Raw genomic sequence first — 72,089 nt, 5'->3', positions numbered from 1 at the left:
TTAGCATATGTAGCATGTGATTTCTGTAAATCTGATTATGATTTACTTTCATATAAGATGTAAGCTAACATATGATAAATGAATTGCGTATGCAAGACCCAGAACCCCTTTGGCGAGGATCCTGAACAATCTACATAAAGGCAAGGTGACGATTCTTCTCATGGATCGGCAAGTATAAGTCAATACACCCTATAAAAACCCTTCATTATTTGCTTGCTTTCTCTTTACACCCATCTTGGAGTGGGTTAATAATAAGCTAGGTTTTAGAAACTATATCTTGTCAAACCTTTGATTTTTTTCTCACCTAAACCACCTTGACATCAACATGGTATAGCTCTTTCCACTTTCTCGGCCCTCCTATATGCTTTAAGTGACCAAGAAGACAATTTTTTAGAGTTTTTGAAACTCCAAAATTACCAAGTAAACAAATTTTCTCAGGTTTTGAACCTCCGCATTAGCAACAACTCTATTACAATTATCAACACTTGAGGCCTGAGTTGGGCTTATTCAAATTTCAATCCCAACCTCAACTTTAGGGGTGACTTCTTCATCAACATTACCCTCAATGATGAATTTGGGGAAAAAGCATGAGCCATTCTTATCAATCCATGCAATGGACCTTTGACAACCCAACCTCAAATCTATTTGCACCATTTGCAAAAAATCAACAAGATATGGTGAACCATCTATTACAACTTCTCTACCAACTATCTCTCTCATTTGATGGAGTGCAGGTACCACCAAATAGATATTTGTCATATGTGTCTTCCTCAAGCGAGGGAAATTTAGGAAAAGAAGAGGAAAGTGAGACATGTAGTAGGTCTAAAAGAGGGAGATCAACTAGAGGTCAAAAGATTAGAAGAAATTCCATACACGCATGGAATTTTTTCTTGTTGAAGAGAAGTCATGTTCTTATGATGATAAGAGCATAGGCAACATCGAGGTGCCCTTGAGGTACAAACATCAACAAAAACAATGGGTACCCAAGAAACCTCCTCCAATAAGAAACCTCCTCCAATAAACACTGATTTTTGTGTTAACGAGAGGATATATCACATAGCACCATCGTCATTACATGGTTTGGGCCTATTTTCCATCGACAACATCAAGGTATGTTACAACAAAGTTGTTGAATTGATGGAGTATGTCGAACCCTATTACATTTACAAATATTAGATGCAGCTGGTTTGATATACATGAAGTATGCATAGGTATGCATTGTCAGCAAATTATATACAGCTAAAAGATAATGATAAAATAAAAAGAGTGCCTATGTATGTTGACAGAAGGCCAAAATCGACAGGGAATATTGCAGGGTTTATAAATAGTACACAACCTGGTTCAACTAATAGGCAACCCAATTGCATATTTGAGGCATGCGAGGGAAACCATGTATTCGTATGTGCGATAAAATCAATAAGTGCAGGGGAAGAGCTGCTAATCGATTACAATTTGAATCGCATAGATATAAACAAAGTTACCACCATGGGGGTGGTACATACTATATACCATTTAAACCAACCTCCAATTAATGACTCCAATATACCATTTTATTATTAAGTTTTTTTTGTAAGTCTATTGGTTTCATTTCGCTAATAGATTTTTATATTTAATTTTTGTCACAGCATGCCATTGATCGTAGGGGGGGAGGATCTGACCCATACCATAGATCGAGATGCATCTTTAGGCACTTCTACCCAGGAGGTAAACCTCATTGCAACTGTACCTATTAGATACGAGCAAAATATTATATTATTATGTTTTTTTCTTTATGGTTTTGGATTAATTTTGATAATGTTACTAATATTATTGTACAGTTGGATGTTCGGGGAAAGACACCTGCAGTACCTGACAGCATCGATACAGAGGTAGACTCACTATTATGCGATGATGACATCACATATTCCACAAATCCTGTTGAAATGATAAAAAAGATGCAAAAAAAAATTAATAAAGAAATCCTTAAATTGTTATTCATAGTCCCTCAAACTGATGAGGTAAAAGAAGGTGAAAAAATTAACTGAGAGATTACAAAACTTGCAAGTAAGTTGTCATGAAATATTTAATTATAACATAAGTTCATTCATGGTTTATATTTTATACTCTTTTATGTCATGAACTAAAATATGTACGTGTTCTTTTTATAGGATTTTTTGTGTCCTCATGATGTTGTTTGCCATGATCAGGGTACTTTAGGTAGTTCAGGTGTTGTCCATGTTCCTGTGCATACACCACCTCATATTTTTGCATGTTCATGTCCTTTTGTTAATGTGTTATTACTCATATATTTAATGTATTATATATTTAATTTATTATTTAAGGTACTTCAGGTGTTGTCCATGTTCCTGTGCAAACACCACCTCATCTGATCCCATCATCTGTGCCTATATTACCGGCTGCAATGTCGGCAACATGCAGCATGCAAGCATCGAGTAGTGCATCAGCCTCTAATTGCGCCAAGCACAGGGCAGACGGTGCAATAGAACATTTACCTGGGGATAAAGAGGCCACTAGTGGTGATATTTTAGCACCATTTCCTGGATCTTCCCGTATTACTAGTACGGGAATGTTGTCGGTCACATTTGTGGTGACTGATGATTTCGTTCCCATAAAGATAGAGAAGGTTCCAAGTACTTTAAAACTTATTTTTTATTTTTTTCAATAAAAGTGGACAAGCCACTAAACTTTTTCTTTTATTATTATATATATTAATTTTTACAATGGGATCAAAGGGCATACCGGCAGGAAAGAACCCGCAAGAAAACCTCTGGTTGTCGCCTAAAATAAACCAATCTATTCTACCCTTACAAGATAGCAATTACATAGCCAATTGTTCATATAACCCGCCCAACCCTAATCTTTTGAATATACAATGAGGTCCCATAGGACTTTTTAAGATACAATAGAACATCATGATTATATCCATCATAACATAAGCTCAATTGGTTTACAAAATGAAAAGCAGGATGCCAACAAAAATCTCTTCGTGAAAAACATGCCAAGACACCAAGAAGCCCACATGCTTAAACCAATACTTTGGCCTGGCTTGACAAAAAAGAATGCAGAACCAAAATTGCCCATATCTACAACAAAAACATAGCACAACTCCAAGATAGCAGAGAAAAATGTCAGACGTTTAGAAACCAAGTACTAGTGCCTTCAGGTGGGGGATCATTATTTACATCCGAAGGAGAAACAACCCTTAGAGGGAATTTGAACCGTGTAGGAGCAAAAAATAGAAAGCTCAAAGAAAGTAACAAATGCAAGGCTTCTAAAACAACCAAAGCTTTATCGACAATCTTAGCAGGTACCCAATTCACAAGAAACTCCATGTATGCTTGGGTATCATCCAAAGTGTCACATATCAGTCCCATTCTTAGTTCAAACAATAATTGACCATACCATCCATTGCCCAAAAGCTCATGATGAGGAAGAAAACCACCGTAATGGAAAGACCCCACATCAAACTGATAACTATCCAAAGCAGAAAGAACCAAATCCCCATTACACAATGATGGGAACATGAACGTGGAGACCAGAAGATGAACCAATTTAGCATCAAGTAATATATCATAGAAAATAGTAATAAATCGAGACATAATCTCAGAGTAAGAAATATTAAGACCATTTTCCAACCAGCGATTCCCAAAAGCCTACGGATTCCATTAGCCACCTCAGGAGAAAACAGGTTAAAAAACTTACCAAGCTTTTAAAAAGTATCCTCATTTTCTTCTTCCAGAACCACTGATTCAAGCGCCACTCTATATTTAATAGAAGGTAAGAAAACCGACATTTGCAGAAACAAGCAAACCAAGACAACCCACAGACTATGTGACACAAAATGCAGACTACCAGCAAGTTATCATCATAACGACAGTAAGAAAGATAGAAAGATGCAAAAAACAACGATGTGATATTTCACAATAGATAAGAGCACCTCAAATCTAATAGCCATCGATGATATCTCAAATGGGAGAGGACGCAAATGCCAAAAAAATGATTCCAAACATCATAAAACAATGGCAATCCTGCCATGATCAAACTCACACAAACAATCTTCAAGAGAGTACGGGGACATCATCAAACAATAATAGCCAAAGTACGTTCAACAGATAATCCCACACACATGCCTATATCCATTTTAAGCCAAAAAATAAAAAGCACTTTAAATCACACAAACCGCCACCCTTGAGTGTATTAGGAATATCTACACCCTCACCCTAAGACTAACATCGTATATCACAAATATAGAAAGAAGAAATATCATTTCTACTTCAAATACCCGCCATATAACGCTAATCATCCATATGGTTAACTTGAACACAAACCTGACAATTCAACGAGGGCGGGAAAGGACATGTATTAATCAGAGAGCACTCCATCCCAAACTTTAGATGGAAATTCTTTGGGATCAACTATGTGAAAATGAGCTTTGCTATCAATAGCAAGATTAGCCAAAAAATCCGCCACTGTGTTAACTTCTCTATAACAATGACAAATTAAGAAAAAATCAAAAGAATCTAACTTTTGCAGAATATTATCAAGCAAATATTGCAACTTCCAACAATTCGATTTCCTCTTCATAACACTCTGAATTATTGCCATAGAGTCACCCCCAATCACTATATTTTTAATCTTTAACGAAATTGCCATATCCAAGCCAAAGGATAAAGCTTGATACTCTGCAAAATTATTAGTACTAATACCAATATCATGACATTTCACCAAAATGAGTTGCACATTATGATCAAAAATAGTCATCCCAACCCCTGCCTTCCCAGGATTTCCCTGGGAAGCACCATCAAAGTTGAGTTTGAAGTGTCCCCAAGGAGGAGTTTTCCACTTGGCCAACAACCGCCAATCATAGGACTTGTTACTCTTGGAGACAGATCCATGAGAAGGTAAGATCGAAAGGGATTTCCAAACCCTGGTAACCCTATTATCCCAATGGGAAAAAGATGATTGGTTAGCCAAGTTCTTATAAATGTATGACAAAGCTACCTCTGAAATCGAGGCTTCAATTTTTTCCAAAACATCTAATAAAGAAGAACACACCTTTTTCAAAATCCTATTATTTCATTCAAGCCAAATGTTCCAGAGCACAATAGAGGGAGAAATAACCCAAAGACATGCATAGAAAGATGATGAAAACATGAGAGGCCAAGAACAAAAGTTAGAAACAAGATCCTTACCAATAACAAAAGATAAACCTAACTTTCCCAGTAGCCATTGCCAGTATTCATGAGCAAAATCACAATGAAGAAACAGGTGAGAAGACGACTCAAGATTCTTATTACAGATCACTCTTTTTGGACTAATGATCCCGTCATTGTTTTTACAGACAATGATGTTTTTTACAAAAATCTAAATGAAATTACATTGGAACTCTTCGAGCCCACCATACGTACATGGTGGAATTCCCAAAATCGACAATTAAAAGATGAACTCATAAACCGTTTAGTTGTGTTGTTCGGAAATGACACATTCAACAAAACCAAGGTCCTTCAGAAAGCTAGCACATATCTAAAGTATGTGAGGGACCAATATAGGACACATTTAGATAAGAATAGAAAGTATGAGCGTCCCCCCCATGATTCCAAAGAGGGAGTGGAAGGACCCGATTTCGGATGGAAAGGAGAAAGTTCAAAAGAGAAAAGAACATACACCACCGAGCACGGGAAGGTATGTGATACTATAAACAATGTAGTTATGTACTCATTACTCTTTATTTTTACATAATATAACATATTTCAAACTTTTCATAGGCTGCTCGACACATCGAAGGCAACAAAGGAAAGACAAGAAAAACACGGGCAACACAAACTTGGCTCTGGTGGTTACATGAAATTTTCCGCATGAATTGTAAGTATCAATAAATGAAAAATCGCATCGAAATAATAAATTGCAAATTTTTTTTTTTAATCACGGAATAGCAAAAAAATTCATGATATTATGCAAAAATGTAGGGCTCTGAATTCAATAGAGCGCCCACAGAAGATGACATGAAGATTGTCTTTCAGCAAGGCTATGGAGTCGTGGTTGAACGCTTAAGAGTCTTGAGTGGGAAAACACAATCTTCCATTGCATCTGTCACGTAGGTAAATAACCTAAATGAAGATTATTTAAAATTGAATACTTGAGAAATAATCTATTTGATATTAATTTCCACCTTAAAGTGACTATATTTGATTTAAATAAGCAAGCAATGATAACAATGCACATGACATTGGAATGCATCCTACTCAGGGTGGAGCACAACCTGCACATGGTGAAGGTCATGGTGTGCATCCCAATACTAGAGGTATTCATGTGCTATATAAATTTTGTTATATAATTATTAATACAATTAAACATCTTTAATTGCAATTGGTGTAATAATCAATGTAACCTTTTCTGATTTTACTTTAGAGCATGTAGAGTGTGATGAACAAGTTGAGCATGATAGGGCTAGACAACATCAAGAACGTGATGTGCCCCCATTAGGTAAAGAGAACCATTGTTTTGATTAAGTAAAAACAGGTTTTTGAAAGGAACCTGAACCTTTTACAAATCAGGAGAGCAATAGAACTTTAAAGAACCGTGCCTGATCACTCCAACAACAAAAACTGATCCCACCCGAACAAAAAGAGATCTCAACACACTTAACATAAAGAACCACAACAAGACAGCAAAAGGAAAGCAAAAAGACAACACAAAGAGTAAGACTGAGACTAAGACCGAGACAGCTAGATATTTTTCATGATATCTTCAACATGGACCACCATCTGCTTCATGTTGTTCGCAAAGGTCTTTAACTCATCCAGCTCTCGACCCTTGATGTCACCCTTATTCCTGGTGTTGGCTCTAGTCCTCTTCTCGTGACTTTTTTTATCTAGCTGATCCTTGTCGCCCTCTTTATCTTTGATGTTATCAAATCTATTAATCAAAATGTTCATGTTGTCCACCGAGGCTTTGAGAATCTAGAAGTTTTGTTCAGCTATCTTCTTTATTGTGAGTTCCATCCTGTCAACTCTGCTGCCCAGATTGTTTATAGCAATTTCCATCCCTTTCACCTCTTTATTTCCTTCCTTCTCCTTAACCTTTTTTCAGTTTTAATAATTTTACTCACCATGTTTTCAATGGCTTCAGCATTATTAATTTCCACCACCAATTCTTTGACATTTTCAGACAGGGGTTTGTCACCTATCATGGCTCTTTTGATAACATTCATATCCTTCTTTAGGTTGCCTGTGTCTTTCACCATTATGCTGACAGTATCACAGAAACCCTTGATACTCTCATTTTCTCCAACACAATCACTAGATTTGCCCCTTTTGTCCTCTTGATCCTCTTTCTGCTGACCTTGAGTATTCAAATCCTCATTGCTACCCACAACCGAGATATCATCCCTCTCCTTACCCTGCCCATTATCATTTTTAACCTCCTCTGCCTCCTCATCAGAATCAATCAAAATTTGATTAATATCTTTGTTACCTCTCCTGCTGATGTTCTTCTTCCTCTGGGTTTGGTTTCCAGTGCCTTTACCTTTCTTGCTTTTGATGAATTTACCTTCGAAGGATTCGGCCTCAGACTCCGAAATATTTGAATCCACCACTGTCCTCTTTCTCTTGTTCCTCCCCTTTTTACTTAGCTCCTCTGACTCGCCTTCAGTTTCTGAGTTGAAGTTAAAACCACTAACCTCACTCTTCGTTTCCTCATCCCTTGCATTTTTACCTTTAATAGGTTTTTCAATGCATTTCCCTTTCAGCAATTTATACACAAGAGCCATCAAACCCTAATGAAGAGCATGGTCACCCTTGGGGTCTTTTTGTACCTCTTTGATAGTATGGCAAGCTTACCTTTTCCCCATTGTGCAAATGGTTGAGCAACACAAAATGGTGCCCATAAGCTCTCGTAAATCTGTCATCCAATGTTATATAGGTAATTGTAGCAAACAAAACGAACCTTCATGGCCTGCATATACATTTTGGGGAGTGATAGGAGTTATCGACCTTTGCCATTTTCTTCTTCTCACCTTCCATGATAGGAAATTTGTTTGTTGCCTTATCAGAGATGTTGCGATCTCTATAGAATTTCATGCCCTCTGTCATCATCCTCGTGGCTTCAGCGATAATCTCCTCATCCACAGTCATCATCTGGGTCCCCACCAAAACTTTGTCATTCTTCCAATTCTTGATAGAGTGGTTAGTTACCTTGGATCTTTCCCACTAAGCCTCTCCATAAACACGCCTAAACCCCCTCCTAAAGAATATCCCACACCTCTCTGTTCTTCCTCCATTCCGAACAAGAGGTAGGCTCGAACCTTTTTTTGTTCCCTCCCATTTTTCCTTCGCAATCATTGAATTTCCTACTCTCGTCTCTGGTTCTTTTTCTCTGGTTTCTATTTTTGCCCTAAAAAACAGCCTTGAATATGTGCCAAGCAATTATGAAAAGACACTTAAATAAATGCTCATCACCGTCATTGTAAACCTTCATCGAAATAAGTGGAAGAAGCATTTAGAAATTATGGTTGATGATGCCACGTTGCCTCATCTAGATATGGTCCAGATCGAGCAAGGATTTTGCTTCACATGCAAATTCGCTCTCACCATTAATAGTAATGATTTCCTCAGTTCTGCAGGCCAAGTTGGCGGCCCGGTCAGCACACAAATTAGCTTTCCTGTACACGTGTGTGAAAACACACATTTCAAATGTGTCACTTATTTTCTTTGCTACTTTAATAGCATTGTTTATTGACCAAGATGGCGGGAAATCCTTGTTCAAACATTTTATTATATTCAAAGAGTCTCCTTCGCACCAGACTCTGGTGTAGTTGGCTTCCTTTGCTAGGAAAATCCAATGATAAGCTACCATAGCCTCAGCAACATGATTAGTTTGATTTCCTATAGGTATGAATTTGATGATTTTGCATTTTCCCCATTCATCCTTTAGGATCACACCACATCCCGCATTACCAGGGTTTCCCTTTGAAGCTCCATCAAAGTTGATTTTCATCCAGCCATTGGGATGACATTTCCATTTCACACCCTCTCTATGATTAGTCTAAAAGTAATCTCGTCCTTTTAATCTACACTTCTTGAAGATTATTTGATCATCCTTGTCTTGAGGATTAGCAATACCACCTATGATATTAATATTTTCCAGTATGCTTCTTTTAATTTTCTCAAACACAATTTGAGCCTTAGACACCTTCTCTCTGAACACTCTTTCGTTTCTCTCTTTCCATATACCCCAAGATATATGGGGTAAGGCCAATTTCCATAACAAAATTGTAGACTTATTCCTTGATGGGTGCTGCCAAGAAATAAAAACCTCTTGAACTGATTCCGGGAAACTCCAACTAATATTGAAGTGATCCAAACATCTTCCCCAGATATCAGCAGAGAAGGGACAATGAAAGAGCAAGTGGTTAATGGTCTCCTCATTCTGCATGCAAAGAAAACATACACTAGGCATACAAATACCTCTTTTTCTGAGGCTATCAATAGTTAGAATCTTATCTTGAAGGGTTGTCCAAAAGAAAATATTAATTTTAGGTGTTAGGCCTTTCACCCAAGCCTTATCCCAACAAGGATTATCCATTTTAGAAAACTACTGATAATAAAGAGAGGCCATAGTAAATTTACCATTTGTTGTGAGTTTCCAAATTAATTGATCTTCATCTTCCACCACCACCATGGAGTTCATTATTTTGTTCAGACTTCCCAAGGATGGATCAACCTGGGATAAATCCTTCCACTGTCCATCTTTCCAATAGTCCCCCACCATAGAGCCATATTTTTCCTTGCACAGGTTCTAAAATCTACTCCAATCGAGACTTTCACTCAAAGGGGACTCGAGCAACCAGGAGTCTTCCCAGAATTTGATAAGGTTACCTTTCCCCATCTTCCATTTCACACCTTTGGCAATTAGATCTCCTATTCTTGAAACATTTTTCCAGATATTGGATCCAATTGGGATATCTTCCGCATTGAGGAAACTTAGAAGTGTAGGATATTACCTTTTATACTTGTTGTCCCATATCAGTTTCCATTCTCCCTGGTTATTATACCCTTTCCAAATATGCTTGGCCATAAGAAATTCATTCATTTCTCTTATTCTTCTTAGACCCAGACCTCCCTTTCTTATTGGTTTACAAACCTTATCCCACTCAATCAAATTCATTCTCTTCTTCTCCTCGACCCCTGTCCACAAAAAATTTCTTTGAATTTGTCAATAGCCTCCGCAAACTTGGCAGGAATTCTAAAAAGGTTGATGGCATAAAGAGGAATACTTTGAAGAGTTGATTTCAAAAGTTGAACCTTACCAGCTTGGCTAAGAAGAGAACCTTTCCAACCTGCTAACTTCTTATGGAATTTGTCAACCAAAGCTCCCCAAAAAGTTTCAGGAGGATCTTTGCATAAAGGGAGCCCCAAATAGGAAGTAGGAAGACTCCCCAATTGACACCCTAGAATGTTGCTTATTTTTATCTTTCTTCTTTCTAGAGTATTGATGAAGTAAACAAAACTTTTAGACCAATTAATAAGTTGCCCAGTAGCTGACCCATAAATGTCTAGTGCTTTCTTTAAACTCCTAGAATCCTGCACTGAAGCCTTCCCCATAATTATAGAATCATCCACAAACTGCTGATGGGAGCAAACTTGATCTGCTGAAGATGGTTTCAGTCTACAAAACTCTCCCTTCTCATCCAAATTTCCAATGCATCTCCCCAGACATTCCGCCATGATATTAAAAATAACCGGAGATAGAGGATCTCCATGTTTGAGTCCCCTTGAGGACTTGAAAAGGGGGGAAGGGGACCCATTGATTAAAACAAAAAAAGAAGCAGAAGAGACTAATTGACTGATAATACTAATACTTCTAGAATAAAAACCAAAATCCGAAAGAACTTTCATCATTAAATCTCAGTCCACTCTATCGTAGGCTTTGGATAAATCAAGCTTCAGAAGGAAGCCTTCTTTTTTAGCACTGGACAAAGAATGAATGTTTTCATGGACTCAAATTATCGAATCCAAGATTTGTCTTCCAAGGACAAAACCACTTTGTTGAGAAAAAATGATAGAAGGAAGCAGCTTCAGGAATCTAGAAGTCAAAACCTTAGATGATCTTGTAAATAGAGTTGCAAAGGCTTATAGGTTTGAATAGATCCATGGAATCAGCTCCCATTTTTTTGGGAATAAGAGCAATGAAAATGTCATTTATCTCTTTCCAAATTGTTCTAGCACCAAAAAACTCTTTCATAGCTCTGAAAACATCATCTCCAACAATATGCCAGTACATTTGAAACAAGAACATGGGAAAACCATCCGGGCCCAGAGCCTTGTTACCTTCAAAGGAATTGACATCTTTCAGAATCTCATCGTTGGAAGGGATAGCAGTCAAATAAGAGTTATGCTCTTCCTCCAAGATATATGGGATACAATCCATAAGGTTCTTTTGAGATTGTAGATCCAAATTCTAATCCTTAGCAAGGAGATTAGAGAAAAACTCCATGGCAGCCTCTTTCATAGATTCTTCCTCTTCAACAATTCTACCATTAACTTTAATTTGTGATATCATATTGATGGCCTTATGTTTTAAAGTGGACAAATGAAAATATTTAGTGTTTTTGTCCCCTTCCTTCAACCAAACATTTCTTGACCTTTGTTTCCAGAAAGTTTCTTCTTTTGCTATTATGTCATGATATCTCATAAGAATTTCATCTTCAGCATCTCTTGCGGTATTAGTATATCCATTATTCTGAATCTCATCCTGAATATCTTTTAGATCTAAAAGAATAGTTGATTTTGAAGCAAATATGTTCCCGAAGCATTCCTTATTCCACCTTTTAACATTTTCCTTCACAAACTTCAACTTTTTAACCACTTTATACATAGCATTACCTTCAATTTTGAGCTGCCACCATTCCTTGATTTTGCTTTCCATATCTGGGTGTTTAGTCCACATTCTCTCAAATCTATAAGGGAAGTGTCTTCTTCTATTCTTGGCATCAGCCATGAAGGATATAGGATAGTGATCTGATCTTTCCCTTATGTGAGCAGATAAAGAACAAAAGTAAAAATTAAACCAATCCAGAGAGATAAGAGCTCTATCAAGTCTAACTGAATTAAGTCCTCACCGCTCCTTCTATTGGTCCAGGTGTATTTAACTCCTTGCAAATCCAGGTCATGGAGAGCATTATTATTGATGAAGTCCATTAAATCCAATCTACTGTTTAGATTGGTTTGGCTCCCTCCCTTTTTCTTATTTTCCTTCAAAGGGGTGTTGAAGTCCCCCATAATCATCCACCCATCTTCAACAAACCTACTTCTTAACAAGGTTAATTTTTTCCAAAAATCACTTATGTCAGTCTTAGTGTTAGGAGCATACACATTAGTTAAGACCCATGAGGTGCTCTCTTTCAAATGCTTAAATCTAATACAAGCTAGATTGTTGTCCTGAATCAGAACTTCTCCCTCTACAGTGTTTTTATTCCAGCAAGTAACAATACCTCCTGAGGCTCCTTCTAAACTACCACTGCTAACTCCTCCATTACTAGACATTTTCAATCCTTCAACCTTTTCCTTTGACATTTTGGTTTCTTTTAAAAAAATGTAATTGCAATTGGTGTATTGATTAATGTAACCTTTTGTGTTTCAACTCTAGAGGATTTAGAGGGTGTTCAGCATGTTGAGGATGAGGCTAGATGACATGATCAGGAAGATGATGTGGCCCCATCAGGTAAAGAGAACACCTGTAATGTTCTTTTAATTAATGAAATACTTGTAGCAATAATAAAAAACTTATCAATTCAACCCATTTATTTGTTATTGCAACGGACCCCCCCCCCCCCCCTACATAGGTGTCCACGCCATGAGTACAAGACTAGGCATACATTAAGATCACGAGCAGAGGGCACAACAACTGAAGAGGGAAAAAATTATGAAGAAAACGATACTCCACTTAGTCTTTACTTAGCTTCAAAAAAAAAATGATTGTAATCATATTATGTGTTAATAAATAAATTTTATGTGTTAGTGAATGTCAATGAATGTTGTGTGTTAATGAATGTTACGTATTAATGAATGTTATGGGATGATGAATGAATGTTATATTTTATTAATGGATGAAAGAATGAATGAATTTTATATGTTAACGGGGAATTTAGAGTGATGTTAGGGGGGAGGGGCCGAATGAGCTTCCACCTTCACGTGGTTGGCCATGTTAAGTAGAGAATATTAAACTACTCTTTAAACAAAGAGAAGCTCAATAAGGTAACACACTTTTTAATATTTCATTATGCTCCACTGTTAATCTTATTGAATAATATGTATTAAATCTTAATTGCAGGTTCCAACAGAGCCAACACGAACAACAACACCACAACTTGCTTGGATTGGCTTCTTAAACGTAGAGTTACACATTCTCGTGAACATCAAACCTTAAAGGAAAAGATGAGTACACTAACGAGTCTATACTATGAAGCATTGGATGTGTTCGTGTCTTGGGGCATCCAATGCTTCATAGTATAGAATTGTTAGTCTATTCATCTTTTCTTTTAAGGTTTGTCATTCATGGGAATCAACGTCTCTCTCTCTTCCTGTCTTTGGGGCATCTGATGCTTCAAGTCTTGATCTTACATACTAAGAGAAATACTTGACATCATCAGATCAATTGAGAACTTCAGTATTTTGTCTTCAACATAATTGCGAGAACAAAGTATCTGTGAGCGATGTGGTATATTTCAAACCACGTAATTTGACTAAATTACCTAAATTATTGACTAAATTAAGTTTATATTCTTGTAATTTGTTTGGTTGAATTTTTCACTTTCTACCACATAAGCTAATGTGTAATTGTTGACAAATGTTGGTTGCAGATTAGGTGAGGAACAGTTCAGGTATGCTTACCCTTCAAAGACTCATTGATGGCTAACTTTGAGTATGGTTTACATGGAAATAACTCACCATTGCTATTTCATTTTGTTACCAGGGGCTAAATCCATTAATGTTCATATTTTTTTTAAGATGGATCAGTACAACCTATGTAGGAAGGTATAAATCTATTATAACCTCTTGATGTTATAATAGTTTTCTTTCCTCTTTTTAATTTTCAAGAGCTATTATAACCTCTTGATGTTATATTGTTGGATACTTTTCCATGGGTAGGATAACATGATTGTTTTGAGATAGGTTTAGATATACTAACTCTATATATTGATGTAATTTCATTTTATAATCATGATCCATAATTATAGATCGGCTTCTTACACGTAGATTTATAGATTCTCGTGAACATAAAACCTTAAAAGAAAAGATGAGTAGACTAAAGAGTCTATACTATGAAGCATTGGATATGTTCATGTCTTTGATGCAGCCATAACCGATAAAAACCCTCAATAAAGTCAATCGGCTTATGTAGCAAGAGAGACATAACGAAAGCAGCAAGAGAACGTAACAAGTTTACAGAAACTGGTCATATTAAAGCCTTAGAACTTCCGGAAATCATCATATTATCATCAAATAACATCTGGTAATTAACCGGTTACATGCAGGCTTCAAGTCAGATACAATCCAACCAGGACTCTAAGAATCAACCGAATCACAACATGTGAATCTCAATCCCTATTCTTAGTTCCACTTTCTCTGCCCCTACAAATGAATACATAATTTCATATTTATATCCAGCAGAACACACCCGGGTCAACCTCATAAGATTACATTCACCAATGTTGAAAAAAGAAACGTGTAATTAGGTCGATCGTAAGAATTAAATAAATCTTTCCGAAAAATAACAACCAAGTGGTGTGGTTCAGTAGGAAGGTCGGCCACACACCAGAGAACATCGGACAACACCCAAGATAGATCCACATGCCAAGAATCACATCGGTAATGAAGGAAAACCAACCGGTAAGGACAAGAACTATCCCAGAACCCAGAAACAGTCAACCGGAAGCGATAACTAACCGGAAAAGAACCCAAATGAACTTAAAAATATCAAATCAAGCACATGAAACCTTCTGGGAACCAAATATAAGATCTTTTACAAAAAACAAGCAACTACCAGTACCAACCGGTAAGAACATAAAAAACTGCACAAAGAATTAAACAAGAACAAAATTGAAAGGAATTTTTTTTGGTTGATGCAAGATTGCTCATCAACCAAGGATGCTCTTGCATCATTCTTTGGGGCATCCACTACTTCATAGTATAGACTTGTTAAGAGTATTCATATTTTCTTTCTTCCTGTCTTTAGGGCATTTGATGCTTCAAGTCCCGATCTTTCAAACTAAGAACAATACTTGACATCATCAGATCGGTTGAGAACTTCAGTATTTTGTCTTCAACATAATTGCGAGAACAAGGTATCTGTGAGCGGTGTGGCTATATTTCAAGCCAGATAATTTGACTACATTAACTAAATTATTGACTAAATTAAATTTATATTCTTGTAATTTGTTTGGTTAAAATTTTCACTTTCTACCACATAAGCTAACACGTATGTAATTGTTGATTAATGTTGGTTACAAATTAGGTGAGGAACAGTTCAAGTATGCTTACCCTTTAAAGACTCATTGATAGCTGACTTTGAGTATGGTTTACATGGAAATAACTCACCATTGCTATTTCATTTTGTTACCAAGGGCTAAATCCATTGATGTTCATATTGCTTTAAGACGGATCAATACAACCTATGTGGGAAAGTATAAATCTATATATTTTTCAAGTTTTCTTTCCTCTCTTTAATTTTCAAGAGCTATTATAACCTCTTGATGTCATATTGTTGGATAATTTTCCATGGGTAAGATAACATGATTGTTTTGAGATAGGGTTAGATATACTAACTCAATATACCGACATAATTTCATTTTATAATCATGATCCAAAAATATAATCGGCTTCTTACATGTAGAGTTATAAATTCCCATGAACATCAAACCTTAAAAGAAAAGATGAGTAGACTAACGAGTCTATACTATGAAGCATTGGATATGTTCGTGTCTTTGAGGCATCCAATGCCTCATAGTATAGACTTGTTAGTCTATTCATATTTTCATCCTTCATGTCTTTGGGGCATATGATGCTTGAAGTCTCGATCTTTCAAACTAAGAGAGATACTTGACATCATCAGATCGGTTGAAAACTTCAGTATTTTGTCTCCAACATAATTGCGAGAACAAGGTATCTGTGAGCGGTGTGGCTATATTTCAAGCCAGGTAATTTGACTAAATTACCTAAATTATTGACTAGATTAAGTTTATATTCTTGTAATTTGTTTGGTTAATTTTTTCACTTTCTACCACATAAGATAACACGTACGTAATTGTTGATAAATGTTGGTTACAAATTAGGCAAGGAACAGTTCAGGTATGCTTGCCCTTCAAAGACCCATTGATGGCTGACTTTGACTATGGTTTACATGAAAATAACTCACCATTGCTATTTCATTTTGTTACCAAGGGTTGAATCCAATGATGTTCATATTTGCTTTAAGACGGATCAATACAACCTATGTGGGAAGGTATAAATCTATATATTTTTCAAGTTTTCTTTCCTCTCTTTAATTTTCTTGAAGCTTTGCAAATGGATTGTTTTTTTCTTTAGAAGAGTAGCATCTTGTCAATGCAATCATTAGCATTTGTCACTATCAAATACATATGGATATTTTGAGCTCAATCAAGCTAAGGACTTAAATAAGACAAAAACATATCCCCTCGTATCTAAGGCTTCCCATAAACAGTCAAAAATTTTACATTCCAACATTTTAGAGCATCTTCTACACAAAACTTGCAATCATTGAACTAATAATTTTGCAATTAAAACATTACCCAAAATTACATAACAGTAACTCGGTTGCTCTGACTCTTCCTTTGACAGTGTCTCTCTAATCTAAAACCTCTCATTACTATCACTTATTGGTGAGTGATTGAACTCAAGGGTTTTTTGACTGTATTCTTGGAATTTCTTTCACCCTATCTTCTATCACATCTTAATACTCAAAAACCCTTATCTCTATTTGAAAATAAAAACCTCATAGCACTGACGTTTTCCAAAGTTAAGTTTAAGTTTCAACAACCTTCTATAACCCTTAACCAAATTAGAGTAACTTAACCATCTATTAGCCAAGTAAAATTTTCCGAAGTTAAGTTTAAGTTTGTACGAATATGTAATGCAAATAATATGGATATAGAGAATTTGTAGTGAACCATCAAACCCCAAACCTAACTCTAAACCTTGTAAAAGAAAGGGGGAGATAGAGATAGAGGCCGACAGGGAGAAGGGGACAGAGAGATAGAGAGTGGGAGGGAGAGAATGGAAAGAATGGGATAGAGACACTTGAGAGAAAGAAAGAGGCAAAGAGAGGGAGAGATAGAGATAGAGGGCGACAGAGAAAGAGAGAGTGGGAGGGATAGAATGGATAGAATGGGATAGAGACACCTGAGAGAACGAGCCAAGGAAAGGGAGAGATAAAGATAGAGGGCGAGAGAGAGAGAGAGAGATTGAATGACATTTTTTTTTTAAATATTAACTTTTCGACGAATGCCCCCAAAATGCCCCAACGAGATTGTTGAACTTCCGACAAAAAATGCACAGCATTCTCGTCGGAGCATAGTGGCAATCCGTCAAAATTTTGACACTCGATGTCATCAAAATTCATTGCACGTACAGCACGGTTTTAATGGGAATGTTGTACATGCAACGGAAAACTACTATGGTTTCCGTCGGAGTTCCGATAAAAATTGTTGCATGGTTCTATGCGAGGTGAAATTGGTTTCCGACAGAATGTTCGTTGGTTGATCGACGAAATATCCTACGTAGAACGCTTCGATGAAATTTCAACAACAAAAAACTTGCTGCCATTTCGTCGAATCTACAACACAAAACCGTCGGAATTCCAACGATATTTCGTCAAAAAAATTGTCCAAATGTGTTAGTGGTCATTAAAATCCTTAACTAGGTCAGCCATCCAAAACTAAAATATTTAATCTACTCCACTCCAAAAGACAGAAAGGATCCAAATACATCACAACACATGCTCTTCAAATGATTCCAATGAACTGCACACACTAACACATTCTCCAAGGTCGATATCAAATGAAACATGTAGATAAACATTAAAGCACATTAACTAGTCAGTCCAAACCTAACCTCCAATGCAAAAGACACAGTGTGGTGTTGGATATGGTTGTTCATTGTTGTTTCTAGGATATGTTGTTGTCATTGATGTCAACATATTCATATGATTTATTCCGGTGAGTTTGGGAAGATTTCTTGATCCGGTTTTATAGTTTGGTTTTGTTCATCACTATTTTGCAAAATCCGGTATTTCCTCTGATATATCCGGTGTGATCAGATCTTGTGTTGTGACTTTGGGTTATTGTTTGGGATGATCTTGTGTATCTTCATTTTAGATGGTTCGTGATTTGGTGTCCTGCAAGTTATCTTTCTTCGTGGCAGTTGTTGATTGGTTGTGTTCTTAAGCTTTCTGACGTTGACAGATGAAAATTTGAAAAGTGGCATTGGTACAACTGTTCCGGATGATTCTAAAGTGCTTCCTGGTGTTTCCCAGTCATGTCCTATTTGTTTTGGCGATCTGCATTGATCATTGTGCAATTTTTTTGTGGTTTTCATCAACCAGTGATGATTTTCGTGTTATGTGGTATTTATGGTGGTGTAGCGTGTTGCGGTTGATCTTGGTGTGATTTCTGGTGAATGTGATCATTTGGGAATTTGAATTAGATCTATGTTGTGTAATGTAAATCATTATATTGGTCTGATTATTGATCTTTATATCATGTAATGTAAGTTATGTAATTGTGAGTTGAGGGTAGAGGGTTTAGCCGACCTTGTTATCAAGGTTGATGACTTGTATATATAGGTGAGATATTCATGTCATTTGAGTTTTAGTATTGTGTTTACATTATCAAAGAAAGTTGAATATGTGAACAAGATATTTATCATTCAGTGAAGTGTTGAAGTGAGATTGATGTTGCAGAGCAGACAATTGTGCTTAACTGGAACTGTGATCAGGCATTTGTAGATGTTATCATTGCAGTTCATTTCTCGTCGATTGTAGTTCAAATCATATTGTAAGTCAATGAAACTTCCCTGAGGGTTGTAGCCTTCCGAGTAAATATCTTTTGAGCAGTGATCTCTAGGCAGTGTTCCTAAATGCATGTGCATTTCCCATTGTAATATTCTCACATACTACTGCAAAGTATCATCTTACTCTAGGTAGGTTCCCACTGTGGTTTTTCCTTTAACCAGGTTTTCCACGTCAAAAATCTTGGTGTTGTGTGTTGTGTTGTTAATTTGCTTATTTGTTTATTGCTACAGTTTATAAATTTTTGTTTTGGAGTTTAATTTGATATATCTGATGAAGACTGATTCACCCCCCCCCCCCACTCTCAGTCTTCCTTCTTTATTGTTGCTAACAATTGGTATTAGAGCTAGATCCTCCTGTAGAATCTTAATCGCTTGAGGAGATCCAAGATGGCAGCTCAAGCTATTCTTTTCAAGAAGGACAATTTGAGGTTTGATGGAAGTAATTATACTGTATGGAAGAGCCGGATGGAGGTGTACTTGAAATGTCTTGGAGAGGATTACTAAAAGATTACTAAGAATGTCTATGTTGTTCCTCATAATGGACCATCTACTCCTGATGAGGTTAAGGAAGATGAATATAAAATTAGAGAAAAGGAAGCATTTCTTAATGCCCTAACTGATTCTGAGATGAAAAATGTAATGGGACTTCAGACCGCACATGAGATCTGGGAGAAACTTGAGATTCTGTATGAAGGTGATTGTCAAGTGAAAGTTTCTAAGTTGCATAGTTTGAAAGGAAAGTATGAGACATTGAAGATGGGAGATGATGAGAACATAAAATCATACATGGCTAAGGCAAATGAACTTGTCCTTGGTATCAGATGTGTCAGTGGAAAGATTGAGGAAGATAAGATTGTTGCTAAGGTGTTGAGATATTTGCCTCCTGCTTATAAACATAAGGTTGTCGCTATTGATGAGATCCCGAGTGTGACTACAGTGACAAGGGATGTGTTGGTTGGAAAACTTGATGCATTTGAACTAAACGAATTTGGAGAATCACATGAAAAGTTTGAGACAACATTTAGAGCATCTGCATCTGTATTCGATAAGTAGAAGTATGATCTTGACGAGTGCAGGATATCCAGCTATGAAAGAGAAAGAAGAGAAATACTATAACAAAAAAGAGAGCTTGATGAGCTTGAAGCATTGATCGCCAGGAGATTGCCTAAAGGTGCCGGTAAATATGATGGAAAGTTGCCTTTGAAATGTTTTTCTTGTAATAAGATAGGACATTTTGCTTCTAGATGTCCGGAGAGAATGGCTAAGTATGACAAATATGATAAATTTGATAAGCATGATAGAAATGATAGATATGAGAAGCGTGAAAATTATGATAAGCCTTATAAGTCTAACTGGAAGTTTAGGAACCAAAAGAACTGTTATTATGATGCACATGAAGGTGTTACGGATGATGAATCAGAAGGAGATGAAGTTGTGTTTATTGCCATTAAAAAAAATAGACCTATGCTTATTGATTCCACTAGCTGCTTCATTGAGGAGAAAGCTTTGGCTGCTAAGGTAGAGGAGAAGGATGAATGGGTGATTGACAGTGGTTGTTCACATCATATGACTAGTGATAAAAACAAATTTGTAAGCATGGAAAAGTATGATGGTGGTATAGTTAGATTTGGAGATGACAGAGCCTATGTAACTTGTGGGAGAGGTTATATTTCTTTTGATGGTAAGCATAGCATTGATGATGCCTTGTATGTTTAAGGTTTGAAGCATAATATTTTGAGTGTTGGACAGATGGTTGATAAGAGTTATGATCTACAATTCAAGGGTGGTAAATGCAAGATCTTAAATGCCTCTTGTATAGAGATTGCGTCTGGGACTAAGATTGAAGGTAACATTTTTTATTTGAATGTTGATGAGAAAAGTTGCTTGATTGCTAAGATAGATGAGAGTTGGTTGTGGCATAGAAGAATGTGTCATGTAAACTTTGATTCATTGATTAAGATCAGTTATGCACAAGTTGTTAGAGATCTGCCTAAGATTGTTAAACCTGTTAATCTGATATGTAAGGAATGTCAGTTGGGTAAGCAAACAAGGATTTCTTTCAAGAATAAATAGCATACATCTGATAGACTGCTAGATCTTGTGCATACTGACCTGTGTGGACCTAATAATGTTATAAGTGTGAAGGGTGATAGATACTTTATGCTGCTAATTGATGATTATTCCAAAATGACGTGGGTTGTCTTTTTGAAGGAAAAATCAGAAGCATTTCACAAATTTAAGATATTCAAAGCTAAAGTTGAAACTGAGTCTGGATTGAAACTGAGTCTGGATTGAAACTGAAGTGTCTAAGATCTAATAGAGGTGGAGAATTATGTTTTGGTGAGTTCAATTAATTCTGCGAGATGCACGGAATCAGAAGACAGCTATCTGCTCCTAGAACCCCACAGCAGAATGGAATTGTTTAGAGAAAGAACCATACTATTTTGGATGTTGCAAGAACCATGTTAATTGAAGGAAATGTTTCGAAGGTCTACTGAAGAGAAGCTATTAGCATTGTTGTTTACACATTTAACAAAGTTATATCAAAGGTGATACCGGTAAGACCCCTTATGAGATTTGGTTTGATCATGTTCCTACTGTGAAATATTTCAATTTTTTTGGTAGCAAATGTTATATCAAGAGAGAAAAGCCTATCGGTGCTATAACAAGAGACTGCGAAAGATAGTTGAGAGTGAAATTGTGAAGGTGGATGAGAATATTGGGAAGGAAATCAGAGCTTATGATGATGGCCAACACGTTGTTTTACCTCATATTCATCCTAAACAGCCTAACTAGAATGATCTGGTAGAGACTGTTAATCCAGATGTTGTTGCTGTTGATGATGATGTACAAGAACCTGAAGATCAAAACAAATAAAAGACTCTGAGGTATGTAAGATTGAATCATTCTAAGAATCAAAACATTGGGAAGGAGATCAGAGCTTATGATGATAGTCAACATGTTGGTTTAGCTCCTATTTAGCCTAAAAGCCTAAGCAAAATGATCTGGTAGAGACTGTTAATCTGGATGTTGCTGCTGGTGGTAATGATGTGCAGGAACCTGAGGATCAGAACTATCAGAAGACTCTAAGGTATGGAAGACTAAATCATTCTAAGAATCAGATTATTGGTGATAAGAATAAAGGTGTTATGACTAGAAAAAGGTTAGTTGTAGAAGAAGTATGTTTGATTTCTAAAGTTGAACCTAAAGATGTTGTTAAAGCCCATAAAGTTGATAACTAGATAAGAGCCACAGAAGAAGATTTAGATCATATTGAAAAGAATAAATCATATTGAAAAGAATAACACTTGGGAACTTGTGCCTAGACCTAAGGACAAAAATATTATTGCTACTAAGTGGGGTTTTAAGAATAAATTGAATGAAGTCGGTGAAGTAGTCATAAATAAAGCTAGAGTAGTTTGCAAAAGATATTCACGGCAAGAAGGAATTGATTATGAAGAAACTTTCGCTCTGATTACCAAAATTGAAGTTATTAAACTGTTACTTGCTTATGTTGCTTATAAAGATTTCAAGGTATATCATATGGATGTCAAATATACATTTTTGAATGATGATCTAGAGGAAGAAGTTTACATTGAGCAACCTGATGGATTTTCACTATCGGATGATGGAGACGTTGTATGTAAGTTGAAGAAAACACTTTATGGATTGAAATAAGCTCCTAGACCTTGGTATGCTAGATTAGACAAATACTTGTTGAAATTGGGATTTACTAAAGGTGTTGTTAACAGTAATCTGTACTTTAAAATTGAAAATGATAACATTCTGATTGTTGAAGTATTTGTTGATGACATTATTTTTGGTGGTGATGATGATATGAGTATGAAGTTTTCCCGTGACATGTAGAAAGAATTTGAGATGTCTATGAATGGTGAGATAAAGTTTTTCTTAGGTTTGCAGATTGCAAATATAGGAAAAGGCATCTTTATATCTCAAACTAAGTATATGAAGGAACTGTTGAAGAAGTTTGGACTAGATGATTTCAAACCAATTGGAACTCCTATGGTGACTGGTTGTAAATTGTCCAAAAATGATGAATCTCTGAAAGCTAATCAGAGTTTGTACAGATCTATGGTTGGTGGACTGCTATATCTTACTAAAACTAGGCCTAACATTATGCATGTTATGTGTATGGCTGCTAGATATCAAGTTGATCCGAAAGAGATTCGTGTCACTATTGTTAAAGGATATCCAGATATCTAAAGGGAACTGTGGATTATGGTTTATGGTATCTGAAGAATGATGATTTCATGTTGTGTGCCTACACTAATGCAGATTGGGTTGGTGATGTAGATGAACAGAAGAGTACTACCGATAGAGCATTCTTTTTAGGTAAGAATTTTTTTTCATAAACAAGATTCAGTATCTTTATCTACTGTTGAAGTTCAATACGTTGTTGCTGCTAGTAATTGCACTCAAATAGTTTGGATGAAGAAAATGTTGAAAGATATCAGAATCATTCATGATGAGCCTACTATCATTTATTGTGATAATTCTGGTACTATAAACATGTCAAAGAATTCAATGCAACATTCAAAGACTAAGCATATATCAATCAAATATAATTACTTAAGAGAGCAAGTCGGTGAAGAAAAGGTGAAGCTAGAATATGTATCTACAAAGGAACAAATTGTTGATATTTTCACTAAACCTTGGACTGAAGATACATTTATTTACTTGCGAGACAAGTTAGAGGTATCCACCCCTCCTGATGAGAACTAAATGCATTGAGTTGCATCGATCTGGTGGATTTTAGAGCCTTATTCTTTTATTTGGATTGATGAATTGGTGTTGCTTCTCTATTGGAGTAGTCTGTTGATTTAGTTGTGTGTTCCAAGGGGAGAGAGATTCATTTTTTTATGTTTTTGGGAGAGAGTTTGATTTTCTATTTTGGAGATATTTGGCATTGTTGTCAAAGGGGGAGAGACATCATGTGAAAAATTGCATTATCTATCTTGATCTTAGGGGGAGTTTGTTGGTGATATCTTCTTTCATTGCATTGACTATTTTTCACATTCATATGTTGCAATCAATGCCAAAGGGGGAGATTGTTGGATATGGTTGTTCATTGTTGCTGCTAGGATATGTTATTGTCATTGATATCAACATATTCCTGTGATTTATTCTGGTGAGTTTGGTAAGATTTTTTTATCCGGTTTTATAGTTTGGTTTTATTGATCACTATTTTGCAGAATTTGGTATTTCCGGTGTGATCAGACCTTGTGTTGTCACTTTGGGTTATTGTTTGGGATGATCTTATGTATCTTCATTTTAGATGGTTTGTGATTTGGTGTCCCACAAGTTATCTTTCTTCGTGGCAGTTGTTGATTGGTTGTGTTCTTGAGCTTTCTGACGTTGACATATGACGATTTGAAAAGTGGTGTTGGTGCAATTGTTCTGGATGATTCTAACATGTTTGTTGGTGTTTCCTAGTCGTGTCCTATTTGTTTTGGTGATCTGCATTGATCTTTGTGCGAGTTTTTTGTGGTTTTCATCAATCGGTGATGATTTTCATGTTATGTGGTATTTCTGGTGGTGTAGCATGTTGCGGTTGATCTTGGCGTGATTTTCGGTGGATGTGATCATTTGGAAATTTGAATTAGGTCCATGCTATGTAATTTAAATCATTATATTAGTCCGGTGATTGATCTTTGTATCGTGTAATGTATTTTTTGTAATTGTGAGTTGAGGGTTTAGGGTTTAGCCGACCTTGTTATCAAGGTTGATGACTTGTATATATAGGTGAGATATTCATGTAATTTGAGTGTCGATATTGTGTTTGCATTATCAGAGAAAGGTGAATGTGTGAACAAGAGATTTATCATTCAGTGAAATGTTGAAGTGAGATTGGTGTTGTAGAGCAGACAATTGTGCTTAACCGGAACCGTCATCAGGCATTTGTAGATGTTATCATTGCAGTTCATTTCTTCCAGATTGTAGTCTGAATCATATTGTAAGTCAATGAGACTTCCCTTAGGGTTGTAGCCTTCCAGTTAAATATTTTTTGAGCAATGAGCTCTAGGTAGTGTGCCTGAATACATGTACATTTCCCATTGTAATATTTTCACATGCTATTGTAGAGTATCATCTTACTGTGGGTAGGTTCCCATCGTGGTTTTTCTCTTAATCGAGTTTTCCAAGTCAAAAACCTTGGTATTGTGTGTTGTGATGTTAATTTGCTTATCTGTTTATTGCTACAGTTTATCAATTTTTGTTTTGGAGTTTAATTTGTTGTATCCGGTGAAGACTGATTCACCCCCTCTTCTCAGTCTTCCTTCTTGATTGTTGCTAACATGTGGATCTCCACGTGCCATGATGAGACCCAAAACACAAACCAAACACATTCTTCAAAGCAAACCCAAACCAAAGGAATATGATCCAAGTAGAATACATCACCATAGTCAGTCGATAACACTGAACTCTGAACATCATAAGTCCACTTTCCAATCAAATCGTTGCTTAAAAATTGAATTGGAACACTGCACAAGCCACATAAACATATCCTCCAGACTACAACACTTAAGTTCACATATCTAGAATCCATCAAGCATTCTCTAAACTAGTTCTAATAGACAACCTTACTATCAAAAACAATAACCAACTCTATCATCTGAGCAATAGAGGACCTAAAAATTTGATAATGCAATATACACGAAACATATGCATTATATCCAAAGCCACAACACATAATCTTCACATTCTGGAGGGAAGAAATACACTTCCATTAGGACACTAAATACTCTTTCTTGCATATTGAAACTTCCTTTACACCAATCTTCCAAAAACACCTCAACATCTTCACCAAGCCACTCAATAATACCAAGACATGCACTTCTTGCCCATCTACAATACGAGATAAGTTGACATCAATGACAACACAATAACTCAAGTTTCCAACATTCTCCCCCTTTGTTCTTACTAACAACACTTGTGTACCATCAATAGCAAAGACAACTAAACTCAAACTGTATATCTCTCCCCATTTGGCATCAAGGTCAAAGGGAACTATGTTGAACTCTCTACCCCTTTGACATCAAGGACAATAAACACAGATTTGAATAGCTCTTCCTTCTATTAAAACTCTTTCTCCTAACGAGGACACCACATCAGATCGTAGCCTTACTTTGATTCTCACTTGACCTTCTAGAAATATCAAAAATGATTACAATAATCCTCCTGAGACGGATATCATTCTTCTGTAACTATTTTCCTGCAAACAAAAAACCGCATCCTTATATGCTCCCTTGAGAGCAACAACTACATCAATCTAAAAAGCACAAGCAGAGCCCTAAAAGCTCCCCCTGGATAGATGCACCACTACTAATACCCTTTTTGTCATTTGCATTTTTGTCATCTCATATTTCTCGTTTCTTCTTGAATCTTATAGAGTCATTCCTGCAACTTTATATTTAGTAACTTCTTCCTTTGACATCTACATTTCTCTTCTAGACCTGCTCCAGCACAGCGGCTTCCAAGAACCCCAATATCCAAACCATTTCTTTTGTAGTTTCAACTACTTCTCCATCTATTTGGTTGATCTATCCTCTACAATCTTCCAATTCCTCAACTATGATGAGGTAGACTTTGGAATCGACATTGAAAGCACAAACAATGTCTATTTTTTTAGCAATATACATCTTTTACCAAGAGTTCAAACTTTAAGCCAAAATTGCTACACTACTCCATCAGACTAACCAACAATGCTCATAAATAAAACCATTTGAAAACACTTTGAAAAACCTCTACCATGTTGAAAACAACTCAACATCCAAAGCACCAGGAATTATCCTAAGATCTTCATTTCACTCTCCCCCTCGGATGGTGCATATTGTCTAGTTATTGGAAGAAGAATCAACACCACTAGAGGATGTGAACCCATCCTCTCACATTTCTTCCATATTTTCTTATGATTTCTTCACATATATCAAATTCATCTTCTCATTTCCTTTGTTAGCATCAATCTTATTTTTGGGACCAACAAACATCTCATTCCTTCTACAAACTCTAGCAATGTGTCCAATTTTACTGCAATTGTAAGAAGTCGGACTTCGTTTTGTACCATTTACATTCCTTTTAATATTTCTATATTTTCTTATACTTTCACTCCTTTTGATAACACTTCTGCACTCAACAACCTTATGACCAAATTTATTGTAAGCATAACAATAATCATTGAAAGACTAAACATTCTTCTCATTCAAATTCCACACTCTTTTGCACTCAACAACCTTACGACCAAATTTATTGTAAGCATAACAATAATCATTGAAAGACTAAACATTCTTCTCATTCAAATTCCACATCATCCTACTTCTGCACTCACTACCCTTATAACCAATCTTGTTGCAAGCATAACATTGTCCATGAAATGAGTGAAATTTCATCTGACTTCTACATTCACTTTCCCTATGTCCAACCTTGTTGCATGAAAAGTAATCACCATTAAAAAACAGAATATACCTAATTTGAGCAAGTTTAGGAGACCTGAAAACCTTGTTGTTTTAGACCTGAGGGAACCATTTTTATTAGAGTTCAATACTTCATCCTTGACTTTTTCTCTACCATCTTTATTCAACTTGTTCATGAGTGCCCATTTGTCTTTTGCCACATTTTTCTCTACTGAGGTAGGTCAAGTTCTAATTGTTGACTTTCCTTTGTCAACTTCGCCTCTTCTTCTACCATTTTTACCCAACTTTCATCTTCTGAAGCATCCTTCTCTTCTACAAAAGCAAGAATAGTCTCAATCATAGGTACAACCTCAGTCCAATTACAAACTTGTGCCAATAAACAATTGCCTTCACATAGTAAGAATTGCCATTAGTACTAGTACCTTTTGCAACTAATCTTCAAGAACTTCCTTTTTTATTTCGCATCCACACCCATAAAATACGACCTTGTAATCCTTTCGACACATTTAACTCACATTCAAAAGATTATGTTTCAAACCTTTAACACAATAAACATCATCAATTTTATTCTTACCATCAATAGAGATACTTCTTTTTCCACAAATAGGTAGAGTTTCCTCTCTTGCAAACTTAACTAATCCACCATCATATTTGTTGCTTTGATTTCCCCAAGATGTCATCCACTAATCTTCTACAATATAAGATTTGACAAGAGCACAAAAATCCATCCAATAAAGGACAACATTTTCTATACAATGGTTGAATATACAATCACATCAATGTTATGTAGAGGGAAATTATCTTTACATTATATTTTGTCACTATATCTAAAATTAGTACAAATTCAAACACAATCATCAAATTTAACAAGAAGAAACATATTAAAAATCCAAAGTAAATAGGTAATTGGTCTTATGAATCCAACCTTTAGTATCTTTTCTAATTCATTGGCCATTAAAATCATCTTGCTGAAAGTTTAAAATCAAGTTCAAAGATATTATGTCCATTACAATATCACTATTAACACAAGCATTCGCTAATATATTGTGCAAAGATATCTCCAAATTTTTCTAGTAGTATTAACATATTACATTGTTTGTATATGTTCCAGCAATTCCTCATTTTTAAGAGCTTTTCTTTGTAATTTTGGTCCATCTAAATATCAAATAAACTATGCATTGTCCTCAAGAGCAAGAATTAAGTTCAAGCACAAGGGAGAAGCCTCTACAATTATGTGTTGTGGACAAATCATTATAACTACAAGATGTTCATTCAATTAATACTTCATCATTTGCAAAAACATTAAAGGGATGGAATGTGTCCACACAATCATTGTAAACAAAGTCCAAATAAACCAAAGGCAAGTTGTGGTCGTTAAGGTTGCTATTAATAGAAAATGAACTACTTGTTCCCTCCGTGTTATTGAATTCAAGAATTTTGATAAGCTTCTTGATACCTTGTTAGTTTAAACCTATTTGTTTCCCATTGTGACCAAGTTTTTGTGAGATGACATGTTATAGTAGCTAGCCAACTTAGAAGAAAATAAATGATGTTAACAAAAGCTAGTTTAAAATACATGAGAAGTGGCATTGATCTAGGAGCATTTCCAAAGCACTTGGGTGGTGTTTGCAACAACTAACGATGGAATAGTAAAAAACTATTTTTTCAATATTTTATGTTACAATAATTTGCATTTTCAAAGTCAACTTGGTAGAATCATAACTTCTAGTCCATTGGATGAAATCTAACGTCTTTACACCATTGGAAAGATCTCCAAGAGCTCTAGTTTCAATCCCTTGAAAAGTATGCCTATATTATTAACCATTTCAAGGGACCAACAACAATTTTGATGCCAAATTTCACTCCAAAAGCCTCTAAAAATGTGATTTACTAACATGTAGAAAATATCGAAAAAAGAAATAGATTTTTTATATTTCCATAACCAATTGTGGAAATGACACCCAAGTTCTCTAGAATAGCTATTAGATCAATCATCTTCACTAGGATGAGGATATTTGTGTGATAACTTGAAGGTGAATTATCATCTATGTCAAGATATATAAACAATAATGAAGAAGCTTGGTTATCATGAAATGATGACTCAAAATTAGGGAGCCCAATCATCTTTTAGATCAAAATGATCTACAAGTGAGGCGATGGATCCAAATGCATTGGTCATAATTAATTGTGTTGGAGATACCACTATTTTATATTTTTTCAATTATGACAGATAATCTTGAGCTTATGATGATGTATATAAGGGCTAACACCCACAACCCCAAAAGGGTGTTATATAGTAGGATTTAATGCATCGTGTTGCGAGCAGTATTAAGAGTAACAACACCTAAAAAGATAGGCAAAGTATTGAAAGTAAGTGTCTCATCTGTATAATTATCAAACATTTCCATTGTTACATCAAGTTTTAGGAGACTAGATTAGCTGACTTGGGTCATTTCTCAAACATGCTTGCTAAAAATATCAAATTTAGATCTACCATACACTAGCACTCTGAATATCTCCATAATTACCATCAATAAATGTTGTTTATATTATTTGATCACATATGAAGGCAACAACTCATGAAACGCAAAGGACATTTGCATTTTATTATTTTTAAGATTGGTTGTAACATTCAAGCTAAAACTCTCCAGAATAAATTGTAAATGAAATCATTACATGCAATAGTGCATCCTTTAAGATGTTTATGTATTTCCTAGGGATGTACCAAACCCCAAAAAGATATTTTGATGGAGATTATTAAATTCAACAAGGGTATTTTGCAACTTTGTATGCCTTGCTAGAAGATGATTTAATGATATAATGTATGAATGAAAAATAGGAATATAATTAGGCCTAGTAAGAGTAAAACATGAAAAAGTAGAAGCAAATTATTATGTATGATTTGACGATACCATGAGATATACCTTCATCACATGATGTGTCATCCATAACAATATAAGGTTCAAGTCAACACTAGCATCCTCCACAATAGATTTATCATGAAGTAATCGTTTGAAGTAAACATGCTCAACACATACAATAAGAATAAAGTGTATGATTGTCATTCTCAATAGAGTATATAACACATGTTTATAATCAAGGAATGATGTTAAATAATAAAGGATATGCAATAACCAAATATCCCAAAATAAAGAAATGGGTGTATAGATTATAGCCCCTTCAAGGGCAAGGTGATCTCCTTTTTGTTTTTAATAAGTGTAAAATAGTATCATAATCAACAATGGAAGAACGAACAAATGTGATGAATAATCGAACATTTCAATATCATGAAAATAAGAATCCATCGATGGATGAGTTGTGTAGGATTTATTAAACTCACAAAAGTTCAACACCCTAATAGATGTAAGCAAAATTTGAAAATAAGGTGCAATTTGTTATAAATCTAAATCATATCTACAAGTGCAAAATGTAAACCCTAGATGCCAAAGCAAATAAGAATAAGAAGCCTCAAAATAAGCAAGTACAAATGAGATGCAAACTAAAGAGTATCAAATGTAAAAATAAGAAAAAAAAACATAAAACAAAACCCCAATATATATGACACCTTAGGATTACAACTAGGTCATGTAAGATTGTACAATTCAACAAAAACAATTAGAGAAAATAAAAAATTCCCTAAACTAAATGTGATATATAAACTAATTAAGTAATATAAGCAATACGTGGAATGGTCTAGCTAACTAAGCTACATGCATAAATACCAAGATGTTTGAACATTAAATGCTAATTATAGATATTAAAAACAAATAAGATTAATGGTACTTAGCTTTAAATATGATGATGACACAATAATCTATCACAGATGTTGAAATCGAGATGTCTCAAGCCCAATATTCTACCTTGGATTTAAAACAAAGTATGTTTTTGACCATCTATTAAACTTTCCCTACAACAACCTTGCCTCAGTAGTTGTTATGGACCGATTTTAAAATCAAGGGTCAAATCCCACAAGAGAGATCAATCCCATTGGTGTGGCATAACCCAAGGCAAAAAGACAATAGAATCAAGGTCGAAACTAGGATTTCGTGCTTGGATGAATGGAAAATCAAGTGAATGTGTCAAAAGAGGTGTCATTTATGATTTGTGAATGCAAATGAGTAATCCCACAAGGGAATGAACCCAACTTCAAACAAAATAACTCAATTTGTTATCTACATTTAGTCCTCTCACAATGGGGCATCAAACTAATTGGAGTGGATATGTAAATTTCACCATAACAATTGGAAAGCCATCAATTATCATTCACAAAATAATTACATTAAATCAAAATATTTATGGAAGACATTGACACGTGATATTTTTATCCCACTGATCATGTTTTATTCTTCGATTTCTTTGCTTTTTTTATAACAAATTTATTGTGTTACCTTGGCAACCAATGAAATCATTCGAATTAAGGGTATGGCATAACCATTCCTTCACACATAATTCCGCATGACAAATTTCGAGCAAGAAAAGATTTGTGTAGAAGAGTAAAATAAATGAGAATAAAGGTCAGTTGTACTTGAGACCAGTCAATTTTGAAATTTGAACAAGTAGATAAAGAAACAAACTCATATTACATAGATCTGCCTAAGAGTTTTTTACGAGGAATATAGTTGTCTAGTCAAGGAATCTCTTATGAAGACAAATGATTGGAGCCAACAAAGACCTTGAAATGTTAATTTCAAGGGTCTTGGAGGCTCCAACTCCTATTGAGCAAATTGTCACAGAACATACAAAAGATGATTTATTTGGCCCAAATCTATTGTTACCTCCAAATATATGGAAGGCACCTTTAGACAAGTTATTGTGGTGTATAATAATGTTCCTCTTTCTTAAAAGAGCTATTAATAAATATCATTCTATTGAGACATGTCTAGTAGAAGGTACATTTAATTTCAACCAAGACAGACAATTGTCACCCATGGAGTATACTAAAGTCTTAGCACACCCTCATCAAGGTTTTTGTTTTAACCGTCTTAAAAATGTTACCCTATGTGATTTGACACCTGTCCAAAAGCTCTAATCAAACACATCATGGAAGTTGATTTGCAATTACTTTTCATTGTTGATTTATCTTCAGAATTGTCGTCAATAATTCAGAAAAGGTAACTTACAATTATTTGACAATCTATTGCTTCACAAATAGAATAATGGATGAGATTAGATTGAGGATTAGAGCTGATAGCTGACAAAAAGGGCAAATATAATGCAAGAATACAAAACAAAACAGAGAATATGCTAAGTTGTGACAGAGGCACAAATAAGCAAATAGAATACTATCAAAATAACAGCGCTTCTGGGATAAAAGCCACATCTCACAATGAGACTTGTTGGTGTAGGAGCACCTAAAGACACAAATGGAGACACCAATGAAGCCTAAAAGAGCCTAATATCACCCATGAGGTGAAAATGATCATATGTCATAGGTTCAAAGGTTTCTGAGTCAATAAGACCCAATTGATGTAAGGTATTGTCATGGTTGCATTTTATAAACCACCATGCACAAATGACCATGTGCGTCAGTAGGAGTCTATGCATGAATTAGGCAAATAAATATTGGTCTTAGAAACATCATACCAATCCTTGGAATAGGTCGATTACACCTTGAAGTCACCAAATTTGAAAAGTGCAAGTTGACAACTTTTGTTGTCATTGCAAAATGTTGTAGAAAGGGATAAGTAATCCTCCAACCATTCCAAAGTTTGAGAAGTGGTTGAAAACCATTAGGGATGCTATATTATGCCCACTTAGATCAATTATAGGGTTGTTGTTGGCGTTGTTGTTTAAGTTGTTGAAATTGATGATGTTTTGGAGTTTGGAGCAACATTATATGTTTGGAGTTTTTTGAAATTCTGTGTTTTTGTTGTTCATTTCAGACTAGTACGGATTGGTGGATGCCTGAAACCAATTAGATGAGTTAGGGAAGTCTCTTACCTTTCATCTGAATCAAGTTTGAGGTCTTGTAACAATCGGGTTGTAGAGATCCATCAAAAACTAACCAGACTGGTCAGAAACCTTGTCGACACCTAGGGTTTCACCGTAAAGATGCCCTTAATCTGACATTTTCACCACAGGACCAAACACCCTGTGAGAAAATGTTAGAGGGGCCATTGTACCATAAGATTTTGGTGTTTGTTTGCAACGAGACTCCAAGCCCAAAGAGATTGAATTGACCCTAGGCGGGCATCTCTTTGTAACCGCCTAAACTAAAGAAGTGGAAATCACTTGCAGAAGACAAAGAAGATGGGATCAAGTCCCGAAACCTTGGATTTGGTGGTTTGACACCTTACCCCACCTCGCAGAAGTGTTGGTTTAGTCGAGGGACTAAAACAAGGGGTGCTTGCTTTGTAAATTAGGCCTAATTGGCTTAATTAGATCTAGGACGGTAAGGGTATAGACCTTTCAACTTGTGGTTAGAGTCTAAGCCTTTGGGGAATTGTGTTCCCCTAACACATTTGATAGTCAGATCTTATGGGTGTTTTGTGTTGGTTGGACCACCAATAGACAAGATCCAATAGGTTTTCATCCCACCATTACTGGTGGGATTGTCTGTCATTCACACAAGGGTAAAGTGTTTTCATCCTACCGATACCGAAAAGATACTAAACCAGTATGGATCCGGTCACACAAATTGTTGTGTGAGTTGAGTATTTGGTAGGTATTGTTTACACCTTGAACAAACAAAAGAACTTGTTTTGGACATAGTTGTTGTGGGTGAAAGAAGGTTTTCACCAAGTTTGTTGCCTAACTCTGCATCACTTGTGTTCAAGAGAATAAGAAACTCAAACCCAGTGGATAATTTGTGAAAGATGGCAAAGAGAGTCATCTTCCAAACAAGTAAGAATGCAACAAGGTGGTCTTTTCAGTAGTCCTTTGTGCGAGATTGGAAAAAGAAACGCATTGTCAACAAGTTCAAATGCAACAGGTGACTTCTCCAACTGGAGAACAACCACCTAATCCTCAACTAGTGCGCATCCACGAAGAGGTACATGTTAAAAACTATGCTACCAATTTGGCAGAAAAATCTGCATGCCCGACTTAGATTTGATTCAGAATCAGATTCGGGTGCAAAACGCTTGTGGATTGGCCAAGGTACATTATTGACTGGTTGGAATCATTTAGAATCATTGACCCGTGTACCCGTTCCAGGTTAAAAGAGGTATTTCCATGGCATTTCCACACCAATTCCAATGGCAGGCAAAAATTTCAAAGCATTTTGTTTTGACTTTTTGACTAGAAAATATGTTGTTTAGAAACATTAAACAACAGTCGTTTAACATTTTCAACATATTTCATTTGATTCACAGCAAAAAAGTAAGAGTTGCAGCAAACAGCAACTAGGAAAGGAGTTAAAGCAAACTGAGAACATTTTCTGCATCCAATCTATCTGCTGCTCAAACTAGCCTTACCAATAACATCCCCCATATCTCCATCTGCTGCTTGAATCCCCCGCCACTGGAATTCCAATAATTTAGCAATAGCCTTTAGGTTTGAATTATATGAAGCTCAAACCAGACACAGCCTCGTGCTTCCTTATTAATTGTTTGTTTTAGGGTTTCTATGTATGATGCAACTTTTTATATTTTTACAGCTATTACTTTTTGTCTACATATTGCAATGCCCTTTATAACATTTTAGGGCTACATATATATTAATCGTAGATGCTCTACTTTCACTTCATGTATAGATAAATATAATTTATATATATTATTGTATTATAATAGTTTAGCTCTATATATTATATCATATGTTACCCCAAGTTTCCAGGACAAGACCGTGGGATGGGGGGACAGAGAGACGGGACGGATATTTTTGGCCATTTATGGGGATGACAGGGGATGGCTATATAAAAAGTAGGGAAACATTAAAATATGAAGGAAATTTTCAACTATTCATATGATAACAGTGATAAATCATTCCTCGTATAAATTACACATAGCTGTTGAATTGAGTTGAGAGTTCAAATGAAGATTGAAATTCTTATGCATGATGTAACTTAATAGTTAATACATGAGGGGACGTCCCTACCATCCCCCATCACCAAGACGTTTCCATTTCTGTGACGCCTGATTTGTACCCAGGGAACGCATCGCCGGGTACCACTACTATAATCATATATATTCTACTTTAGCTTTATGAATAGATACTTATGATCTATATATATTATAACATTCTAGTTTTATTTTTATATTATCTATATATTATAACATTTTTGTTTTATTTTTATATTATCTATATATTATACTGCATTTCATAATTGTAATATGCATGATAGTTTGATTTTAGCATGTATGCATGATATGGTATTCTGTACTTAATCCTGATTATAGCTATATAAAAAGTAGGGAAACATTAAAATATGAAGGAAATTTTCAACTATTCATATGATAACAGTGATAAATCATTCCTCGTATAAATTACACATAGCTGTTGAATTGAGTTGAGAGTTCAAATGAAGATTGAAATTCTTATGCATGATGTAACTTAATAGTTAATACATGAGGGGACGTCCCTACCATCCCCCATCACCAAGACGTTTCCATTTCTGTGACGCCTGATTTGTACCCAGGGAACGCATCGCCGGGTACCACTACTATAATCATATATATTCTACTTTAGCTTTATGAATAGATACTTATGATCTATATATATTATAACATTCTAGTTTTATTTTTATATTATCTATATATTATAACATTTTTGTTTTATTTTTATATTATCTATATATTATACTGCATTTCATAATTGTAATATGCATGATAGTTTGATTTTAGCATATATGCATGATATGGTATTCTGTACTTAATCCTGATTATAGGCTGCAAATATGTACCTACTTATCATTTTTATATGCTTTTTGTAACGACATAGCCAGCTCCACAAAAAAAATCGCTGTACCCACATACCTGTAGCCATACTCAGTTCCAATTTGGTAAGTTTGATTGAAGGTATGGTGATATTCATTTAACCAGTGCTTTTGTAGCATCTGGGAATTCTGAATCCCTTTATAGCATTAAAACTAAGATGTCATCTTCGAATGTGAAATGTGCATCTTACTCACAAATCAGCAGACACCTGATGTCTTGGGGCAAAAAGAGTGTCCTAAGGAACAGCTCCTGAATCAACTCCAACATTCATTAAGGGTCATAATTGAGATGAATGGTGCATAAATTGTTGTTTGCCAGATGCCAGAGAATTTAGAATAGAATACTATTGTGGGAATAGATACTTCATTAGAAGTGAAGGTCTGCAGGAAACTTCAACATTATGGAATAGAGCCAGAAAGTTGAGAAGAGCAAACATCGCCCCACCAGTTCAACATGGAATACAAGGATGAGATTGGTATAAACTATACATTGTAAACCATGGTGCCTAGTACCTTCTGTCTCAAAAACATATCAGTCTTGGGAATATCAAAATGTCTCCAGGTAATTACAGACTTGCGTTTAAGTATCTATACAGTGTAAACCATGATGCCTGGTATCTTCTGTAACAAAAACACATCAGGGACTTGGACATATTAGAATGTCTCCAGACAATTGTGGACATAAGTTTAAGTACCAAAACATCACTTCAAAATAAGGAAATCCCCTCTAGAAGATTCTTTAACATCATTAAATATTATGTTTTCTTCTAAGTTGCTGAATCATGATTTTTTGGGTTCCAGGCAAGAAACGTATTGGAACTGGATTCTGAAACGAATCTCCTGTGGGTGCATGTGGGGTTTATGTTTTTAAATAGCCGTATCCGTATCCGATACTGATCTGTGTCCATGCAACTTTGATATATATATAATGTTTGTATGAACATATCGAAAATGTATCCAACACCCAGAAAAATTTCTGCCATTCCTGTACCCGATTTGGCAACTTGGGTTTTCTTTAATCATTTCTTTATTTCTGTGGATCTATTGTATTTCTTGAGGTAGTATCCTAAACATAATGTTCCAAAGAGACCCATTTTACTTAAAGCATTCTAACTATAATAGCTAGCAAGGCCCATTCTTTCTAATACTGTAAATTCAGTGCTGTAGACAACAGAACATCACAAATATCACATTAGATTATAAGTTGTAAAATATTAGGCAACAGTAAGTAGGACTGTTTAATTTGTAACATATATTTCAAATGTTGCGTGACCTAGATGCTTCCGTTTGAGATCAAAATCTTATAGAACTGATTTAAGGCACAATCAGATATGTTATTTCGGCAGTAAGTCTTAATTTTTGTACAAGATTAAAAAGAATTGTAATCAGCCAAAGAAATAAACTAATAATGTACAAAAATACATGAGAGCCACTTGATGGGTTGCAACAAGCCTAATAGCTTTCACTAGAACAACTCTTTAGCCTACAAAGACTTAGCTTATTCTAGAAGGATATGATAAGACCAAAAGATTACTTCAAATTTTACAGGGTTAAAGCGAAAAAAAATTAAAAATATAGAAATGCTAAATAATAATTTAGAGGAATATTCAAAATAGATAGTATAGGCTTTCCTTGACTACAAAACAGTGTGAGAAAGCTACACCAGCAATTGACTTATCTTCACATTCGGAAGTAGCTGGCCAATAACAATCTTGTGTTGTTCTGCATACCTTGTGATACAATAACAGCTTTTAGGATTGTACTCTGTTTTAATCCAGAATTTCTGATTGATGATTTTCTTTGTACAAAACATGTTCCGTGGTTACTAGATTTTAGTGGTATCGAAGTTCCTGATTTCAAAATGTTAGGCTTTATTTTGAATTTGCAATGACAATTATCCCCCTTTTATAGCTTTTTCGGTGGTTTTAGCATTCTTTTTTTTGACATGTTATCTATTGTTTTTCTTCAAAAGTTCTACGGTATCAGATATGAATACAGTGGATTCACCATATTCATGTCCAATCCTGTCTCTGTATCCACTACCATATACGATTCCATGCAACTCTACTTAAATTTTATTGTCATCCTGTTGATTGATTGGTAAGTATTTAAACCTCTATTTATCAATCCTTTAAAAAAAATATATTATAGTAGGTTAAAAGCTAACCAATATGAGAAAAAAGTTTATATGCAGCAGAGTCAAGAAACCTCTACCAGACTATTTGCAAATTACTATTGGTCACATGTTGGTTATCCCATAAATGCTTCCCCAAGCAGAACAAGCAAAGCAAAACCTACAAAAGGCAATTTCCAGGATGGAGTTAATACTAAGAATTATAACACCAAGAATATAAGCTCTATGCATATCCAGAGAAAGATTAAAAAAGATGCATTTCAATTGTTTAAATGCCAAAATCTCCAGATAGGAAGCAGGAGCAGAAAAGATTTCATGATGCACCCCTATTAATTGGGCATGCACCTTTTCTATCCAGAGTTGTATTTTTTATTTTGAATTAATAAATATTTAGAAGCCTTGTTCTGCAGCTTGCTGATCAAAAAAAATTATTTAAATGCAAAGAAAGATTCTGAAACTAATAAATTAATGGAGAGCATTTTCTCCTCTTGTTCTCACATCCTTATTTTATTCCAAGCTCCAGGTCACATTCTATTCAACAAACTCCAATTCATTAAAAGACTTCCTCTTCCAATGTATTCAATTCATGATGGGATCAATAATATTATTCAGGAAAAGGAACAAAATTGCAGCTAATATGAGATTCGTATGTGGCTAAAAATTCTGAGACTGATGAATTAATGGAAAGCATTTTCTCCTCTTGTTCTCATGTCCTTGTTTATTCCAAGCTCCAGGTTACATTCTATTCAACAAACTCCAATTCATTAAAAGACTTCCTCTTCCAATGTATTCAATTCATAATGGGATCAATAATATTATTCAGGAAAAGGAACAAAATTGCAGCTAATAAGAGATTCATATGTGGCTAAAAATTCTGAGACTGATGAATTAATGGAAAGCATTTTCTGCTCTTGTTCTCATGTCCTTGTTTATGTTTATTCCAAGCTATAGGTTACATTCTATTCAACAAACTCCAATTCATTAAAAGACTTCCTCTTCCAATGTATTCGATTCATAATGGGATCAATAATACTATTCAGAAAAAGGAACAAAAATGCAGCTAAAAAGAGGTTCATATATGGCTTGTCTTGTCAGATGAACAAATTGTTGGGTAGGTTGGACAACCAATCCATACTGTATTGGCTTATCATGCCCTACGTCTTCAGTAATACTATTATTCTATGCAAAGTATATGCCATCTAGGTCAACCTAGTTACCTCTTGTTTACGCTTGACATTAATACTATTCTATGAAAACAGTACTGCAATTCCAATGCCTCGTCAACCTAGTTAAATCTTGTTTAAGCTTTACCTTTTATAATAGTGCCCCTACAGCCATACGGGCTAAGAAAGGAAAAAAATGCATTTCATTGGCACCTTGCACCTGATCCGTGCCAGGTCAAACCAGCACCAGTCCAACCAGAATTTTTTTGACATTTTTTCCCCATTTTTTTCATTTTCGAAACAAGAATCTGATTTATAGGGTTTAAGGTAAAATTTGTTATTTAAACATTTAAAATCTGTGTAAACGTATTCATTTACACTTTCAGTTTGCACTGTAAAAGATGCCTGTAATTTCTGTAAAGTTACTAAAAACGACCCAATAACTAATGTATGCCCCTTCTGTCTGTACATTTACAGAACCTCAAAAACTTTCTTGGATTTTGGTGATAATATTGGAAAAGTAACACATATATTAAATATATACAAAAACTTGTGACCTCCAGTATAGACTGCATGCATTCACAATCAGGCCAACTCAGGACACACATGAAATATTAAAAAATCATGTTTTAGAGCGCTATTATGTAGTATAATTAAATTGTTAAACTTAAAACGTCACTAAAAATTTAAACATTCTAAAGAACTGAACTTCAAATACCAGTTACATACATATTATATACCAGTGAACATTCAACATTGATTATTAAAAACTGAAACCAAGAACTGAGAGCTACACATTATATCTGAAAAAGGAAAATCAATCATGAAGGTCTCATTGTTATTATTATTTTCTACAATCATGAATCTGTTTGAAAACACCCCCCTATTTAATTTTACAAATATGAGGTTTTCCTTTTTCTGAAAACTATTGACAGGGGGCACATTGAGAAGTCTACAGAAGATTGACATATGGATGCCAATAAAATTCCAAATTGACTGAGACAGAAAAATGCTGAAAAGAGGACACATGGATATGTCCCATTCATATTACCACTCCCAGAAACATCTGGGACAGCTCCAAAGGGCAGGGGAGAATACAAACCCATGTGGCACTCATTATTTCCCTCTTTCATGATCTGCCACATTCTTCTATTCTCATTTTTACAATATAAAGCACTAGTGCGCATTCAAAAGAAAAAAAAAATGGCACAAAATTAAGAATTGCATCCATTTACTTTATACTACAAGGAGACACACAATATAGCTAAATAGAGTCAATATGGCAAACCATTGTTCAAGGCCAAAAAGAATTCTTAAATTGACTATATAATGCATGCCCCAATCCTCTTGTAAAAGTTTCAAGACCTTTGAGAAGCATCTACCCTAACAGGATGAGATCAAAAGAATATCCTTCAAAAAAATGGTAGCAAAGAGAATCATACCTGATATTCTCTGATGCTGGACATACAATGAACTGGTCAACAAAATGGTAAATATATCAAGAAACATCCTAACGTAAACAAATTATTACTTTAGTATCAATCACACTGTTATTTACAGCAGAGCTTAAAAGAAAAAAACTTATATGATCTACACCACAAGAAAAGCATAAAGAGAAAACTAGTGAAGCTTTGGATGATTGATAGCATGCTTTGTTGTCATAGATTGTGACGCACAAATAGAAAACTTACCCGTCATATCAAGGGCATTGGTACTCCCGCTCCATCCTGCTCCAGCGCAACATCCTAGAGAAAAGCCCCCAAGTTCCCCCACCCATAATCCCCAGCAGCCCAAACCCCAAGAAACATGATTCCTGTTAACCATATACCCATTTTGACCATTCCAACAAATGACAGACTCGAGAAAATTTCACAACACACTAGACTATAATTTAAAACTCTGAACAAAACAAATATGAAAAATGACAGTTTGATGTTTAATTAACTCAACAACCAATCAGTGACAGGAAAAAAGATGGAAGTAATTGTTCAACACAACAAATGATGTATGTGATGCATATTCATAATTAACTAAACACAATAATTATTAATATTTTAAACTGGAAGCTTAGTAACAACAGTCGGAAAGTCCAAAACTGGCAAGAGGGACCAGAAGTTCAGAAAACAGAGATGTACACAAAGAAATAAAATTTATAAGGAAACATATATGTTTAGATAACATCATGAACTAAAACACTCAATACGACACATTTCTCATTAGCATTTACCAGGAAATCATCTCATATCTTTCATAGTTTTTAAATGCTCACATTAAAATTGAGAACAGACTTTCAAGAACTAGCTTTGATCATTTTGCTTCCTTTTCAACTCTGGTCCAAGGCATGGTAGCCAGACAACAAAAAGAGAAAACAGCTAAAGGAGTTGTCTAGTTATTTAGTGAACAGCTAATGAACAGGTAAAGGAGTTGTCTAGTTATTTAGAGGGCATGAATCTGCTTCTACAATGGATGGCATAAGGAATGCAAGTTCGACAAGAACCACAGGAACCTAAGCTAGAATCTGACAGGGCGCATATGTGTAGGTGCTCATTTTTACGAACTGTCCATTGAAATCAGCATGCACTTTCACACCTTGTGTGTGTACTGACCCAAGCATCCCAAATATCCATTTTTGGGGTGCAATGCATGCTCCAACCCAAGAATATAGCACCCACCCTTTGGGAAAAGTCAGAAATCAGACAGCCTTCCACGCCATAGGACTCCATCAATATAGAGAACAGCAGTGTTAGCAGCAATTTAGCAGAAGTTTATACCATTTCAGACAAATACAGCAGATTTAAATTAGAAAGCAAACATTCGAAGAAAAACACTCTGGTATTGGCCTGTAAAAATACTGAATACATGCTATAGAAGTTGTACTTTTAACTCTTTCTTAAATAGATGAAACAAAACAACAAGAAATCCTTTCTAATAAAATTATAAAAACAATCTGTCATAAATGATCTGAACTTTAATGCACGATATCTGCATCTCCTTTACACAAAATAAACTTTTCTACCACACCACCTATTCCCTAGTTAAAAAGCAACGGCACATACATGCATATAAAGATGTTGATAATGTCAGAAATACATAACCAATTCATCAACTAGTAAGCATAAATTGACATAGGCAATTAATGGCATCAACGTTTGAATATATAGTTTATTCGCCAAGATGTTATACAAAATTATAGCACATCCAAAATGCAGGGAATTGGCCAGTATGGCTACCTATATATGATATACGAGAGAATCAGTTGCAAGTTGGTCGTCAGCCGTCCCCCACAATCCAAATTCCAACCTGCAAGGAAATTGTATGCTTGTTTTGCATACTCGGCCACAAGCCAAAACAATGTCATATAAAGGTCCTTCACACATCAATACTTGGAGAACGAACCTCCTAGATCCTTGTTCCTCACCCACATCAGAAGAACACCTGCATAGGAGCAGTCCAGACAAAAGTTGTCCAGATGATTGGTTAGGCTATAGCACCAATTGTTGATGCATAAGAAATATTAGCAAGGGGTTAATCTGTACATAACAATCATTCCTGGCTCAAATAGCTTTCAGTCCTGTAAATCTTGACTGCAGGACACAGAATTAGAACCACCTTTGTGTTTCTGCTCACGCTGACCCAAGCCCTTATAATTGTCATAATTGTCAATATCAACCAAAGGCGAACTTTGTGGTGAATAAGATATAGGTCTTCGCCGTTTGTGTTTTTTCTTCTTTTTATCACTGCTCTCACTATCATCTAAAAATGAACTTCCTGATGAATAAGAAGCAGACCGCTGACGCCTGTGTTTTTTCCTCCTATAGTCATTTTTGTCACTGTCATCCTCTTTGCTGTGTCTATTTTTATGCCTTCTCCTTTTCTTCTTATCACTGACATCCTTCTCCCTTTTATGACGCTTCCTTTGTTTCAAGTCCTCTTCATTATCATCTAACTTCTTTTGCTTTTTGTGCAGCATAATTGCTTCTAGTTCATCTACATCATCATCTTGCCATGTTTCTCTTATTTTCACTTCAGAACTGGCATTATTTTCATTTCTTCGGTGCCTCTTTTCTTTATGTCTCCCTCTGCCATCATTAGCCTCCTTGCATTCTTCCTTCAAATCACTCGTCTGTTCAGGTCTTTCCCTATCCTCAGTTTTCCAACTTCTCTCTGAGTGCTTACTCACATATTTGTCCTCCTGAATACTATCATCATTCATCACATCCTCTGTTATTCTCTTGGCTCCTGTGAGACTTTCCATCTTCATGACAACATCATGGCACTTATCTTCGAAGATTTGCCCTACAATAATCCCATGAGCGCTGTATTTGTTCATTACCTCTTCAGGCTTTGACTGTTCAGATAAAGCCACACCTCCTCTATCCTCATATTCCTTAACATCTCTTGCATCTAATCTGATTGCACCCCTTTTGTCTACTTTCTTACTCCTCTCCACTATCCCCTTCAATGGTGATAGACTCAAACCATCATCAAGACTCCTTTCTATATAATCTTTTGATTGGGATTCTGGGCTCATGGAATTAGAGAAAGATTTATGGTTTTCTCGTTTCACTTCTGGCAGCATGTCTCTCAGCCCTGTAGGAGATATGTTGAAATCCTTCTCAAAGCTGTCTTCCCTTGGTTCCTTTAATTTGGATCCTGAATAACCAGAATGACTAGCAGATTTGTGGTCTCCACCTTCCAGTCCTTGCAAAGTTTCTCTCCAACCTGCTGGAGACGTGCTCAAATCCTTTTCCAAGCTGTCTTCCTTTGAATCTTTTGATTTTCTCTCTGAATGCATGGAATGGTGAGCAGATTTATATTCTTTCCCTTTCGGTCCAAGCAATGTGTCTCTTGACAATGCAGGAGATACAGTCAGATCCTTCTCCCAACTGTCTTCCCTTGAATCATTTGCTTTGAATTCTGAATGCATAGAATAGTAAGCAGATTTATGGTCTTCACCTTTCACTTCTGATAATGTGTCCCTCTGCTCTGCAGGAGATATGCTCAAATCCTTCTCCAAGCTGTCTTTCATTAAATCGTTTAATTTGGATTCTAAAAGGCTGGAATGATGTGAAGATTTGTAGTCTTTCCCTTTCACTTCTGGCATTTTTACTCTCAAAGCTGAAGGAAATATGCATAAGTCCCTTGAATCCTTTGATTCAGGTTCTGAATGTCTCGAATAATGGGCAGATTTGTGGTTTTCCTTTTTCACTTCTGGAGTTATATCTCTCCTCTCACGTTTAGAATCCTTTGATGTGGATTTAGAATGCCAAGTATAGGAAGTTTCAATGTCTTCTTCTTTACTTTCTTGATATCTCTCTCTTTTCTTAGCTGGAGAGATGCTTAAACCCTTCTCTAAACTGCCCTCTCTTGAATCCTTTGATATCATTTTCTCTCTGGGAGAAATGCTTGCATCATTCTCCAATTTGTCCTCTTTGGAATCCTTTAATACAGACTTTGAATGCTTATAAAGGTCTGCAGATTTCTGGTCTTCCCTTTTTACTTCTTCAAACATATCACTTTCCTTTTCCAAACTGCCTTCTCTTGAATCCTTTGATGGAGACTTTGAATGCCTAGGATGGCGCATAGATTTGTGGTCTTCTCTTTTAACTCCATGTGAGGTTTTCCTTTTATCCTTTTCTTCCTTGACATCACATGCATCTTTTTTGACAGACTCATGTCCCTTTACTTTCTGTCTCCTCTCTCCTTGAGATATCTGCAAATCATTCTCAAAACTGCCTTCTCTTGAGCCCCTTCGATGACGACCATGTCTTTGATCTTCCCTCTTCACCTCTCGTGAAGTATGCCCTTCCTTTCGATGTTTGGGTGATCTAGAGTGAGCTCGAGAGGGAATTCTTGGCCTGCTTCGACTCCTGCTCCTGCTTCTGCCCTTCCTCAAACTTCGAGAAAAACGATCTCTCTCTCTTTCCCGTTCCCAAATAGCATGATATGCACGGTATCCGTCTCGGTTATCTTTATGATAATTGGTTCGATCTCTACTAGGGCTTCTGTGATGATGATGATCTCTTGATCTTGACCTCTGTCGGCGGTCTCGACGATATCGAATAGGAGATAAGGAGCGTGACCGTCCACGACGCTTGCGGTGAGATCTAACTGGTGACCTTGATCTAGATCTTGACCTGAGAAGCATCATTTTATAGTCAGTTATGGATTGCTTAAGAAGACTGTGAGAATCACTGCAAAAGAATACAAAGCAATACAAAAACCTACCGTCTTGTTTCATTCGGTTCTTTTTCCTCCTTGCCATCACCATCTCCTTTGAGTGTTTTACTAATTTCTGCAGCCCGCACAGCAGCAGCCTCAGCAGCAGACTTTAATGTTGCTGCTCTGCTAGCAGCCTGCTGAGAGGCCATTGCCTGTTGCATCATCAGTGCTTGCTGAAACTGTAATTGTTGCATTGCCACTGCTTGTTGCATCATCATTGGTAAAGCAGTTGATTGACTAGAGCTTGAACTTGCATTGTTTTTTGCAGGCACTGACTTTGCCATCTCAACATTCAAAGGCCGCCCACCAACCTCCATATTGTTTAATGACAATGCAGCTTTGGCTTCTTCCGGCTTTGGATATTCCACGTATAGCAATTGCTTCGAATCAACCATCCTGAAGTCAATAACAGTTCCACAATAACTAAAAAGCTGACGCAATTGCTCTGATGTAAGCAAGGGACTGAAGTTGCTAACTTGAACTGTTCTTGATAAGACATCATGGTTATCTGTTTCCTTTGATGAGGCACTACTGTCACCATGACTCTTTAAACCTGATAATGAAACAATACCACCACATCACTATAGCTAGTATCCAGAAAAGTTTTCCAAATAGTCAAACCTGCATTGCGAGGGCCTGCATAGAGCTTGTAAAAGTTGAACTTTATTGAACCACTTTGCTTAGGCTGATAAAGTGTAAGTTGGAGAAAAAAAAGAGTTTATTTAAATTGATGTTGGACTAACAAAATTGTAAGTAGATCACACTTGCAGCTAACTAGGATCATCTGTAGGTAAATTATTGAGGTAACCTGGAGAGTTTTGGCTTATTACACCTTTTTTATATCTAGAGAAAATCGTCCTTTGAGGCAATTGTTTCCTTTCAAATTACTTCAGCAGAGGCAAGGAGCTTTCTTTTGTTCCATTATCAACTTGCATCATTTTATTTACAAAACAGGTATCACTGGAGTCGATTATCATCTAACAGAAGAATTTAATGAAACAAGCAATCCCAAGGCTCATCTAACAAATCATTGAATCTACCCCCTGGAAGGCTCATAAAATTAAGAATTAAATCTCCTAAACAAGTAGGAGAAAATAATGGGAACATTCATATGCAATCAAATTCAGCCAGTGTACGAATAACCTACGACAAGGGGTGTGAGATAACCTTTAACTTTGGCATTAGGAATCTAATTGTAAAGATCAATATTCTAAAAATTGTTAGTTCAAGCATTTTGAATCATAATAATGGAAACATTCATATGAAATCAAAATGAGCCCGTGTACGAATAGCCTAAGCATTAAGGGGTGTGAGATAACCTTTCACTTTGGCATTCAGAATCCAATTGTAGAGATCAATATTCTATACATTGTAATTATAAGCATCTTGAATCATAATTATGGGAACATTCATATGCAATCAAATTGAGCCAGTGTACGAATAACCCTCAGGATCAAGGGGTGTGAGATAACCTTCCACTTTGGCATTAAGAATCTAATTGTAGAGATCCATATTCTATAAATTGTAATTTCAAGCATCTTGAATCATAAATATAAATTGTACAATGTTAACAACAATTTCAAATAAGAATAAGAGCTGCTCTAAAGTGGTCACATGGGAAGAACTCCAGTCATATGAGGATCAACAAGCCTTTCGCAATGGATCACAGGATATAACTTAAAATTGGGCAATATCCAGTATCCAACTTGCTGGATGTGGTGGTACACCCCCATAAGGTTCAATTCAACGTAGTCAAACGCTAACGTCTTGGCATCAGATGCATATCCATTGTGAAATCTAATCCTATAATCCTAAGGTTAGACCTAGGTTGTGGTATCTTATCCTAAGGTTACTCACATAAAAGAAAAACTTATCAGATCAAGCAAAAATCTTGACGAACTGTTTGTTACCGAAATTTTTTGCAGGAAAACATATCTACGAAGCTTTTATCAAAGAAAGGCAAAAACTTGACCGCTCAGACGACTAGAAAGGTTTGAAATACAAAAGAAAAAATATATACCTGCAGATTCAACATGAGCTTGAAGCGCTTGAGCAGCTACAATAGTCTGGGCCGCTGCCATTGCGGCAGCCGAAGGTCCCATGGGCATCTGACTGAGGGCCCCCATGGCACCCCCTGCAGACAGAGCAGCCATCAACTGATGATGCTGTGGATGAGTCAGCTTACAATCACTCTTGGCACAACGTCCACCGAGATACTCCCTGCAAACCTCCCCAAGCCCAGGCAAAACCAGCCCACCATTGGCACCAGTAATAATCCCCGGCATCATCCCGGATACCATGTTAGGGAACGTCTGCATCTGACCAGAAACCCCGTTGACAAACCCTGGGGTACTCACCGGAATACTGCCGCCGCCGCTAAAGAAAACAGGAAAGGGACTGCCGGCGATCGGGCGACCGTTGCACTCGACGGTGACGGAATAGTCGCCACGCTTGGCGACGGCGTACGTGGCGGTATAGGAGCCATCGGCATGGTCCTTCACCATGGCTTCCTGCTCGGCTCCCCCTGCCGCCGCACGGATTCGAACCCTGATCGACTGTCCACCGTGCGGAGTCCTCCGGCCGTCGGAATCCCTCGTCATAACGACAAACGATGCAACAGTGCCAGCGGCTCCGCCTCCGACGCCCGTACCCGCAGCTGTGCATTTTCCTGGGTCGACAGGTCCGATTGGCTTGAAGGCCGCTACCTCTTCTTCTTCATCCTCCTCCTCTTTCCCATTGCTGGTGTTTTTGGTGTTTTGCGATTGGAATGTGGCTTCGAAGGCGGCTTTGGCTGCAGCGGCCTTCTGCTCCTCCTCTTTCAGCCTCGCTTCCTCCGCATGTTTCAGCCACACGGGCCGCACCACGCCTCGCCCCGCCATGCCCTTCTTTGCCCTCTGTAAACCCAATCTTGTGCCCTGATCTTTTAATGAATCGGTGAGGAAAAAAAAACCTTAACCCATCTTACTCTTCATTGCCAGATTGCTTTGCCACAGCGCTACGATCGACCGATTTCCACCGTCGATTGTTGCTTCGGGAGTAATATACAAAAGGAGAAAAATAATGTATGATGTTGGCAATTCGTAATATATCCTTTACAAACTATTCATGTGATCGATATTTTCCGACCTTGCCTTGTAATAGGCAGCATATAACAAGGCGGAGAGATTTTGAGAATTTGAGGCGGCGTTTCTTTTCTAACTAATTTAGTTTTTATTATTATTTATAATGTGAGCGGAATGTATTTGAAGAATAGGTAAACCCTCATAAAAACTCTTTTAAACTATACTTATTATTATAGATTGGTCTAGTCTATATGGATTTTTTTGGAAAGTTTTTCTTAGAAGTATGAATTCTATTTTGACATTAATGGTAAACTAGTTATTGTACTTTGGTGTACAATGGGTATGTCGAATAAAAGAAGATTAGGAAAGACAATAATTAGGAGAAATAGGAGAAGATTGGCATAATTTAAATGGTAAAATGCCATAGTGTGAGTAGTTATGATAATTCATGTCCCAGTCTAATGGGGTTATTGGAAAGGAGGATAGGGAGATTAAAATGTTAGAATTTGTAGTGTATATAAAGATTAAAAAAAGGTAAATGGGTAATAGTAAAAAATGCATAATTTAAATTAAATATGTAGAGAATGCATAATCTAATTACAAAGATTGTGAAATTGAAGAGATTGCTCACATTATTGTTTCATGAACGTGAGCATTTGGAATATCATTGGAACCTTTGAAGAAAATGCACATTCAAGTAAGTTCCTATTGAGCATAGTTGATTTGAAACTATAAAGAACAACAATGGCCAATATTTGACAAAGTGACATAGTGCGAAATAAATTTGTACTATATTTTGAACAAGTTTAATATTTTAGCATATAGATATCATTCATTGATCACCAACATCAATTATTTAGAGTGAAGTATTGTCTAATTTTCAATAATACATGCTTGGTAAGATATAGATAAGTTTGAATACATGTGGTATAGATTGAATATTAGGCATGGTATAAGTAATGAAGAAACGGAGGATGGAACAAACTTGGAGCTTTTTGTAGTTATGGATGACAGCTTCAAGAGTTTGTATTTGATAATGATGTCGAGCATGCCTCTTCTTCCTTTCAGCGAGCAACATATGGGCTTTGTTGCATTCGTGAATATCTTTGGAATGTGAAGCTATGATCTATATGAAGATTTGCAAGTTATCAAACCCTTGAAATAGTTGTGAATGTCAATCCTTGTCGATCGATGTTGCTGATGTCGATTGTCGCTCTTTCAAGTGTAACCCCTTATGATTTGTGTATTATTAAGCCCCATGCCATTTTTAGTGGTATTTGACGTCGGAGACCACGACTTATTGGAGTTACAAGGATATTATTTGGGTTGGCTTGATCCCAAGTCGAACCTATATAATATTTGAATTGCACAACAACAAATAAGAGAAGTTGAGGTGGTCTTCCACCATCATTGTATACAATTGCTTTGACTTGTCCAAGTGCACCATTCACGAGACCCATTTCCACCCACAGATTTGTACATAACATAAATTGTTGGCCAATACATAAGAAGATCTTAGATTGGATTTATTCTTCATCTGGATTGGAGGATGTGAATCCCCTGAGTTTTTCAACAGTAGAAAGGGCAATAGGCTTTGCTAAAGACAATACATGTATTTATTATGAAATGACACCATTTCATTTGTTGCAAATAAATGTGTGGATGATAAGAAATTAGACTACTTTGTTGTGGTGAGTGAGGAACTTGAGTGAGACATTAAAATTTGTCAATCTGTAGTTGTAAGTTCACCATTTCGTAAATTTGAGAGAAGTGCATGAAAAGCAATTTGGGCAGGTTGCTCTCCAATTTGATGAAATATTTTATCCAATGTTACAATTATTGTGATGCCCCTCCATAGGAAGTTGAAGCATATATCGAAATGTCCTTAACAGGTGGAAGTTGGCCCAAGTCTCCAAACAGCATGATTGAGCGTCCTCCAAACGGAATTTGGTTATGTGTAGGGAATGCCTCACATAACCTAATATTGACGCATTCTATCAGCTTTGGACCAATGAAGCTCATTTCATCAATTAGAATGTAAAGAATGAAGTACATGCTTGCTTGGAAGGTTGCAAGTGTTTGTCCTTGTAGAGGGACCATTTCTTCGAATGGTATTTGGAGGGCAGAATGAATTGTTGATGCTTGTATGTTGAATGTTGCAACACTTATTGGTGCAAGGAATAGTAATGGAGATTGTCCATTTGGTGTTGATCTCATGAGTGCAGACTTTATGTTTGTTATTAGGTGTAACTTTCTTGTGCCTGTAGTTCCTTGAATAATAATTTTCAATGGTGGTTGTAAAGTATTGGCGTGTAGATGTGAAATAATTATATCGTATGCCTTTTGTTGTTGTATAGATAAGTTATATTGGGCCTCCTGATCAAGAAAATGTTGGACTTGAAATCCTGGCCGATGGGAGTGTATGAAAGTAGTAGCTATCACTTGTTGTTGTCGACTAAATTGATGTTCTGCCCAATTGTGGTTTAGGTCAATGTCACGTTGGTCAAGCATCTCAAGTTCATCTAGGTGAATAGGAAGGCCAGGGTATAAAGCTGATAGGGATTGCCATTCATTCAGGAAGTTTTCTTGTATTTCTCCTAGCTCACTTAAAGGAGTGTTGCCATTAGTTTCCTCGACTTCTTTTGAAGGTGCTCATCATACATGTCATGGATTGTAGTTATGTGAGAAGCTCTCTCCCATTGTGCTTTTATTTCATCATCTAATGAACGAAAATCCATTTCAATGTTGCAAAATAGGTGGTACAACATTAGTTTCTGTCCAACAAAATACTTGGAAAGACTTGTCCTCCTTTGTAGGGATGGATGTGAATCGAGGGGACACTTAAACAATGGTTCCTTGGGGTAACTCTTTTCATTGAGCATGTTTTTGAGATGCATTGAAGGACCATTTTTTAGTTACTTCAATAAGAGACATTGTCTCTAGATGTATAGGTCATGCCATGTAAGATGCAATATAGTTTGGGTAAGTGGTTCCATTTGTGGGTGAGATTGATACACGTTGGAAGTTTTTATGGTTCGCATTTAAACAAACAAATGTTCTATTGGAGAGGGATAGTGGTAGTTGTAGTAAAAGGTGGGAGGTCTCTTAAGCACCTATATCACGGTCCACGAGGCTATCAAGAAGCATTTTTTAAAAAGTATTAGGAGATGGCTTATTAGAGTCAAAGTTGGTTGAAATGTGAGACAACATTGCATGGTATGTTTCAGATTTATTTTCAGCTTTAGCAATATATTTGATCACAACATCAATTGAGAGAATGGGCTAACAATCTACATTGGCCCTCCATATAGAGAGTATGAATGGGTTGTGAAGACTTAGTCGATCATCATTGTGAGCAAGGGTGTGCTTAGGTTGGCCATTTTCAATATTAGAAAGGCTTGAGTTTCTTGAATGGTCCAAGGGGCTCATACAAGAGTATCTCCCTTCCTCCTAAGACATGTTTGGGTAGTACACTTTGTATTGCATTGAACATGATTGACCAATTCACAACAGTCGATGGAAGGATCAGTTGGCACAATCATTCTTGTGTCCATTAAGCAAGGGTCATCAACAATAGATCGATGGAATATTTGGTTTCTCAATTCAAGAGTTTATGGGTTTCGTGCAGAGACATATGCATCAATGTAATCAAGTGCACTTTGTACTGATTGATTGTTATTCCATAGCAATTTGGCAATATCAAGTGCTCCTTCTAGCCAAACAAAACCATGGATATGTGCAGAGCCTTTGTGTTGCCACTCATTCCCAGTAAAGGATATTTTTTAGAGAAAATTAAAGTAAGATTAAGATTTAAATGTTAAATCAAATGGTTGCAAGATTTATACCTATACCAGTAGTCATTTGCACCAAGGAGTTTTTCCAAGACCTCTTCACGAAATGCTAAAAATCTGTGATGTGTGTACAGTGCAATGAGGTGGATTTTGAACAATATTTTGTAACCTCCACTTTGAAGCTACATGTGGATTTGTAGGTGTGGTGGATGGCATGATGTTATGCAAGTATGGCCATTTTGTATATGTTGCACCGAGTGTGAAAAATAGAGTTAGGAAACCAACTTAATGACCATGTCAAAAAGTTCCCTTCTTCATTAGTTCTAGAATGGTTTTGTACCACAAATTGATGAGCCAAACCATATAAGTTGATCAACAAGCTTGTCATCTGGCAAGTCTTTTAATCTCTGACAAAGGTCACATATTTGTGTAGGTAGGGAATCATCTAGTTGCTTGTGAACAAAAACAAATGTTGTGGCTTGACTTTGATGATGCATAAGTATATTTAGTATGAAGTACCTAAACCTTGGGTGTTGACCAAACCTATTGTCATGGTATCATAGAAGATGGAGACCATACTTATGTAACTTAACTTCCTTGAGACATGGTTGCTTGAATGCAGTCATTCCCTTTGGGAACAAAGTGAGAAATGACATTACAAATAATCCTTCAGTGGTGTATTCATTTATGGGAGATGGGGAAATGGGTGATCACTGTACTATAGGAGTTGGACATCCTTTCCCTAGTTGTAGTAAAGAGCCCACTTCTTCAACTTCCCTATGTGCAGGTGGAAGGTTTGGCACCAATTAATTACTCGTTTCCAAGTTCTTTAGTTATGGATCATCCTTTGTAACATCTTGCATTAAGTTCACATCATTGGGATCCAGATTTGAAATTGTTGCATATAGGAGGTTTGATATGTCAGTGGGGATAAGGGGCAAAGATGATAGTGCAGAGCTATCTAATTGTACATCTTTGTAGTACGGGTCATAACGGATCTTATATTGCAATGCCTCATGCACATGTACTCTACTAACATAGAAGTTGTATTATTGTTTGTCAATGCTTACCTTGTTTACTATTATCATGTCCATTGCATCTATATGCCTTGGCAAATGGGATGCAATTGAAAAAATACCCCAAAGAAAACAAATAGTGTGGCCACTATATTTGAGTTGCCCCCCCTCTTGCATAAGTAACTTGAAGGACAAGACTGACCCTTGCTATCAACATCTCTTCAACTCGAGTTAGTATTTGCAAACATCAAGGTTGCTCATCAGGATCCATTTTGTTCCATTTTGAGAAGAAATGCTCCTTTTTTTTGTTGTGCATCTGTAACAAGTATTTTTTTCCATTTGATTGTCTAGTTTTAATACTTGGATATTTTCCATGCAGACTAGACATGTTGAAATCTTTGAAAGGTTGTCCAACTTTGAACGAAAGTTTTTTCTAGTGGTACAATATTCTTGACATAAAAGTGGAGGAATATGGATTTGGCCAATTGGGATAGGTTGATTTGTGTGTTCAATTTGCAGTATATGTGTTTCTAGATGGGTTGGATTTAGAGAAGAAGAGATTGTCGATGTAGAGGCTTGGGCAACAAGGATGTGTTGGGCTTGTCTTCTTTTGTTAATAATATTTTCCTTGCATGGTACCTTGCATGTTGCATTTGATTTCAATGAGAACGGTTTTCTTGCATTATATCATTTTTTATTTCCATGGCACAGTGTATTGAGGATCAAAGGAACGTAATCTATTTGTGAATGAAGATGATGCAAATATAAATAGATAACAAATAAAAAAATACAAATTGAAGACATGCTACTATTTTAAGGAGTGGTCAAATAATCTCAACATACAATACAAAGTGCAAAGATAATTTGAAATAACACGTGAAACCATTTAGAAAGAAGCCTATGAGATAAATTGTCATGGCGAAAAAAATCTGACATATATCAAATTAACACAACATATGTTGATATATATGTTTATTGTAGGCTAAATAACTTCAAACACGGGGAGTTCATTTCAAATAATTGTTTTGTAGTGTCAATTTAAATAAATGTACACACATAATTTGACATAACATGAGTAAGTACTATACATAATGAGGACATAAAAAGTAGTATAATTACATCTGTAAACTTAGCAAAACAATACAAGATGTCTTCTTATATATGTTTGAGGAAATTTATCTTTACATATATGGGCAAGTGCAATACATAATATTAAAAAAGATATACAAAATGGATATAAGTCCATTGACAAGAAGTGTTAAGTGTAACTTTTAAGTAGGATTAATGGTCATGATAACAATGCTTTGTGTTTCTTGGTCGACAAATGGAACCATCTTGATGTTTAGTTCAAAGAGAAATTGGCAATCAATACGATTGTTCAAAATGGGTTTTGCAGCATTACTTTTTGCTAGGAGAAGTTGAAAATCTTTTGTACCAACTCCTAACAAGGTATTTGATGGTCCTCGAATGCGGTAATTTTAAGGAGTTCACTTGTTTCATCTTGCAAGACAATTTTAAGCATGTAGTTGAAATCACATTCTAAGAGATCAATAGAACACTTTGGGCATTGAAATGTGTTGGGTGATGTTTGAACAACTTTTTTCTTGCACTTTTTTTTGTCCACTACTTGTGGGCAAGAAAGGTAGTAAAAGTTGTCCAAGTGGAGTTTCGTGATAATGACCTTTTCACATACATTGTTTTTGTTTGTAAATCTATTATCGATAATAGATTAAATGTCTATTGGATTTTAAAATTTGTGGGGGGGGGAGTTGGCTTTGTGACAAGGAAATGTAAGGTTGGTCAATCCCTCTAGAGCCATACCATGTTTGCAATGTTGAGGTTTCCAACAAAGTTGGATTAATTAAAATTGTAGTCGAAAAGATAGTATCAAGTGATTTTCCATTCCAATGGATTATACATGCAGACTTGAACAAAAAATGAGAGGATTTGGCTCTAAGGCCATATCAAAGATTTGTTTTCCTTCAATTTCATAATGGAGACCCCAAAGTGTCACATCTATTGTACAACTTGACATGTCTATGATTGTAGCAGTACACTTTATTATCTCAGTGCCATCTCTTTTGCAAATGGTTGATGTAGGGGAGATGGATAAAACTATTCCAATGACATCTACAAGGAAATGATTGTAGCAAATCTATGCTCTTAATGTGGAAGTTATGCTTGGATATGGCAGAGTCTATGCATGTGGAAGGAGTTACTGTTGATGAGGTGTGGAGGATTATTTCAAAAGGGTTTGTGGAGCTATTATATTTTATGTTGGCCACTTTAATTTGCCCATTGGAGATCACATATAGACTATCAGACTCAACAACATGGTAGAAACTATCAACAAGTTCATTTAAAATAAGTTACATGTATTTCAGATACTAACTTGTCTACAATATCAAAGCCAAAAACTTTCCTGTCACGTTCAACATTTTTAAATTCATGAATTGGGGTTTTTGCCAATGCTAGACCCTCAATGGACCATTGTTTATGGTATGGGGTCAATGTTTTAATGGAAAGTGTTTGGAAACGGGCCACATTTGGTATGAAATTTTATGTAGATGTAGAAGATTCCAATGGGTCTTCAGAGCTACTTGATGGAACGTAGGGCGAAACTTGGAGGAGAGGAGTTGGAGTTCCAATGATTGTTGCTTTGTTTGAATGTATATCCAAGTCATCAGTTAGGATAGCCCTGCAATAAAAGGAGATGTACATGAACAAAAAATAATGTAGCAAAAATATTGGGGAAATATGGACATACGTGAATTTGTTGAACATTTTGCAAGAATATTCTCTTAGACAGAGAATAGAACCTTCAAGTAAAGCTTCTTCCAAAACAAGGTTGTTGAATTTGTCAAGAGGCAATGTAGGATGTGTGTGCATACCATCTAAGAGTTGTAGTCATCACTTGACATTTGTAGAATAAGGTTGTTGAATGGAGTGTATAGATGTAACTTGCAAAGAAGGGTTAATAAGAGAAATTCCTGCAAGAAATTTTGCAATGGCATTTGTAGTTAACATTTCCATCATGCAAGTGAAGCTTAGTGGAGGATATTGGCCTACGAATAAGTTGAAATATGACCATTAGATAGTTATAAAACAAATGTGTTTTCCATGAAGTTCAAATTGTCTGGGAACAATATTTTTATAAGTAAATTGAAATTCGATAAAAGTTTTTTTATCTTTCCTAAACATATAGTTTTTTTTTTAAAGTTTTGGAACAATCATTGAGGTCAACATCAATTTGTTTGGAAAGACTAAGCGTTGGAATAATTGTCATATGTTTATATGGTTTTTTTTTGTTTAACAATTTAATTTAATAGTTTCAAAATTTTCTTGTTGTGAAATAGAAAACAAGACTTAATTTAAAATACAATTAGATGTTGAATTGGGATTGTTTACAACTATAGCATGGGTGAGTTGTATAAATAAAAGCATAAAATTGATAGTCACATGAATTATTTTCAAACTAAAATACACCAATATGAAACAATACATGAAGCAATTTTTTAAAACATGACATTTACAAAATTTATAATTTGTGAGATTTTAGAGTACTTGAAATAACATGTTCTAAAATACACCAATGTGAATGACTAAATGAAAAAAAAAGCTAAAAGCGACAGTTGTAAAATATATTTTTTATAAAATTTGAGAGAGGTTAAAGTTCTAATAATCACATTATATCTATTTTGTATAAGGGAATTAATAACCTAAAAGTTTAGAATACATAGTACTCAAATAAATGTAGAATCTTGAATGTGGACTACTTTTATAAGCATAGCAAACCATTGTCTATAGGAAGAAATTCATTAAATTAACAAGTATTCCCAAAAGATGAGTCATTATATATTGTGTCAAGAATTTACATGGATAGATATTGGTAGGTTCTATAGTAGAAAAATAGAACTTTGCCTATTTACTTTTGAGTATCTATGTACACATAGGTGTAACTCAATTACATATTTTGATTATCTGTATAGATAAGCATATGCTATTTACATTGAAAGTAGTAAAATAACTAATCACTTTTTTTCAAATACATCTTATATGCATGGATGATTTTAGGGGCGACTTTTGTTGAGTAGAGTTGGTCACGATTCAACTCTTTAAGGAAATCACATAGCCCCTCTAATTCAATGCAAGTGGCTTGCAATGTTGACATTGTCTCTTGAAGTTGTTTGATATCCATTTCTTCACGAGAGGTGTTGTTTCACTTGCAATTTTGAATTTTTGTACAATATCATTACAACTATTGGACACGGTCGAAGCAAGATGTTGGACATCAATTAAAAAATGTTATGGTTGGTTCACAAAAAAACATGATTTTGCTTCCGCAATTATATCTCCGCTAGATAGTTGAATGATTTCATGATTATTTGTATGCTTAGCCATTCCTGAGAGGAATGAATTAGAAGGAAGTATAAGTACTAATTCAAGGAGAAAAAAGGAAAAATCAAGTTGAAAATTGCTCCTTTAAAAAAAAATCAAATATAAGAAAAAAACATGTAAAAATCACATCTAAACACAAAAAATATTAAATTTTACCGATTAAACTAATATAAAATTAAGCTATGCAACAAACATGGTAAACAAGTTAATTGATAAATCATAAAAAAATATCAAAAATCAAATTGACAATTAGTTTTTTAAATTCTAAAAATTAAAATATAAGAAAAAATAATCTAAAAACCACATCAAAACACAAAATATAAATTCTATATATAAAAAATAATTTCTAATCAAAATATAATGAAAAATAAAAAGTAAAATAGGAAACTTTATAATCATAAAAAAATAAAAAAGTAAACGTGCAAGAGTGGACTATAAGAAAATGTGTTATTAATAAAAATCTAAACACCTAAGAATGACTGTAATAGTGGATTGATAAACAACAGAGGTTTTTTAACATCTTAAATAAAATGTCGAGAGAACCTACAATATGTTACAGTACCGAACCTTTTAGAGATGAACTTAACAAGAAATCCCCCTAAAAATCAAGGAAGTTGAATAATGGGCATCCCAGAACTTGTAAAAGATAAAACGCTGTCACTTCTCTAGAAAAAAAAATTGAGTATCATTAAGCAAAAAGCCTATTTTTCTAGTATTCTTAATCAATACAAGACAAATACGAAAATCCCAGCTAATTACCAACTTTGACACCTTTTCATGGAAAATCCCAGCAATCTATAAACCCAACATGACACGTTTCATCTGGAAAAATTTAAAAATGCTAAGTTTTTAAATTAATATTTCTATATTCCAATCAAGGGAGCGTAGTTAAAATCTTGCAAACCTACCATGAAAATAATTTAGCATGGTTGGAAAACAATAGAGTAAAACATACCTATATTGAAAAAAGAAAGAAAGAAATGAGAGGCAGGGACAGCCGTTGAATTTCCCCACCCTACAAACAATTCTATTATTTTTTTATCAGGAGGACATTTTTCAAGATCCACATTTACACATGCCCAAGCATAATTGAACACCCCTCGTTATCAGGTAAATTCAGAAACTGTGATGTATTGACTTTCTACCTAGAAAACTTGTGATAAAGACGAACAACTAATTTGTGCAGAATTAGAGACGTTGAGTAATCTTCTTTCTACTTCCTTAACTAATTTAACCCCAAAAACGTTCTCTTCTCTCATTAACCCCTTTCTTAACATGGTGCAGGAGCAGGTCGAAGGGAAACTTAATAAGTCAGAGAACACCCTAAATTTGCTAGAGAAGGTGGGGCCTTATCTGGGGTGGGAACTTGTTAAGGGAAGGTGGTCCAACGGAGAAGTCGACTCTCACTTCACTCATGTACATGAGTTAACACTTAACAATTCCAACGGCCTCTCAAGTGGAGACTTCCAACTTTAAATCAACAACAAAATGATTAACTTCTCTCACATGCAAGGCTGCAAGATTATCCACATTTTTCGACAGAAGGCAAGACTGTCCTTTCTTCGCTGGAAAACTGTCCACATTCTGTGACCAAAAGCAAGGAATAGAGAGGGAAAAAAAAATCTTACCTTAAATAAGCCCGTCAAATTGCCACTTCTTCCATTACATCCAATAAATATGGTAAGTTCTGATTTGACCATTCATCTTCATTAATCAAGTTGATCCTGGTTAAATTGGAAGCGCAGTTGTATGAAACTTCTTATTTCTTGAAACTCCATCTCTTTTTACTCATATCGCAACCTCTATATTGAAGTTATTCCCTGTTTCTCAAACATGTCAAATTGGGTTTTTGTGATGCTACGCTTCACTATTGGTTGGGCAATTAGGCTATAAATAGATCGATGAGTAAGGACTGCTAATTTGTGATGAGGGATGCGCGTAGACGTCATAATCAGTAATGTGAAAGGCATGTACGTGACACACAACTCCTGTTAATTAATATTTTTGTCAAGTTGTGCATAAATGATAGTGACGTTTTATGGACTATCAGAGTTTTACCAAGTTGTTTCATTCATTCTTCATTCATTCTTATTCTTCCAAAGACAATGTAGGGCTCAGATTACTGCAATCATCTTGAATTGCATAAGATATGATCTAAACCGTAGATGGAAAAGTTGAGGTTATCTATCTCAAATAAGAGATGCGGTCAGCGTAAAAATATATTGTAAGTCTTTTTAATTTAGAATTATATAAAACATAAAGATTGTTCTATTGATGTTTTTTATATTATTGCTCTATTGATGTTAATTGACAATCAATATGACTCATCGTTAAAACACAATTTCTCATCTTGATTCTAATAATGGATTGTGAAATATGATCTAAAAAATTGATGTTAAAAATTTACACAATTATATAAAAAAACACTCCCAACTTGTCCAATTTCTCCTAAAAAAATTAAGATTGAACTTGTCAATAATCTTCTTATATAACCATACACTATAAGATAGTTCAAGTTAGATTTAGATGAATATATTTAATGCTTCATTGTCGCATAGTATACATGTAGACACCTAAAAATTGCACCATGCTTGCACACACTAACTTACTAACATTTTTGCCCTAATCGATTAATTTATCAAGTGTCATTCTTCTAATTCAAATTTTCTATTTTCCTAATCATTTCATCATTAATCATTCATTTCCTAACATTAATTGAATAATCTATATTATTTGATTAGTTCAATCCTACTTTAATTAAATAATCTTTATTATTTAATTAAATTCAATTTTATTTTTCTCATAATTGAATAATTTAAATAAATTATTTAATTAGCTAATTATTTAATCATAATTAAATAATTTTTTATTTATTTAATAAAATCTTAATTATCTTCTTCCAAAAATCAAGAATGGAAACAAATCTTTATTTGTTTTTAATTTAATTTCTAATTATCCTCATCCAAATTAAAAAATGGCAATAAATCGAGAAAATAATTTTAAAATTAAAATAAATCATTATCCAATTTAAATAAATTATTTTCTCATATTCTCCCAATTTTTGGAAATGGAAAGTATGTCGTCATTTGATTTATATGATTTTCAAAAATCATTATCATATCTTCCTAAAAATTGAAAATGGAAGTAACCAGTCAACTTTTGATTTTCTTGATTTATCTTCTTGGAAAATATAGATCTTTAATCTCAATTTAAAATTTGAAAAAGGAGATATGCCCAGTCCAAAGCTTCTTTATGCCATCTTTTTGAATCCATCTTCATTCTCCAATCTTGTCTTCAATCTTCTATAAATTTATCTATCTTTTCCATAATCACATCCACATTTTGAATAATTATATGTTGTCAAATTAACTTCAAATCTTCGAATCTTCTCGCCCTTGCTTTCATCACATTTGCAATTTGGAGTTTGAGAGCCACATACCATTTGATTAGAGAAAAAAGAAGGAGCAACGAGGCCTTCATCGAATGAAATAAAATTGGTTTGATTTTCTCTAATTTATTTAATTTCATTTGATGACCTTTTTGTGAATGTGTTTGACTTTACATGGTTTTGTGTATTTTCTTGCTATAATATAAAAACAAGTATTTGTTAGATCTTGTCCTTTATAATGTAGTTTTTCATAGATATATGGTTTTTTTACTAAAGCAACTATATATATTTTCATAGCATTTTATAAAAGAACAAAACTAAAGAATGTTGCTAGATAGAATGAATAGTACATGTCAAGAGGAGTCTCAAAGATTTCATGCATAATCATCAAGTAATGAAAAATTTAATAAATGTTTAAAGGAAATTTATGTGCTCGATGATGGGACTTCAACATAAGGAATACATCCTTATAATACAAGTTAATATTTTACCCCTTCGATGAAAAAATAACACTTGAATTGAGTCTTGGAGAAATATTGAGATCTTTCAACGTGCTTAAGTAGTGTGTAGTTGAGTATAATATTGGTTGGAATCTAAGACTACCTTTTTCTATTGCCTCACCATATTGATGTGCATTCTATAAGATAAAGAGATAAAATGATGTAGTTACAAACTACTAGAAAATAACATATTAGAACTAGTTTTTTATTAAGCAAAAATAGGTTTTGAGGGGACCTGAAACCCCGTACATCATTTCCAAAGATAGAACAATAGAGCATCTAGACCTAGTTATTTACCTTGTCATAACCTATTTATGTAGACCCCAAAGAAGAATTGTGCATGGATGTTGTGCAACCTCTTTTCAAAGATTAAAGACATACTAAAACAATTTTATAGTGCCAAACTCTTTATTAAAATATATCTCCAATTAAAGTAATATGGGATTCATTGGAAGAATAAAAATATCACAACACTTGCAATCTATTGGCCATTATCTAGTGGCACAATAGGTTTCAATGCTTTTATTCATGTAAAAGAGGCTTTTTCAGGCTAATATTTTTTATTAGACTTATGTGCAGACTTCCTATAGAATTTAATAATAACGAGTTAGATTTGTGTTCTTGGAAGCTAGACCAATCAATTATGATGGGAACATCGATGAGTTTCCTTTGGAAAATGGTCTCTTGACATAAATGTGGATAATGTTACATATTCATACGTTTATTATTCTATATCTTGACAATGTGGTCATCTTCAACAAAACATAAACATAATATCTACATCATAATCAACAACTCCTCAACACTTTGAGCAATACAAGTTTATATAAATTTGTAGTGTGTGCTAGAAATGTGGCATCATCCTGCAAATGGAAGAAAACACCTCAAACACACACATGAAACATTGCAATAGAGTTAGTAATCACAAAAACATGTTAGTGAACCAAAAACTCTCAAAATCATTTCATGCTCCTCTATCCCTAAAGATCCTTAAGATTCAAGGTGGCCCTCGCTTGGAAGAGCACTTGATCTCTTGGATGTCAACCTAGAGAGCAAGATTTAAATGATGATTCTAGGATCAAAATGAATGCAACTAAGATCAGAGTGAATGTTAAGATGATGATATTAATGAAAGCTAAGTATGAAAGATGAAAAGATAGTTATGATCAAGATGGTGGAGATGATATGAGGCTAAGTTAATTCCAAATTGAAGATTATGATGAGCTAATTAAGCTAGATGAAGATGAAAAAGTTTGTAATTGATATGCAATTTAGGCTAAATGATCTAAAACATAATGCAATTAAGCTAAATACTATGATGCTAATGCTAGAAGACTTAGATGCTTGAAGATGACAAATGAGCTCCTTGATAACCTGCAAAATGACTATAATTTGGATGCACAAGATTGGGATCCTTGAATTGAAGAAATGAGCTCCCATTTATAGGCAAAATAGAGAAACGGATGACTGAGATTGAGTAATCTCAACAAGGGCTAGGATTGAAAGTTATCAATCCACGAGAGAGATTCAATCCAATACCAAGTTGACAAATGTCACCTTGAGAGGGCTTGCAAGGATGCTAAACAAGCATTAGATTCTAAGCAAGCAATTAGGGATAACCTTAAGAAGTGACATCATTGGATAATGTCATTAAACAAGGAGGCATGCTATTAACCAAGAGGTAAACTCTTGTGCAACATGGAAAAATGGTTAAAGGGACAACCATCATGGCTAAGGGGTGTGGGCTTGTAAGAGGCATTAAATGCCTTTTGAAGACTTTGGAGGCTAACTTGCCCAAAGAGGAAAACCACTAGTGGTTTATGTAAGAGCCTTACATGTTTAGAAGACTCAATAAGTTAACTTGTTGAAATAGATAAAGTCTTAAATGCATTTGAAGACTTTCTTCCAAATTTGGAGAAGTGACTCCCCAAAATTTAGGGAAAGGACATGATTAGGAGATTAAACATGATTAGGATGGGATTAGGAGGTTTCTAGAAGGATGATTATGGGAATAATGAAAAATGTAGGATTTTGCAAGTAGGGGAACTATTCACAAATAAATAATGATTTATTTATTTGCAAAGGGGATTTTCAATAAAATGTGAATTTAATCAAAAGGGGAAAAGGGGATTTTAATCAAATAAATAAGATTTATTCAATCAAATGGCTAAGGGTACTTAATCAAACCTTAGTTTAATTAATAGGTTAGGTTAGAAGAAGGAGATTTAATCGAATCTTTAATTTGATCAAAAGGTCAGTTAGAAGAATATGAATATTAAATTAAATCTTAATTTAATTAATTGGAAGAATTAGGGATAATTAAATGAATAAAATTCACTTAATTCATTGTGCAACTTTTAGGTGTCTACATTTTGCCCCTCATTGAGTCAACGTGTGACCATATGTTGATTCAAAGAAAAATGCTCAATTTGTCGTCAAATTTTTTTGATATGATGGTGTCGCCAAAATTGTCTATATGATTCCTTGGATATGGAAAAATGATTTTGATATGATACACTGATATGGAATTGATTGGTTCATATGGAGCTGATATGAGACTGATATGGAGATTTGATATGCTAATGATGATATGCACCCTCAGGCGATAAATTTTTAAAAATTGCGGTTTTCGAGAGAGCAACACTAAGCACGACGATTTTTTTTGAATTTTTAGCGATATTTAAAATTTTTATTTTTTTTATTTTTGGATATTTTAATTTTTTTGGAATTTTTTGGATTTAATATATATATATATATATATTATTTTAATTCTTTTTTTTAATTATTATTATTATTTTTTTAAATTTATCACTCGATATATTGTATTAAGAAGTATATTTGAAAAATGGGGTTAGGACTATGTGGGGATAGCGCGTACATGCCCCACACGTCCACCGAGGCATCATAACCGCTTGCATCAACATGAGCTATATAAGCCTCCAAGGGCCCATTTCCACCTCATTTTTGCACTTGGCTTTTAAAGATTGGAGCTCTGGAGTGGAGAGGAAAAATGGCACCCCTACCATCTTCATTGATTCGAGCGAGTTTGACCATATCAACGGCCTCCAGAATATGGTCCACCGGTGAGTTTGATTTTCTAATCCTTCTCATGAATTTTTAGCTGATTTCGCTAGATTTTGGTGGATTTTCGCTAGGGTTTGTTTTTCTGCCTTTTTTATTTTTGAATTTTTTTAGTGCAAACGATTTATTTTTTAGCGCATCCGATTTTTATTTTCTCACATTTGATTATTTATGTTGTGCATACAATTAATTTTTTAGCGCATATCATTAGGATTGCCACGCATATGAATTTTAGGTTCACGCATATGATAAACATTTTAGCGGATATGATTGAAAAAATAGTGCATATGATTGATAAAATAGCGCATTCGAAACAACGCATATGATTTCTATTTTAGTGCATATGAAACAACACACATTTTTTTTTATTTTTGAGAATTTTTTGACATGTTCAATTTTGATTTTTAGGTTTAGTATGAAATTTTACACCCTATTGATGTGTCGGTTTATGTCGTTTGTATCGATGTGATGTTGATTTTTTGATTTCGGGTCCGTATGAGTCGATCGTCGATTTGAGTCAGTTCGTTATGGTTCAAATTTTGGTATGGGTTGAGTCGATCAAAGTCGATATGTTTCAAGGTCGATATGGGTCACTTGTCGATATGGGTCAATTTTTTATGTGTTTCGATATGGGTCAAAGTCGATATGGTTCTTGCTCGGTATGAGTCAAATTTTGATATGGGTCTCTTGTCGATATGGGCCCCATTTCGATATGAGTTAATGTCGATATGGGTCAATGTCATTATGGTTTTGAATTCAATATGAATCTTGGTCTTCAGTATAGATCTTGTTGTCGATATGGAACTTGGTTTTTCGATATAGGTCTTTATTTGGTTTTCGATATGGGAGTTGATTTAGTTTTCAATATGGGACTTTTGCTTGATGTTTAATATGGGACTGATAGATTAATTCTTGATATGATGCTTGATTTCGATATGGTTTTTGTTTGATTGATAAGATAGCCCTTGTGTGATGTTGTGACTGTAGTCACTTGATAGATGCCCCTATTGTTTGATTGTTGATCGCTTGATTTCTTAGGATAGATAAAACTGATATAATTCGCCTTTGTTGATATAGGTCCATCGAGGTGTTCTTCAGCTTCGAGAGAAATACCTGAAGACCTTGTCTATGAGAGATCATTTGACTGCTGATGATTTAGCAGTTATAGAGGCCTATGGTTTGATACACTTGCTAGAGATGCCTTCCTACCAGAAGAATAGGGCTCTACTCACCGTGTTGGTCAAGAGCTGGCACAATGAACACAACACCTTTCATTTATCGATGGGTGAGATTACAGTGACACCCGAGGACATCTATTAGATTATTCAGATTCCAATTACAAGAGAGTTGGTCGTGTATGATGTGGAGGAGGCCAGTGGGACATATGCTCTGAGGGAGGGGTTCGATGATCCACATATTGCAGGTTACTCAGTGGCAGGACAGGACATGGTAGATAGCTATGCCCCACTCCCTTCGGTATTGGTAGGCTTGATTGGTGGTTTCTTGATTCTTGATAGGAGGTCTCATGGGTTGTTGGTTGGATGGGGTTGGGTTCTACGATAAATGGTGCAACTATGCACACGATATGCTTGGGATATATGTCTGCTCGCTCACTTATAACATGAGCTCCACCATGTTGTCTATGATGAGGCAACCAGTTTAGCTTTTGGGTGCACCCTACTACAGATTTGGGCATGGGAGCATATAGAAGTGTCTCGTCCGATTGTGGGTAGATTCAGACCAATAGGAGCACCCTATGTGATGATGTATAGACAGGTCGCTTCCCAGCCCATGCTCGGGAAGTTGGAGTATTGGAGACGGGCCCTAGATGATATGGAGACGGTGGTGTGGAGGTCATATCGGCTTTGTGAGCCTCGGCTCGAGGATGGATTGGAGGTGCCATATTTTTTTTAGCAGGTTTTTGTTGGGTAGGACCCCCTATGTTGTAGAGTGGTTCATTCTTTCTCGGGTATACCGATAACTTGGTCGTGTGTAGCCTATGCTGCAGGGGATGTCCATGTATGTTAGGGTGCACAAGGAGAGGACAGACTACGGGTCGACACTGGATTTTGCCACAGCTTGTGTCAAGTTCTATTTCTTGCCCTATTGTGTATGAAACATGCAAGTGGATGTAGCTGATGTGGGCATGACAAATGAGTATGCTCAGTATATGATGACATACAGGTTCCCACAACTTATAGAACTAGGAGAGTCTATTCCTGCACTTGAGGAGGTTGATGATGAGGATGATGATTGAGTCTGAGGGGGAGGTCGCCGAGGTGGTGGGCGAGGATGAGGGAGAGGCAGGAGGGGTGGGAGAGATGGTAGAGGTGGTATGATTGGTCACAACTGGGGAGTAGGTGGTGGAGGGAGTAGAGGAGGAGATGAGGGAGGAGATGGGAGGGGTGGTGGGCAAGGTGTGAGGGGAAGAGGAGGTGGGTGGAGGGAGTAGTTGGGATGAGGAGGGCCAGTGCAGGCCGAGGATGTTGTTGTGGTGGAGGCTGAGGAGAGCTTAGGTGATGACGGATCTAAGGGGTAGACTGATGATTCTTCTGATGAGGAGACCGAGTTTGAGGAGGTTGGTGGAGGAGGAGGGTTGATTGGATTGGGGGGATGATAGTTGATGAGGAGGAAGAGGAGGAGGAGGAAGAGGATGTTCAACCACTTGCTCACCGATGAAGGATAGATATGCCCCCGCTTGTCCCTCGACAGGTTGGTGGTCAAGATCCGCAACTGTCACAACCACAGATGGTATAGATTAAAGTGCCTCTGCATTAGTAGCAGGCATAGTTGGCAGGTTTTCAAGCCATGTTGCAAAGGATATAGGATCAACTTACACAGGCCCAAGCACAGGTGACACAGCTACAAAGGCAGGTGACCACAGTGTCATTAGAGTGGGACTCGACCAGATCCGAGAGGGATAGTGCCATGGCTAAGAGGGGTAATGCTCGACAGGGTTTGCAGGCGGCGCAGGAACAGATTGCTCAACTCATAGCTGAGTGGGATATTGAGAGGGATCGTTGGGGTTGGGTAGAGGAGTCAATGCAGACCCTACGACATGCCACCACACAGGGAGTGACGAGAGAGACTATTCAAAGTCTCATCTATTAGACCGAGCGGGCAACTTATTACAAGGATTTGTACTTTGCAACGGTGTGGGCAACTCAACGGGCTCCTAGCTATGCAACTAGTTCTCAACGGGGTGGATCTCGCAGACATGGAGGCAGTGAGGGGGTCATGGGACTTAGGAGGGATGCCCCTAACAACAACACATGTGTAGGTAGCTCGACCTCTCAGCCAATAGGTTTTGGAGGTGGCCACGTTGATCCTGCCTTGTGACTATGATCACAAATGTTGATATTGTACCCTGATGTATTTATTGATATATACACACATCCTTGTATTTTGATGCTCCCTCTTGATATGGTACATTGTTGTATTTTGATCTCATTGATATGATACTCATTGATGCTCTGATGCGATACTCTGATGATCTCATTGATATGATACTTTGATGCTCTGATACAATACTCTGATGATCTGATTGATTATTGATGTTTATTGGTTTCCTTGATACTGATGCTGCTTGATTTGATGAACATTGTTATTGTTGTGTGCTAGAAATGTGGGACCATCCTGCAAATGAAAGAAAACACCTCAAACACATACATGAAACATTGCATTAGAGTTAGTAATCACAAAAACATGTTAGTGAGCCAAAAACTCTCAAAATCGTTCCATGCTCCTCTATCCCTAAAGATCCTTAAGATTCAAGGTGGCCCTCACTTGGAAGAGAACTTGATCTCTTGGATATCAACCTAGATAACGAGATTTAAATGATGATTCTAGGATCAAAATGAATGCAACTAAGATCCTAGTGAATTCTAAGTTGATGATATGAACAAAAGCTAAGGATGCAAGATGAAAAGCTAGTTATGATCAAGATGGTGGTGATGATATGAGGCTAAGTTAATTCCAAATTGAAGATTATGATGAGCTAATTAAGCTAGATGAAGATGAAAAAGTATGTAACTGATATGCAATTTAGGCTAAATGATCTAAAACATAATGCAATCAAGCTAAATGCTATGATGCTATTGCTTGAAGATAACAAATGAGCTCCTTGATAACCTGCAAAATGACTATAATTTGGATTCTCAAGATTGGATCCTTGAATTGAAGAAATGAGCTCCTATTTATAGGCAAAATAGAGAAATGGATGGTTGAAATGGAGTAATCTCAACAAGGGCTAGGATTGAAAGTTATCAATCCATGGGAGAGATTCAATCCAATCCCAAGTTGACAAATGTCACCTTGAGAGGGCTTGAGAGGATGCTAAAAAAGCATTACATGCTAAGCAAGAAATTAGGGATAACCTCAAGGAGTGACATTATTGGATAATGTCATTAACCAGGGAGGCGTGCTATTACCCAAGAGGTAAACTTTTGTGCAACATGGGAAAATGGTTAAAGGGACAACCATCATGGCTAAGGGGCATGGGCTTGTAAGAGGCAAAAAATTCCTTTTGAATACTTTAGAGGTTAACTTGCTAGAGGGTAGGTAACCCTCAAGTCTCATGTAAGAGCCTTACATGTTTGGAAGACTCAACAAGTTACTTGTTGAAATAGACAAAGTCTTAAATGCATTTTGAAGACTTTCTTCTAAATTTGGAGAAGTGACTCCCCCAAATTTAGGGAAAGGACATGATTAGGAGATTAGACATGATTGAGATGGTATTAGGGGGTTTCTAGAAGGATGATTAGGGGAATAATGAAAAATGTAGGATTTTGCAAGTGGGTGAGGAAAATAGATATCTTAGCAAATTAAAATGGTTTAATTTAGTCAAAAGGGATGCAACTTGCATTTGTAGGATTTTGCAAGTGGGGGGACTATTCACAAATAAATAATGATTTATTTATTTGCAAAGGGGATTTTCAATTAAATGTGAATTTAATCAAAAGGGGAAAAAGGGATTTTAATCAAATAAATAAGATTTATTTAATCAAATGGCTAAGGGTACTTAATCAAACCTTAGTTTAATTAATAGGTTAGGCTAGAAGAAGGATATTTAATCAAATCTTTAATTTGATTAAAAGGTCAATTAGAAGAATAGGGATATTAATTAAATCTTAATTCATTGTGCAACTTTAAGGTGTCTACATTTTTTCCCTCTTTGAGTCTACGTGTGACCACATGTTGATTCAAAGAAAAACGCTCAATTTGTCGCCAAAATTCTCGATATGGTGTCATTGCCAACATTGTCGATATGATGCCCTAAATATGAAGAATTGATTTGATATGAAAAGTCGATATGAAGATGGTGTCGATATGAGACTGATATGAAATTGATATGGATATTTGATATGATAATGCCCCCTCAGGAGATCGTTAGTGCACTAAAGACATGAATGATCTCTTGAAAGAAGAAGAATGTTATTTGAAAGATAGAAGAGTGGATAGTTGATGACATGAATGTGTTTGATAAGATTGATTGGATTGATAAGAATGAGATCAAGTCTGGTTTCAGGAATGACACCTCCTATATAAGACAAAGATGATCAAAACATCTGGTTTTAGGAATGATATATCCTGTATAAGACTTGATCAAAATGTTTGGTTTCAGGAAAGATACATCCTATATAAGACATGATAGAATGGATAAGATGAAATAGATTGATAAAAATGATAGGATTGAGATCAAGTCTGGTTTTAGGAATGACACCTCCTATATAAGACAAAGATGATCAAAATGTTTGGTTTCAAGAACAATATATCCTATATAAGACCTGATCAAAACGCCTGGTTTCAGGAAAGATACATCCTATATAAGACATGATAAAATGGATCAGATGAAATGGATTGATAGTAATGATAAGTTTGAGATCAAGTCTAGTTTTAGGAATGACACCTCCTATATAAGACAAAGATGATCAAAACGTTTGGTTTCAGGAATGATATATCCTGTATAAGACCTGATCAAAACGTCTAGTTTCAGGAAAGATACATCATGTATAAGACATGATAGATGAGAGTTGGATATATGATGAAGATATGAAAGTGAAGAAAGATTCCATGATGATGTGATAGATATACATGTGATGGATGCAATGATGAATGTGACTAGATGATGATGATGATGATATGGAACTAAATGCCTTGATATGATAATGCAACTAAATGAAGATTTTAATATGACATGGTAATGATAGTGATAATGATGATGATACTAATATAATATTAAAATGATATGCAATCTACTACAATATTAAGATGTTAATGATAATGAAATGATACTAATGCAATATTTAAAATGATATGCAACCTAATGCAAGATTAAGATGATAATGATAATGAAATGATACTAATGCATTCTCGTTCCCAAATGTTTCCATCTATTTTGATCAAAGTGCCAATGCTTCCTTTGTTTTCATCATCGATCTTTGATTTATTGAAATTTGATACAAGCATCATAGCATTATTAAACCATAATGACCCGAGTATAACTTACATGGATTCTGATATTGCAAGATGACACAAGCGTCGAGGTATAATTGAACCAAGATGACTTGAGTGTTGCTTGTGTAAAACAAACAAGAGTTGACTTTAGTCCCATACAAATCCAAAATGTCTTCAGTGATATGTTACCTGATCACGTCATAAGACAATTTTCATAGTAGAAGGCTTTACTCACAAACAATAGACAAAGAAAACATCACATTCCTTCCTTGCTTCTCTAGTCGTTGAGACATCCTTGAGTCACTTAGGAGATATGATAAGAAAAAATTAACAACCATAAGTAAGCACGTATACTATCTGAAATGTATTCTTGTCAAGTAAAACATCTTGCAAATAGATCTCTTGTTTAGTTCAAATCAATTCAATTCCTTGATGTCTAGCCTCCTTGGATTATTGTGGTCACTATTGGTTGCTCTGATCTTTGTTGTCTTG

At 35.6% G+C, this 72,089-nt stretch overlaps 1 protein-coding gene across 3 annotated transcripts; it reads right to left on the bottom strand.

Moving 5' to 3' along the window:
• Positions 1–40,963: 40,963 nt before the first annotated feature.
• LOC131067850 (uncharacterized) lies at positions 40,964–49,004 on the bottom strand. 3 transcript variants are annotated; one of them, XR_009111878.2, is made up of 5 exons: positions 47,926–49,004; positions 45,912–46,458; positions 42,914–45,820; positions 41,375–41,428; positions 40,964–41,157 (listed from the first exon to the last, which is right to left on the bottom strand). XR_009111878.2 is itself a non-coding variant. In XM_058003022.2 (3 exons), exons 1-3 carry the CDS (start codon positions 48,782–48,784, stop codon positions 43,249–43,251), a joined length of 3,978 nt encoding a protein of 1,325 aa, XP_057859005.2. In that variant the 5' UTR covers positions 48,785–49,004; the 3' UTR covers positions 42,810–43,248. The 3 variants fall into 3 exon arrangements, 1 of the variants encoding a protein (XP_057859005.2); XR_009111879.2 differs by lacking the exons at positions 40,964–41,157; positions 41,375–41,428 and adding an exon at positions 41,476–41,496; XM_058003022.2 differs by lacking the exons at positions 40,964–41,157; positions 41,375–41,428 and having other exon boundaries at positions 42,810–45,820.
• Positions 49,005–72,089: the final 23,085 nt, after the last annotated feature.

Source organism: Cryptomeria japonica, chromosome 8 (genome assembly GCF_030272615.1).
Source record: "Cryptomeria japonica chromosome 8, Sugi_1.0, whole genome shotgun sequence".
Taxonomy (NCBI): domain Eukaryota; kingdom Viridiplantae; phylum Streptophyta; class Pinopsida; order Cupressales; family Cupressaceae; genus Cryptomeria; species Cryptomeria japonica.
Note: the sequence above shows the minus strand (reverse complement) of the source record. Positions and strands in the feature narration are given on the sequence as shown.

Excerpts from the sequence above, each read along its gene's own strand:
- LOC131067850 (XM_058003022.2), bottom strand. The coding sequence starts at position 48,784 with ATGGCGGGGCGAGGCGTGGTGCGGCCCGTGTGGCTGAAACATGCGGAG. Across the intron at positions 46,459-47,925 it reads AGCTCATGTTGAATCTGCAG|GTTTAAAGAGTCATGGTGAC; the intron begins GTATATATTTTT and ends TTTCATTATCAG. Across the intron at positions 45,821-45,911 it reads GAACCGAATGAAACAAGACG|GTCAAGATCTAGATCAAGGT; the intron begins GTAGGTTTTTGT and ends GATGCTTCTCAG.